Source organism: Panicum hallii, chromosome 3 (genome assembly GCF_002211085.1).
Source record: "Panicum hallii strain FIL2 chromosome 3, PHallii_v3.1, whole genome shotgun sequence".
Classification (NCBI taxonomy): Eukaryota; Viridiplantae; Streptophyta; class Magnoliopsida; order Poales; family Poaceae; genus Panicum; species Panicum hallii.
This window is the reverse complement of record NC_038044.1, coordinates 48153312-48225400: the sequence shown is the minus strand read 5'-3', so window position 1 is coordinate 48225400 and position 72089 is coordinate 48153312.

Here is a 72089-nt window from a genome sequence, read left to right as displayed (position 1 = left end):
TGCCAAACTTTGAACATACAAGCATGCTTAAAATCTAAGATATAACCTAGCTAATTACCTGAGTGTCACAGCCTTCCCCCTAAAAAGAATCTCGTCCCGAGATTCTGAAGCAGGATGGAACAGGAAGATCAAGTTCGAAGATTTGTTTGGAAGAAATCGGGGAAAGTTGCGTTGAAGATAAGATTCGGTTCCCATGTTGCCTCTTCCTCTGTGTGATGGTTCCATTGAATCTTGTACATTTTGATGGTCTCTCTTCTGGTACTTCTTTCTTTCGTGTCGAGAATTCTGATGGGATGTTCTGTATAGGTCAAATCTGGTTCGATTTCGATAGCTTGGGAATCAATGATCTCGGTGGGGATTTTAACACACTTTCTGAGTTGGGATACATGAAAGATGTTATGGATGGCCGCTAATTGAGAAGGAAGTTGGAGACGATAAGCTACAGGTCCACAAATTTCAAGGATTTCAAAGGGTCCGATGTATCGAGGAGCAAGCTTCCCTTTTACACCGAATCTTTGAACACCTCGGATAGGAATACTCGAAGATATACGAAGTCTCCGACGTGAAACTGTAAGGGTCTTCTTCGTATATCAGCGTAGCTTTCTGTCGAGATTGGGCGGCCTTTAGATTGTCCTGGATTAGCTTGACCTTATCCTCTGCTTCTACAACTAGATCGGGTCCAAAAGTTTTACGCTCGCCGGTTTGTGACCAACTCAAAGGAGTTCGGCATCGGCGACCGTATAATGCTTCAAAGGGAGCCATTTTAATACTTGTCTGATAGCTATTGTTGTAAGAGAATTCTGCTAGTGACAAGTATCTATCCAATTTTTGTCAAATTGGAGTACACAAGCTCTGAGCATATCTTCCAGAATTTGGTTTATTCGCTCAGTTTGCCCATCCGTTTGAGGATGATAGGCGGAGCTTCGAATTAATTTAGTCCCAAGAGCTTCATGAAGTTGCTCCCAGAACCTTGCAACAAATTGTGCTCCACGATCAGAAATGATCGTTTTAGGTACTCCATGAAGTCGAATAATTTGATCCAAATAGATCTCAGCATACTTCTTAGCAATATACGTAGTATGCACGGGAAGGAAGTGTGCGGTTTTGGTTAATCGATCAACGATTACCCAAACAGAATCATGCCTCCGAGAATGTTGGGTAAGCCAACGATAAGTCCATGCTGAATCCTCCCATTTCCATGAAGGAATAGGTAGCGGTTGAAGAATACCAGCAGTCTTTAAATGACTGGCTTTGACTCTTTGGCAGATATCACATTCTGACACATATTTGGCGATTTCTTGTCTCATACGAGTCCACCAAAAGTTGTGTTTTTAGATCCTGATACATCTTCGTACTACCGGGGTGTATGGAAAATTTAGATAGATGGGCTTCATCCATTATTTGTTTTCGGAGTTTATGGTCTTTGGTACAACAATACGCTCGTTGAACCATAAAACTCCTTCAGGATCTACTCGGAAGCACTTATATTTCCCTTCACCTTGGGTTATTTTCTGTTTGATGATTTTAACCCCTTCATTACGCTGTTGTGCTAGAACAATATTATCTCTGAGTGTGGCTTCAACCGAGATATGGTTTAAGTCACCTTGGGAAACGATCTCTAGATTAAGTTTACTCATTTCCCAACAGAGAGTCTCGTTGAACGCTTCAACGGACAAGCAGGAGCAATGTGCCTTGCGACTGAGGGCGTCGGCAACAACGTTAGCTTTGCCGGGATGATAGTGTACTTCTAAATCATAATCTTTGATTAGTTCTAGCCAGCGTCTTTGCCTCATATTCAGGTCTGCTGGGTAAAGATATACTTGAGGCTTTTATGATCAGTGTAGATATGACATTTCATACCCATCAGATGGTGTCTCCAGATCTTTAGGGCATGAATAACAGCTGCAAGTTCCAGATCATGAGTAGGGTAGTTCTGTTCATGAACCCTAAGTGCTCGTGATGCATATGCAATGACTCGGTTGTCTTGCATAAGTACACAACCAAGTCCAGTTCCTGATGCATCACAATAGATGTCAAAAGGTTTGAGACATCTGGTTGAGCTAAGACTGGTGCAGTCGTAAGATGATTTCTAAGGATATGAAATGCATCTTCGCATTTTGATCCCAGGAGAATTTTCACACCTTTCTTTAGTAGTTCGGTCATAGGTTTGGCTATTCTGGAAAAGTCAGGAATGAAACGGCGATAATAGCCAGCTAGACCGAGAAAACTACGAATTTGATGGACGGAGGTTGGGGTTTTCCAATCCATCACTTCTTGTACTTTACTGGGATCGACAGATATTCCGTCACTAGAGATGGTATGGCCCAGAAATTTGACCGTATCTAGCCAAAACTCACATTTAGAGAATTTGGCATATAGGTGGTGGTTTCTTAATCGTTGAAGGATGACATGGAGATGCTTAGCATGATCTTCTGGAGTTTTAGAGTAGATCAAGATGTCATCAATGAAGACCACGACAAACTTGTCGAGCTCTTGCATGAAAACTGAATTCATGAGGTACATGAAATAGGCTGGGCATTAGTGAGACCAAACGACATGACAAGATACTCGTATAGACCATATCGAGTGGAGAAAGCTGTTTTTTGGAACATCACTGGGCCGAATTTTAATTTGGTGGTAGCCGGAACGAAGATCTATTTTAGAAAACACCTTGGCTCCGGCTAATTGGTCAAAGAGGATATCAATGCGGGGTAGAGGGTACTTATTTTTGATAGTCACCGCATTGAGGGGACGATAATCAACACACAGCCTTAAGCTATTATCTTTCTTTTTCACAAATAAGGCCGGACAACCCCATGGTGATGCACTTGGACGAATGAAGCCTTTATCTAAGAGATCTTGGAGTTGGATTTTTAACTCGGCCAACTCATTAGGAGGCATGCGATAAGATCTTTTGGAAATAGGGCTGTACCAGGTTGAAGTTCTATAATGAACTCAATATCTCTGTCTGGGGGCATTCCAGGTAAGTCATCTGGGAAAACATCCGGATATTCACAGACGACTGGAATATCTTCTAGCTTAACCCCAGATACAGCATAGGTGTAAGAGTTGAACGACTTTGATGGTGGTAGATAAAGAAGAGTAGATTCATGCTCTAATGAACCTATCTCCACCATACGGGAAGGGATATCTATGGATATATGGTACTGGGTCATCCAATTCATTCCTAAAAGAACATCCACTCCTTTTAGATCCAACAATAATAAATCTGCCCTCATCAAATGGTTGCCCATTTGAATTGGTACGCCTCTACAGACGTGATTTGCAGAGATACTACCACCAGGAGTTGTTATCATATATATCCCATTAACAGGACAAATTTCCAAGCCTATCTTAGTCCCCAATTTTGTATTGACAAAGCTATGGGTAGCACCAGTATCAAAAAGAACAGTAACGGGGTAATGATTGATAGAAAATGTACCCGTCAGTATTGGTGCCCCTTCAGGGAGTTCGGAGAGTGTAGTGAGATTCACCCTCCCTTGTCGGACTTGCACCACTTGTCTCTTACCCTTGCCCTTATAATTCGGATTAGATGTTTGCCCTTGGAATGATTTCCTAGGTTGAGGGCAATCCTTGATGAAGTGGGACGGGCTTCCGCAATTGAAACAGCGATAATTGCTGTTTCCTGGAGTAGCTGGCGGAAAGCTCGGCCGCAGACCTTGTTGAGGTTGTTGCTGATTTTGTGGCAGGGGTGGTCGGTTGAATGGTACTTGTTGGGGAGGTCGGGCTACCCATCTGCCAGATATGTTGCCTCGAGATGGAACTCGAGGGGCATTGCTCGGGACCAACCGATACCGCGGCGACTGTGGAGTTGTAGGCCCGGTGGGTGCTTTTCGTTTCTTTTCCGCTCGGTGGGCGGCAATGCAATCTTCTTGAGTTATGGCCATGTTGACCAACTCATTGAAATCATTGGCCTTCACTAGATTCAGCCATTCTTTGAGCTTGGTGTTTAGGCCTCGACGGAAACGATCACATTTGCGGGCATCTGTATCCGCATGTGATCCCGCATACTGGCACAGGTGATTGAAAACCTGTGCATACTGTGTAACCGTACGGGTACCTTGGGTCAGGCTTAGAAATTCATTGAGCTTCCGCTCAATGAGTCCTGCTGGTATATGATGTGCGCGGAATGCAGTCCGAAACTCATCCCAAATAATCACGTGTTCGGCGGGTTGCATTGCATGGAACTGATCCCACCAAAGACGTGCATGGCCTCTGAGTTGCTGGGCAGCAAAAAGCACCTTGTTCTCCTCTGAACATGGAGCTGACAGTAAGGCAAATTTGGACTCAATAGTCCGCAACCAGGCATCCGCATCTAAAGGTTCCTCGGCTTTGTGGAATAAAGGAGGTTGGGTGCTGAGGAAGTCCTGATAGTTGGCCGACAGAGGTTCACCTCGGCCTCGCGGTTGCTGCTGGAAATGGCCCATCTGAGCTTGTACAAGTTGATTTAATAGCTCAGTCTGCCGGGCCATAACCTCGGCCAAATTCGGAGGTGGCGGCGGTGGTTGCTGGGAACTACCGGGTTGTCCTGCCCGGAATCCTTCCGGGGTTCCTCGAGTAGCTCCCACCATCTGAAATAAATAAGATATCCATTATCAACCATAATCTTGCTCCAATTTCAGATAAGATACAATTTATCCAGCTGAAATATAATGCATATGCTCCATTCAATCTACTTATAACAGGTACACAGATGTTGAGCAGGATAACCGAAACTTAGGATTTGGATTACTATAAAGATACTACTATCTTACATCAGTACACTCCCAAGGTTACAAACTTTTACCCAAAAATACATGCCACATATACAACAAGTGGCTTTATAACTAGATGTTCTACCCACTACTTATGTTACATCTTATACATTTATTACATCTAATCCACCACGCTGTCACTATGACTAAAAGTCATCAAAATTGCCCACTGATGACTGGCTTCCAAAAGAGGAATGATAGGGACTGACGACAGGATCGCCATGCTCAGAATCAAGCTCGGAGACTCCTTCAATCTCCTCTGGATCTTCTTCTTCAGCTTCAGGTGTTGCAGGTGCAACAGGTGGAATCGGGGGCTGCTGCAATTCTTCAATCTGAGCTTGAGCATCATCCACTGCAAGGATCAGATCTTGAACTTGTGCCTGTAGAAATTCAATAACAGTATCCCGCTGAGTGATTATGTGATCACTCTCGTTGATCTGATCTTCACGATGATGGATGGTCTCGTTTTGAGTAGCGATTATTCCGTTCTTCTCAATTACCACTGCTTGAAGTTGGTCTGCCTGGGTGAAGTATCTGGCAGCGTCCCCGTGGAAACTTCGCGCAGCAGTAATCAGATGGCTTATCTCACGGCGTAGCAGCATGTGATAGTGGTATTGCACGCCCGTGTAACGCCTCATTCCTTGCACTACTTCTCCTGGTGGACCTTCCAACCTATGACTTTCAGGAATTATTCTGAGGTCTCGCTCCACTTCACTAGGATCTGTTGTGGCGAACAAACCTATAGGTTGTCCTACAACTTCCTCGGGGTGTTGACTGCAAAAGGCATAAATGGCTTCTAGGGCCGCTGCTTCAATGGTGTCCATAATCCTGTAGCCCGTCGTGCTGACCTCAATGGGCTGCCATTGTGAACGGAAGGGATGCTGAGGTATACTCATCCTGACATGAGCCCTGTGGATTCCGTCTTCCACATGTTCAACAGCATCGTACTGCGGGGGTTCTGTATAATGGAAAGCCTGCAAAGATTCCCATAGCAAGCGGGGAAAACCCTCCCAGTGAAGGGCATTGGTGTGGAGATGCCCTTCCGGATCCCAGAAAACATTGGAAGGTGCTGCCATCTGCGACCAGGATGCAAATGGTAAAACTTGTTATCTTGTTAGGAGAATACAAGATAAACAGATCAAGATAACCAATTTGATAACAGCAAAGGCTGGAAATCAGATGGAAAACTAAGACCCCATATAAGATACCCAACTTAAAGCTATCCTTAATTCTTCATTACCCCATTCCAAAAACAAATGGCATATCTATGATGTATAAAATTCTTTCATTGAGAAAAGATGTATGCACGCGCTTCTCGCCCTCACAACCAAAACAACTGCCGAATATTTTCGGACTTACGTAGTCAATTTCGGTGGCATAACCATACGTCTCTCACTATATATAACTAGTCGGTAAACCCTACGCGTCCTAATAGCGTGAACGTGGTTAGTGTACCTGCAGAAGAAAACACAGATATATATATCTCGTGAACCTTTCATGGCAGCACGACATGAAAGCGTCCCCAAACATTACTGTTCACTATAGAAACAGCATCTGTACAATTACCGCCGTACAGACAACGTTAACATACGTTATCGAAACAACGTATTCACGGGGGGTACCGCAATATGCGGGGGTATGAACAGCGATCGCCATACCCTGCGCCGAACCATATACTCCCAATATAATCAACCTAAGTTGGTATATTGGCAGCATCTCAAGTAGGCCACTGCTTGAGAAACAGCGTTCGGTTCGCATCACCGACGGGAAGGCCAAGCTCCCTCAGTTGGCTGAGGATCCTTACCTTCTTACCTCCGTACGTAGATGTCGTTACAGGAAGTAAGGTTGGATTATGCAGGAATTTAAGTTTTGACAAAAAGTAGTGCTGCAAGTCAGATCTATCTATACATATATAGATACCATTAGCCACCTGATACTTTCCCATATAAACCCTTAGGGCTTTACGTTCTAAGTACAACCTTAACGAATCCAACGTATTTTTGTAAACTCATTTGTTGGCAAACTTTTATCCAGAAAACACCTTTTAAGAGCTATTCTGGGTGTAAAGATAAACCTACAGCTCTGATACCAGCTGTGGCAGAACCGGTCGAATTATTCCGGCTCAAGTGCGTTAATGACCGCCGTACGATCCGCAATCAGCTTAACGCACTTCAAACGGAACAATCCTTTGGTCTGTCGGGTCTCCGCCCGATACAACCACGGTTCAGCAGGATCGAAGCAGGTTTATCTCGCACGAAGGCGAGTTCACATCACAGATTAGCTCATCAACTTTTAATTTTACAACCATATATACATTATTACAAACGAGTTTCAAAGACAGGTAAACTTATACATAACCATGTTCAACTGACAAGCATAACAGCTTGTCCAACTCACAGCGGAAGAAAAAGTTTTACGCGACTACCGGCGTCGCGAAGGTAGACACCAAGCTTAGCCCGGGGCTTGGTGTTACTCCGGAGGGTCAGTGCCGGCCGGGGACGGGTCCCACTCCACGGACCAGCCAAATGGAACGGACGTAGGCCACTCAAAGCTGTCCGTGGGATTCTCGTAGGTTAGACCTGAAACAGACATTAGCAAGGCTGAGTATTCTAATACTCAGCAAGGCTTACCCGGGTTTGGGTATACTTAGCCCATAACTAGACTCATGAAGTTATTGTAAAGGCTCTAGGTTTATTTTCAGCTGAAAAGCAACAAAGAGTATGAACTACTTTCAAATTTTAGCTTTCAGATTCTAACTTGGTTAGCCATTCTAGGTTAGCACCTACACTAAACAAGCAAGGTAGTGATTATCATCCATCAGGATTATCTCATCAACAATTACACTTATTACTCAATGTGGTAAAAGGGATAAGCAGTCTCAAGCATCGTGAGAGGCGGACGATTCGAATCGAATTTAACCTTGCAAGGTAAACCTAACTCACACGCTTGGAATACCAACAGGGCATTCCGAAGCAACCGTTTCCCTCATATTCCGGGTTATGGATCGGGGCCACCACAAGCGACTGCAGGACCGTACGCACACCCAATGTGTACAGGACATACGTCTGTAGCGCGACTACAAAACCCGTATTCCTGTCTGCCTTGCATAACGTACTCCCACACGTCGGTGCGTGTAAACATAAAATAAAAGTCGAGTGGTGGGAGCGCGTCCATTTGCCGGGCCAATCGGGTACTAGGCTTACCGCTTACCATATTTCGCGGCATGTGGCTAGTACTTTCAAAAACTTAGCCACCACTACCACACAGATCGACCTTAAGACTTTTATCAAAACAGACAGGGTAAAACCTCAGGTCATGATACAACACATGACCCTGTCCGTCATCCTTATAGTGGTTGCAGAAATGTAAACATGCAACTCCTATATCGCGCGAGTGACAGGAAATCACCCGACTTCTACCGGTCCTATTAGCGAAGCATCTATCCGTTAAGGACTCGGGAGCATTACATTGGATTCTTAGAATTTATGCATCTAGGGTTTCATCTCAACTCCTAGACCTAATGCAAAGTATAATATAGCTAGATATAGATTACAGTGTAAATAAAGTAGTGGGATATGTCCGGGGCTTGCCTTCGGGAGTAGGGGTAGGGGCAGGAGAGTCAGAGATTTCCGAACTCGGGTTCGGAACTTCAGTTAGTCCTTCGACGACGTGTGCTGGATCTTCTGAAAAACCTTGGTCTTGTCCTAAGACCAATTCGTAGTCCCCGTCGTCGAGTGTCGTTGATTCTATATGAAATGCAATACATTAATAAGGTGAATTTTAAATTTAAAATTCAAATATTATATCACATCCAATTAGCACACAAACATGTATAGAATAAAGAGGGTTTAGATTTGAAACACCATTTATAAGATATGGTAAAAGTTTATTGTAATATAAATTAAGCCTTTGGGTTAAATTTGAAATAAACTAAAATTTGATTTCAAAACTTTAAATAAAAGATCATAGAAACTTAATTATATATTAGCATCATAAAACATTACATTAGTGATTACTAAAATTCCAATTAGAAGAGGTTCTACATTAGGTTTATTTTAAATTTGAAAGCTCAAATTAAAGATGTTAAGTTTAAATTAAATGTGGAGTTTGAAATTGCACAAGGTCATTTAGGGCTTAAAGAATATCATGCTAAACTTAAAGATAAACAAAAGAGCATGAAATGACAAGATCACATGTGTATTACCCCTTAATTTTAGATGTTTAATAAAGGCAAAAGTATTTTGTTTCACACTAAACTCTATTAATAAAAGTCATAGAGTTTGAAATCTACTTTCTAACAAAATTTGTTTCACTATTTTTAGATTTTTCTGTGGATTGTTATGAATTTTACAAGACAGAATAGACCCTCACATGAAATAACAGATTTCCTTTATACATTAGTCCCTGCATTTAACATCTAGCCCCCTGGAAAGAAAGTACTCCACGCAATTAAACCCAAACCATGGCCGGCGGTGGGGAAGCTCCTGCCCGGCCAGATTCCGGCCGGTGAGGTCGCCGGCGGTGAGGGGAAAAGAGAGGGGGAGCACGAGGGGACCTAGGGCTACCTGTGGGCGGTCTCGGAGGGGGTCAAGGCGGTCGGAGGAGGGCTACCCGCGGTGGGCCGAGCCGGTGGCCGGAGGCGCACGGCGGCGGGTGGCTTCCGGTGGGCGGAGGTGGAAGAGAACTGGCTGGGGAGGTTCTATAGGGCACGAGGAAGCTCACGGTACAGTCAATTTGAGGAGGGAAAGGGCGGAAGGAGAAGTCCCACGGTGGCCCGAGCTCACGGCGGCAATGGAGGAGCGGCGAGGTACTGACACGCGCGCGGGGGAGGTCGGGGGCGTCAATTTATAGGCAAGCGGATCGACGGTGAGCTGCTAGTGTCGTAGAGCAGGAGGGAGGGGAGGGGATAAGGCCGGCCGCAGGGTTTTGCGGCGGCGGCAGGAGTGGCGCCGGCGGCGGTGCGGCAGTGCCGCAGGCGCCGTGGCGCGCGGCCAGGACGCCAGCAAAGGGGAGGGGTAGAGCGGTGGCCAAGCAAGAGTCGACGCGTGGATGGGGAAGGGCAGGGGAGCTGGCCGGCGGTGAGCCAGTGCGGCCCATAAATCCGGCGACAGAAGAAACAGAGGAAGCAGAGCAGGGGGGGGCAGAACGCAGGGAGGAAGAAGGGGAGGTGAACTGACTTGTGGACTAAACTGTGATTTCAGAGAAAGGCAGGGGCTATACTGTAAAGGGCTTGTAACCTTTAAACCAATGCTCAAATGGAGATGGTCCAAAAATCAAAAGTGCATGGTTTTTCAAACCCTACAACTTCTCTTTAAGGTTCATCTACAGTTGAGCAATAGTTTTTGAGTTAAAATGAACTTAGTAATAATTTCATGTTTTATGTAAATCCCTAAGTAAAATTACTTTTGCACATACATCCTATGGTAATTTCACATATATTTTTACAATTTGACCACAGATACTACTTTTTGCAAAATAACCCTTATGCTTTTAATCTTTTCCCTCATCTCCATCCATTTTGCATAAAAGGGCCTTTAGTTAATATTAATTGCATAAACGTCCTTTCTTTCATAACATTGCGTACATAAAGTATATTTTTGCCAAACTTTGAACATACAAGCATGCTTAAAATCTAAGATATAACCTAGCTAATTACCTGAGTGTCACATCTGCAACCACATTGGCCTTGCCAGGATGGTAATGTACCTCAAGGTCGTAGTCTTTGATCAGTTCTAACCAACGCCTTTGCCTCATATTCAGGTCAGCTTGGGTGAAGATATACTTGAGGCTCTTATGGTCAGTGTAGATGTTACATTTAGCACCCATAAGATGATGTCTCCAGATCTTGAGAGCATGAATAACTGCTGCCAATTCAAGATCATGAGTTGGATAATTTTGCTCATGACTCCGAAGTGCTCGGGACGCATAAGCGATGACCCGGTTGTTTTGCATAAGAACACAACCAAGGCCAGTTCCAGAGGCATCACAATAGACATCAAAAGGCTGAGTATTATCCGGCTGAGCTAGTACTGGGGCAGTTGTCAAAAATCTTCTCAAAGTGTGGAATGCTTCATCACATTTAGCATCCCAGCAGAACTTAACTCCTTTCTTCAGTAGCTCAGTCATTGGTTTAGCTATCTTGGAGAAGTCTGGAATGAATCGATGATAATATCCTGCCAAGCCAAGGAAACTTCGAATTTGATGGACTGAAGTTGGGGGCTTCCAATCCATAACTTCCTAGACTTTAGTAGGATCAACCGATATGCCTTCACTAGAGATAGTGTGTCCCAAAAATTTCACACTATCTAGCCAAAATTCACATTTCGAAAATTTGGCATAAAGGCGATGATCACGTAGTCGTTGAAGCACAACACGTAGATGATTAGCATGGTCTTCCTTGGTCTTGGAATATATCAGAATATCGTCGATGAAAACCACGACGAATTTGTCAAGTTCCGGCATAAAGACTGAATTCATAAGATACATGAAATATGCCGGTGCATTGGTAAGACCAAATGACATAACCAGATATTCATAAAGTCCATATCTGGTTGAGAAGGCCGTTTTTGGAATGTCGCAAGGCCTAATCTTGATCTGATGATAACCAGAGCGTAAGTCAATTTTTGAGAAGACCTTAGCTCCAGCTAACTGATCGAACAAAATATCAATGCGGGGAAGTGGGTACTTATTTTTTATGGTAACCGCATTGAGTGGACGATAATCAACACATAGCCTTAGGCTATTGTCCTTCTTTTTGACGAAGAGAGCGGGACAACCCCAAGGTGACGCACTTGGGCGTATAAAACCTTTATCAAGAAGATCTTGAAGTTGAATTTTCAATTCAGCCAATTCATTTGGAGGCATGCGATACGGCCTCTTCGAAATAGGAGCGGTGCCAGGTTGAAGTTCAATAATAAACTCGATGTCTCTGTCTGGTGGCATTCCAGGCAAGTCGTCTGGAAAGACATCGGGGTACTCACAGACCACTGGAATATCTTTTACTTTAACGTCTGTGATAGCATAAGCACAAGAGTGCAGATACTCTTGCTGAGGCAGATAGAGGATAATAGCTTCTTGATGTGGTGAGTTAATCTCAATAACTCGGGATGAGATGTCTAACAGCACTCCATGTTCTGTCATCTAATTTGTCCCGAGTATAACATCAATACCCTCTAGATCTAGCAGTACTAAATCAGTCTTGATTAGTTTACTGATGAACTGAATTGGCACGCTTTTAACCATTTGGTTAGAAGTAATCTTTCCTCCAGGGGTAGAAATCATATATGACCCTTTAGTAGGGCAAAGATCAAGTCCTATTCGGGTACTGCAGTTGTTACTAATGAAACTATGAGTTGCTCCAGAATCGAATAATGTAACAACTGGTTTATGGTGTATAAAGAATGTACCCGACATAATAGGAGCTCCATCTGGAAGTTCTGCAAGGGTAGTGAAGTTAATTTGCCCTTGCCGGATTTGCATCATCGGCCTTTTGCCCTTATTCTGGTTATTCTGACTGGAGCTTCGCCCTTGATTAGATTTCTTGGGTTGCGGACAATCTCTGATAAAGGGATCCGCACTTTCATAATTGAAATCATGATGGGTGCCACTTCTCTGTTGGACTTGCTGATCATTTGGTCATGGACCGAATTGTTGTGGTTGTTGCAGAGATACAGACGGTTGATACTCTCCTTGTTGTTGAGGCGGCCTGAAAATCAGTCTACCGATCGGAACATTTCGCTGTGGCGCTCTGGGTGGTGCATTCTGAACCAACTGATATTGCGAGGGTTGAAGGCTCGCAGGTTCAGTAGAGATCCTTCGCTTCTTTTCGGCACGGTGTGCCGTAATGCAATCCTCCTGAGTTAGTGCCATATTGACCAACTCGCTGAAAGTATTCGCCTTGACAAGATTCAGATGCTCTTTGAGCTTAGTATCCAAACCTCGACGAAAACGATCTTGCTTCTTGGCATCACTATCAGCATGATAGCCCGCATACTGGCACAGGTGATTAAAAGCTTGTGCATATTGCAGTACAGTGCGGGTACCTTGAGTAAGTGCCAAGAACTCATTCTGTTTCCGTTCCACCAGCCCTTCAGGTATATGATGTGCCCTGAAGGCATTACGGAACTCTTCCCAGGAGATAACATGGCCATCAGTTTGCAAAGCACAATAATTATCCCACCAGATACGGGCAGCTCCGTGCAATTGTTGGGCAGCAAAATGAGCCTTGTTGGAGTCCGCACATGGAATCGTAAGAAGAGCAAACTTAGATTCAATGGTGCGGAGCCAAGCATCGGCATCCAAAGGCTCCTCTACTTTGCTGAACAGCAGGGGCTGAGTACTGAGGAAATCTTGATAAGTTGCCACCTGAGGTTCATCACGACCTCGTGACTGCTGGTGTTGTTGATTCTGTTGTGCTTGTACCAATAGGTTGAGAAGTTCAGTTTGCCGAGCCATAACCTCGGCTAGATGTGAAAGCGATAGGGGTGGTTGATGGGAATTGCTGGATTGATCTGCCCGGAAACCTTCCGGGGTTCCACGTGTGGCTCCAACCATCTGAAACAAGAATTTAGATGATAAAATTTATTTACCCTGCTGAAGACTTACAAGGTAAATAGGATGAGACAACTGATTTTGATATGGCAAGGGCTGGAAAGCAGAAAGATACTTAAGAGACTTTATCAACACTACTACAAGAATCCCACTAACCACACCAAAGATCAACATTCTACCACACATCCTTAGAAGAACCAAAATACACATTATATGATGATGAATTATGCATGCACGTTCTACTCGTCCTCACAAACCAAAAACAACTGCCGAATATCTTCGGACTTACGTGGTTAGTTTCGGTGGCATAATACATACGTCTCTCACTATTAACTAGTCGATAAACCCTATCCGTCCTAGTTTCATATTCGTGGTTAGTGTACCTGCAGAAAACCACAATGTATATCCAATGAACCTTTCATGCCAGCATGTCACGAAAGCGTTCCCATTCATTACTGTTCACTATAGAAACAGCATCTGTACAATTACCGTCGTACAGACAACGTTAGCATACGTTATCGAAACAACGTATTCACGGGGGTACCGCAAAATGCGGGGGTATTGCTATTCATACCCTGTACCCAACTATATACTCCCAATGTAATCAACCGAAGTTGGTACATTGGCAGCATCTCAAGTAGGCCTCTGCTTGAGAATCAGCGTTCGGTTCGCATCACCGACGGGAAGGCCAAGCTCCCTCAGTTGGCTGAGGATCGTTACCTTCTTACCTCACGATCGAAGATGTCGTTACAGAAAGTAAGGTTGGGTTGTGCATGAATTTAAGTTTTGACAGAAAAGTAATGCTGGTAGTTAGGATTATATATATAGCCACCTTTATTTCCCTTATAAACATTACCCTAGGGCTTTACGTACTAAGCATGATCCTTAACGAATCCAACGTGACTTTTTCAAACATTTTATTGGTCAAATTTTTATACTGAAAGCATTTTTAAGGCAAAATATATCTCCAGGGTAACCTTATAGCTCTGATACCAGCTGTGGCAGAACCAACCTGAATTATACCGGCTCAAGTACGCGAGTCCACTCCAGAGGGCTCCAACGTGCTTCAAACGGTATAATCCCTTGGCCTGTCGGGTAACGTCCCGATAAACCACCGATACACAGGACCCAATAAGGTTACCTCACATGAAGGTGAGTCCAGAGATACAATCACCATCTCATTTTACATCACAGAGGAAATTACGTTACAAGGGTTTCCAAAAGAGGTACGAAGATTTAAATTCAGAGAAAAGATTACAAATTGTTAAAAACTATGGTTTTTAGCAGCGGAAAACATACGTGATGATTACAACACGTCGTTAAGACGGATGTCATGCTAAGCCCGAGCACGACATCGCTCGATATCACCAGTGCTGGCCGGGGGCGGATCCTATTCCACGGACCAACCTTCTGAAAGAGCACAGGGCTAGGGCAAGGGAAGAGTAGGGTCTTCAAAACATTACCTGCAAAACATATAACTAGCAAGGCTGAGTATACTAATACTCAGCAAGGCTTACCCGGGATTGGGTATACTTAGCCCCTAACTAGACTTATGAAAGCTTATAATGGTTCTGGGTTTAGTTTTAGCTGAAAAGCAATGAAGAGTGGATCCTTAATTTCAGCTTTTAGCTTTCAGGTTCTAATTGATTATCCACTCTAGGTAAGCACCTATAACTACTCAAGCATGGTAAGATCTTTAAGCAAACATCATCTTTGGTAATCATAACATTTCTCTTGTTACTCTATGTGGTAAAGAGATCAAGCAGTCTCAATCTTCGTGAGAAGCGGACGATTCTGAATCGAATTTTCAAACCTTGCAAGGTAAACCTAACTCACACGCTTGGAACACCAAAGGGTCATTCCGAAGCAACCGTTTGCCTTTCATTCCGACTCGTGGATCAGATCCACCACAAGCGACTGCAGGAACATACGCACACCCAATGTGTGCAGGACATACGTCTGTAGCGCGACTACAAAACCCGTATTCCTGGTTGCCCTTGCAACACGTATTTCCTCAGTCGAACATAAGTAATCAGAAGAAGCAAATACATGTGGTGGGAGGTATGTCCACTCCTCGGGCCGATTGGCTACTAGGCTTACCGCTTACCCATAACTCACGGCATGTGGCTAGTACTTTCAAACGCTTAACCCGCACTACCACACACTGCGACCTTATCAGATTCATTAACACAGACGGGGTATCATCTCGACCATGATACCTCACAAAACTCCCGTCCGTCATCCTTATAGTGATAGCAGGAATGTAAACATTACAACTCCTATTTCGCGCGAGTGACAGGGAATCACCCGACTTCTACCGGCCCTATTAGCATAGCAGCTAGTCGGACTCAAGTGCTAGTATTCATCACATTGGTTCCTAGGGAAATGCAACTAGTGTTTCAAGCAATTCCTAAGAACTTAATGCATAGAATACATAAATAGATATAGATTGCAGTATAATTAAAATAGTGGGTTATGTCCGGGGCTTGCCTTTACTGGTGGGGCTGGGGTTAGTCAAGTTAATAACGTCCGAACTTTGGTTCGGGCCTTCAAAGAATTCCCTGACGAAGTTCTTGAGGTTTTCAGAACAACCTTCTTCTGGTTCTGGGATCTGTAGGAATTTCCACGGCTCGATCCATGATCAGCTTGTAAACACCGTCGGCAAAAGCAGTCGGATCTATATGATATGCAAGAATATAAAATTAAAGAATGTATAGTCTTCTTATTTTATTTTACGATAAACTACAATCCAGAAGGTTAACACTCGAGAACTCACGATACAAGAGGGAAACCTAAGCCTTGAATCCTAAACATTCAACTCATGACTCACATGACTATAGCATTGATTTAATTGAAAACAAGAATTAAGATACTCAATTTAAATTAAATTCAAATTTGAATGTGAAGCTTGGACAATTAAGGTTATAAAGTTTTGAAAATTTAAACACAGATCAATCGCATACTTAACAGATTCTAACTAAAAGATCTAATTAAATAAGCTTTACCGAATAGACTAGATTTAGCTAATTCTACTATAAAATAAATTGAATTGATCAACTTAAAAGAATTTAAATTACAAAACAAACTTAGGTTTGAAAATTCCATATCAATTCATGCTTAATCCATAGGGATTGCATTCCAAAAATCAAGATCAACACAGTTACCATGCAGGAGATATGAATATTACACTTTCTTATCTTAGATTTAACAAAGATTCAAAACTATTTGGTTTCATATCAAACTTATTTAATATAAGTTGTAGAGTTCAAAATCTAGTTTCAAACAAAACTGGTTTTGTAATTTTTGGAATGTCCTACAATTTTCTATTGAATTTACAAATCAGAAATACCATTCACATGAAATAACAAGCATCCCTTTACTTCTATTTTAAGCACGGAACAAACCATATACTTTCATAACATGGTTATAAAACAAAAGTGATAGAGTTTGAAATGAGGATTCAAGTCCAACTGGTTTCACATTTTTTTGAATTTTCTACTATTTTCTAATTATTTTACAAGTCAGCAGCATCACTTCACATGAAATAACAAGCACCTTTACACACAGGTCCTCGAACTGTACTGTTCCTATGGGTCTAGACTTCGCAGAAAACACCCTGAGCTTGCTCTAATTGTTGCACAAGGTCCTCAAGGCGAGCTTGAACAGAGTAGGCGCTTGGGGAGTTCGGTTCCAACGGGAGGGGACTATGCCGGCGGTCGGGGAGGTCGAGCAGCACCCTGGGGACTCCTTTTGGCGATCAGGAAGCGAGGAGAAGGGCCACAGGGAGACATCGACGTTGGGGAAAAAAAGGAGCTTACAGGTGCTGCTGTTCTGGCCGGTTGGGCAGGAGGCGACGGTGCAAAACCGGTCTGGGGGAGAGCAGGGACAGCGCAGCTTCGGCTTGGGGGAGCAGGGCGGTGCAGCTTCGGCTTGGGGTGGAGGCAACCGGAGGTCGCTGTACGCGGGGGAAACAGGAGGACCAGGAGGAGACGGCGTGACGCCTGAGTCCACTGGAGCTGGGAAAAGAGGGATGGGGGAGCTTCCAGTGGAGGTGGTCCTCCGCGGCGAAGCAGCTCGGGGAAGAAAAGGCCGCGGCAGCGCTGGACAGGGGACGTACTGGAGGGAGGTGGCGTGGAGCAAATGGCGGTGGAGGCACTGCAGCAGCACTGCAACGGCAGAAATCCTGGTGCCGTGCGCAGTGGTGAGGATAAGGTTGCGGTGGAAGTTTGGACGAGGGGGAAAGCATCTCAGCTGCCTGCGGAGAGAAATTATGGCGCACGGGAACTCGCAGCACAGCAGGAGACGGCAAGGTGGTCAGCGATAAACTGCAGAGCAGAGAGCAGAGCGCAGAGCGGCGCCGGAGGAGGAAGAAAAGGGAGATTTTCCCAGGGACCTGTTTGTAAAACTGAAGAAATACAGGGGCTCTACGGTAAACTAATTTTTCCCAACGATACAAAGATCTAATGAGAGGATGCCTAAAACGGAAGTTGTAGAACTTTTCAAGGCCTACAACATTGTTTTAGGGCTCAAGCTTAAAAACCCAAAACTTGCAGCATTACATATTGAATTTGAACAAAGGTAAAATTTAAATTACCTTGTCCTTACCAAAAAGGATTTGGTCAAAAATTTGGACCTATTTAAAAGTTTTCATGGCTGTCATGATGACTGGCATTCTTGCAGTTTAGTCCTAAGTAAACTTTTTAAAAGTCACTTTTATACTTTGCTTAACTTGCATAAAAGGACCCATATTTTGTACTAATTACATTTAGGTCCTCGTTTTTCCACACAAGAACCCATTTTTCAAGTGATCTAGCATATCTATTACACTTAATCAACACTCAAGGACCTATATTCTATAGAAATTACAACTGTACTCTTAATTATTTGTACTATATATTAACACCATAGCAAGCACATACTCTTTACACTAGGTCTAATATCCATAAAACTAATTACCGGGTTGTCACAGGAATGACACCATGTTTGGGCTGAATTTGGTGTCAACTTTCACGACGTGTGTAGTCACGTGACAATTTTTCTTCCGCTGTGACTCCCCACAAGCTTGCATAGCTTGTGGTTTTTAAACAATGTTTGTATACGTGTACTAAAGTTTGAAACGGTTTGTAATAATATTTAATTTTCTATGAATTAAAAGTTGGTGAGCTGTTGTATGATTGTAAACTCGCCTTCGTGCGAGGTAAACCTGCTTCGATCCTGTTGAACCGTCGTTGCATCGGGCGGACACCCGACAGACCAATGGGTTATTCCGTCTGGAATAATTTAGACGGTTCTGCCACAGCTGGTATCAGAGCTGTAAGTTTACTCTTACACCGCAGCAGCTCCTAAAATTGTTTTCAGGATAAAATTGGCTTAACAAAAGAGTTTACAAATAGCATTGGATTCGTTAAGGATGGTGCTTAGATCGTAAAGCCCTAGGGGTTTATATGGGAGTAATCAGGTGGCTACTAGTATATATATATGTATAGTCAGTTCTAACTTGCGGCACTACTTTCTGTTAAAACTTACTTTCGAGCACAACCTGTGACATTCAGGTAATTAGTATTGTCACACCCAAGATTTTAGTACGAAGTTGTGTGCAAAATGTGGTGAAAGTGTGCTTAAAAATTTAAATGCTAAGGAAAAAGGGTTGTTTAAATAGTTATAAATTAATAAAGATCCTTAAGTGTTAAAAGGATGAGAGTGGGAGGAAGAATTTAAATGTATGAGGGTTGTTTTGTAAAAGTCAAGAACTTGTGTTTAAATCACAAATGTAGGTGAAACTACACATGGGATGTAAATGTAGTGCAATTTTTAAATAGGATTTATGTAAAGTTTAGAAACTTTGCTAAGTTATATATTAACTTCAAATCCTTAACTCTTTTGTGAATGCACCTTAAAGAAATGTTGTACATTTTGAAAAACCCTGCATTTTTGCTTTTGGGCTGGTTTGAAAGTTATCAGGGCATTACAGTGGGGTCCCTGTACTTTTGAGGTTTGCAAATCGGTCCTCGTCTTCTTCCTCGGGTCCCCGATCTCCTCTGTCTCTGCCGCGTGCGCGTGATCCACTGCCGCCGGCCGGTTCCCGAGCCACTGCAGGCCAGCGCCGCCCTCCCCTCGCCCACGTGTCGCCTTGCTGCCTCTCCCACCGCCCGCGCCGCCTCCTCTGGCCTCCCTTCGTCCTGCCACGCCGGGCCACCGGTGCCGAGCGACCGCCACGCACCCGAAGGGCACGCCGGCGCCGCCCGCCGACCTGAGCCCGGCCCCGTGATTGCTCTCCCTCTCCCTCTCTTCTATGAAGCAGTGCACTCCTATAAAGCTTGACCCGAACCACTTTTCCTCTCTTGATTTCCTCTTCTTCCCCCTCGCGACCACCGAGCCAACCGCCGCGCTCCTCGCCGGATTCCTCCATGGCTGATCCACCCCGCCCAAATTCCAGCCCTCCAGTGCTCCCTCACCTCCTCCGCTAGCTCCCCGACCTGCTCTGGCCGAGCTTTCGGCCTTCCCTAGCCGGAATTGCCCCGACCCTGTGCCGTTCCTCACCGGAGACGTCCGAGGACCACCTCACCATCGACAAGCCTCTTCCGCCACATCTTCGGCCAATTTGGGTACGGGAATCGCCCCATTACCTCTCCCTAGTGCTCTTGCGCGCCTTGGTTGCCCGTGTTCACCGGCCCCTCCCCGGGAACGTGTGACATCCAGGTAATAAGATTTATAAAAAGTAAACCTTGGTTGTAATAGACATAGGTGTTAAGGGTGTAATTGAAAATTTTCATGCAATACAAGTCTTCATGTGCAAGGTGTGTGTTTTGGGGTATGGTCATAAGGTGAAATAAGCCCTTAAGTAAAGACAAGGGCCTATGTGTAAAAATACAGGTTGCAGGATCTTTTGTGCAAAAGTGAGGGGTAAAATTAATTTTTATGCTTACTTAAGGACTTATTTGTAAAAATTATTTGTCATCATGATATCCTATGAATATTTGCAAATAGGTCAAAAATTTGATTAAAACTTGGTTTGGTAAGGACAGGGGTAAATCAATTTTACTTTGATTCAAAATTCATTTTGTAATATGGCAAACTTTGAGTTTTTGAACTCAAGTCCTAAAGAAAGTTTGTAGAGCTTGAAAAACTATACAACTTTCATTTTGGGACTTTTCTCATTTGATCCTTAGATCAGTGGGTAATTTTAGTTTTCATGTAGACCCCTGAGTTTCCAAAGAATCGCAAATCAGTCCCTGGGTCTTTTTCCCCTTCTTCTTCCTCTGCACCCCCTCTGCTCCTTCTGGCTCCTGCTCTGCCGCCGGCGCAGACCATCGCCCCTGGCTCCTGCTCTGCCCTCGCCGCCGGTTACTTCTGGCCTACCCTACCCCTCCACGTGTCCCCTACCTCTGGCCGCCGTCGTAGCCCCTCCCCGGTGTCCCCTCCTGCGGGTGCCACGGTGCCCTCGGGTGCATGCCGGCCGCCACCTCGCCGCCCGCCATTTTGGGCGCAGCTGTGGCCGTCCTTTCCCCTATTACTTTCTCCTTTCCCTCTTGCAAACCAGTGCCGCTGCTACAAACCAAACCACGCCCCCCCCCCTCTCTCCCGATTAGTTTGCTCTGTGTTCTTCCCCACGGCCACCAGAAACCGAGCTCGCCGCCGTGCACCCTTTGCCAAAATTCGTAGTGCTCACTTCATCCCGTTCCAATTCCTTTGGTCAGTTGCTCCTCCACCCCCTTCTCCAGCACCCCGACCCAACCCAGTTCGGTTCCCAACTTCCCTCCGCCAGGTTCGCCTCCGCCCCGAGCCGTTGCTCACCGGCGCCGCCCGAAATCGAGCCTGTCGTCGACAGCTTCTCTCGCTTGGCCTCCGACCCGTCCAGGTATACGAATCACTTCCCCATGGTCTGCTGGTGCTCGTGCGCATTTCTTTTGCCCGCGTTCGACGGCCGTTCGCCGGGAACGCCGGAGCTCCGCCACGGCCACCGCACCCACTCGTCGACGGCCAAATTCCACAGCTACTCTCCTGAGCACATCCCTTCCCGTGTATTCCTTGGGTTCTGTAGACCATGTCTAGCCCGTTCCCCCTCGCCGGAATGCTTGCCGCCGGCGAGAACGCCAACGGGGCCGACCGGCCGGCCGTCGCCATGGCCGGGCAAGGCCCTTTTTGCAAATAGTTCTTTTGTTCCAGGGGTTCCAGTGCAAAATTACCGAAGACCCCCCCAAGTGCCTATTATTTCATGTGATGTTTGTGCTGTCTTGTAAAATACATAACAAATCGTAGAAAATTCCAAAATTGGCAAAACTTGTTTTGTTGGAAATTAGATTATGAACTCTATAACTTTTGTTATAAGAGTTTGATGTGAAACCAAATATTTTTGAATCTATTTCAAATTTGAAACCAAGGGAGTATAAAGTCCTTAATTCCTACATGTGACCTTGTTGTTTGTGATTTTGGCATGCAAATTTCTATAGATGATATATAAAGTGATGTAAAATTTCCAAATCTAAACTCATGTTATAATTTAAATTCTTTTAGGTTAACCATTCCAAATTATTTTGAACTAGAATTAGCTAAACATACCTTTTAAAATTTAACTAATTAGATCTCTTGATCATGAATTATTAAGTGATCTATTTTTAAGTATTCAAAATTCTATAACACTCTTTACTCAAAGTTTAAATTCAAATTTAAATTTGAATTTAACCCTAATATATGTTTTAATACTTATCTTGAATTAATTCAATGATGTGGTTATAAGTTAAGCAACAAGTATAAGTTTAGACTAAAATCTTCTTTGTTTCAGCACTTCTTGAAGTGTTAATCTTTTAAAACATAATTTTTGATGTGACTCAAATAAAAGAGTGCACTTTTTCCTGATATTACTTGTCTTGCATATCATGTAGAACCGTTTACCCTCGCCGACGGTGATTACGAGTTGATCGCGAACCAAGCCGAAGAAACTCCTGGAGATTCCGGAGACACCGTCAAGAATCTAACTGAAGATCCGAACCAAGGTTCGGAAGACCTTGATCCTTCTGCCCTCAACCCTACTCAAGAAGGCAAGCCCCATCTGTGTTGTTTAAATTGATAAGGTCGCAGCGTGTGGTGATCAGGGTTAAGCGTTTGAAAGTACTAACCACATGCCGCGAAATATGGTAAGCGGTAAGCCTAGTAGCCAATCGGCCCGAGTAGTGGACATACCTCCCACCACTCGTCTTGCTTCTTCTGGTTACTTATGTTCGACGTGTGGGAATACGTGCTGCAAAGGCAACCAGGAGTACGGGTTTTGTAGTCGCGCTACAGACGTACGTCCTGCACTTTGGAAGTGCGTATGGTCCTGCAGTCGCTTGTGGTGGCTCTGATCCACGAGTCGGAATGAAAGGTAAACGGTTGCTTCGGAACGACCCTTTGGTGTTCCAAGCGTGTGAGTTAGGTTCACCTTGCAAGGTTAAATTCGATTCAGAATCGTCCGCTTCTCACGATGGTTGAGACTGCTTAATCCCTTTGTCACATTGAGTAACAAGAGCAATTATTTTGATATTATCTAAAATGATGAATGATTAAAGATTATACCATGCTTGTATAGATTTAGATGCTCACCTAGAATGGATATTCAACTAGAACCTCAAAAGCTAAAAGATGAAAATAAGGATCTACTCTTAGTTGCTTTTCCGCTGAAAACTTACCCCATAACCATTACCAGATTTCATGAGTCTAGTTATATGGCTATGTATACCATCACCGGGTAAGCCTTGCTGAGTATTAGAATACTCAGCCTTGCTTTATAACTTTTGTTCAGGTAATGCTCCTGCTGACCAGCTCTGCCTGTATCGTGGCCCTACTCTCTGCCTGATGGTTGGTCCGTGGAGTGGGACCCGTCCGCGGCCAACCTGGACCCCTCCGAGTGATATCGTGCAAGGGCAAACATGACATCTATACTGGCGACGTGTATCATACCGTACTTTAATATCGCTGTTTGTTCTAAGACTTATGTCGGTTTGAAATAATTCCCCGGTTGGGAAGATTATGTTACTTTTAAACACTCATGTATTGTAACTGCCGGTGATGTAAAATATAATGGCCTTTGTATCTCTGGACTCGCCTTCGTGCGGGGTACCTTGTTTGATCCTGCTTTCGGTGGTTTATCGGGATGTTACCCGACAGGCCAAGGGATTATACCGTTTGAAGCACGTCGGAGCCCTCTGGAGTGGACTCGCATACTTGAGCCGGTACAATTCAGGTTGGTTCTGCCACAGCTGGTATCAGAGCTAACAAGTGTACACTGAAGATGTGAAGTGCCTTAAAAATACTTCCGGTATAAAATTTGACCAACAAAGTATTTTGCAAGAGGTACGTTGGATTCGTTAAGGTTGTGCTTAGTACGTAAAGCCCTAGGGTGATGTTTATGGGAAAATAGAGGTGGCTAAACTATATCTATGTATGTAAATCTAACCTCCAGCATTACTTTCTGTCAAAACTTAAATTCATGGACAACTCAACCTTACATTCTGTAACGACATCTTCGATGGTAAGGTAAGGAGGTAAGGATCCTCAGCCAACTGAGGGAGCTTGGCCTTCCTGTCGGTGATGCGAACCGAACGCTGTTTCTCAAGCAGTGGCCTACTTGAGATGCTGCCAATGTACCAACTTAGGTTGACTACATTCGGAGTATAAGGTTCGGCGCAGGGTATGGCGATCGCTGTTCATACCCCCGCATTTTGCGGTACCCCCCGTGAATACGTTGTTTCGACGACGTATGTTAACGTTGTCTGTACGGCGGTAATTGTACAGATGCTGTTTCTATAGTGAACAGTAATAAATGGGAACGCTTTCATGACATGCTGGCATGAAAGGTTCATTGGATATATATATATGTATTGTGGTTTTCTGCAGGTACACTAACCACGCTAACGAAATTAGGACGGATAGGGCTTATCGACTAGCTATTAGGGAGAGACGTATGTGTTATGCCACCGAATTTAACCGCGTAAGTCCGAAGGTATTCGGTAGTTGTTTTTGGTTGAGAGGACGAGTAGAACGTGCATGCATAACTTATCATTAAATACATCCTACAATGTGTGTTTTGGTTCTTCTAAGGATGTGTGGTAGGATGTTGATCTTTGGTGTAGTTAATGGGGTTCATGTGGTGGTGTTAGTTAAAAACTTTAAGTTTATATACCAGTTAGAGATCCTACGGTTGTTAGTCCCAATCGTTCTTCCCTTTACCTTATGACCTTCTAACGAGGTAAACCCATCTCACCATTTGCATTCTTGATCGCAGATGGCAGCTTCACCTAATGTTTTCTGGGATCCGGAAGGGCATCTCCATACCAATGCCCTCCATTGGGAAGGTTTTCCTCGTCTACTCTGGGAATCCTTGCAATCTTTTCATTATACGGAGCCTCCTCAGTATGATGCTGTCGAGTTCGTGGAGGATGGAATTCATAGAGCTCATGTCAGAATGACTATTTCACAACATCCATTTCGTTCCCAATGGTCGCCCATCGAAGTTAACGTGATGGGTTATCATATCGTGGATACTATTGAAGCAGCGGCATTAGAAGCGATCTATCGTTTCTGCGTTCAGCATCCGAAAGAAGTTTCAGGGAAGCCCATCGGGTTGTTCCCAACGACAGATCCCGATGAGCCAGAATGGAACCTCAGAATTGTCCCTGAGAGTCATAGATTGGATGGTTCCCCGGAAGAAGCACTCCAGGGGATGATGCGGTTTATGAATGCACAGTACCATTATCATCTACTTTTGCGTTGTGAGTTGGGCCGAGCAATCTATATTGCCCGAGGTCACTATAGAGAAGCTGATAGACAAAATACTCAAGTGGATCAGCTTCAAACTCTAGTGACTCAAAAGGACGAGATTATTGCAGCACGGGACGAAACTATCCATCACCGGGAGGATCAGATCAATGAGAGTGATCACATAATCACTCAGCGTGATACCGTTATTGAATTTCTACAGGCACAAATCCATGATCTGATACTTGCGGTTGATGATGCGCAAGCTCAAATCGAAGAACTGCAGCAACCACCGATCCCTCCCGTTGCACCTGCAGTACTTGAGGCTGAAGAAGAAGATCCAGAGGAGATTGAAGGAGTCTCAGAACTTGATTCTGAGCATGGTGATCCTGTTCTTAGTCCCCACCATCCTTCTTCTGGTAGTCAGTCTTCCATAGGCAACTTCGACGATTTCTAGTTGTTGAATCGTCGACTTTCTTTTAGTTGTACTTTGCGAAGAGTGAGGTGCTCTAGTTATGGTGTAGCTTGTTTAGATCTAGTGCCATTTGATGTAATATAGATGGCCGGTAGGTGGATTCTATAAGCTACGTAATGAGAAAAACCCTTGTATCCATGTTGTAATATAAGTTTCATGTTTTTATCTCTCCAATCTTTATCTTAATATATTGATATGAGAAGATTGAATAGGATATGTGCATAGTATATATGGATGATGCATTTTCTGAAACTAGGAGTAAGATTATGTGAATGTTAACGGACGTCTCCTTTATTTCAGATGGTGGGGGCCACACGTGGAACCCCGGAAGGTTTCCAGGCAGAGCAAGCTAGTGGTTCTCAACAGCCGCCCCCACCACCTCCCAATCTAGCTGAGGTGATGGCACGGCAGACGGAGCTTCTTAATCTGCTGGTACAAGCCCAACAAAACCAGCAGCGTCAACAGTTCCGTGGAGGTCGTGACGACCTTCCCCCTCCAGTGGCCAGCTATCAGGATTTCCTTAGCACTAAACCCCCGTTCTTCAGTAAAGCTGAAGAACCTCTGGACGCTGATGCCTGGCTTCATATCATTGAGTCCAAGTTCGCCCTCTTGACTATACCTTGTGCGGACTCAAGCAAAGCTTCTTTTGCTGCTCAGCAGCTGCGCGGTGCTGCTCGCATATGGTGGGATAATTTTTGTACCATGCAGCCCGCGGGACACGTCATCTCCTGGGAAGAATTCCGAACTGCCTTTAGGGCACATTATATCCCTGAAGGATTACTGGAGCGGAAGTTAAATGAGTTCTTGGCACTTACTCAGGGCTCCAGTACAATATTGCAGTATGCACAGACATTTAATCATTTGTGCCAATATGCTGGTCATCATGCAGACAATGATGCCAAAAAGCAAGACCGCTTCCGTCGTGGCCTTAATACCAAGCTTAAGGAACGCCTGAATCTTGTTAGACCCAATAGTTTCAGTGAGCTGGTAAATATGGCCTTAACCCAGGAGGATTGTATCATGGCACACCGTGCGGAAAAGAAAAGAAAGACCCCTACGGGATCCTCAAGTGCTCAACCACCAAGATATCGGGTCGTTCCTAACACCCAAATAAGAGCACCGCAGAGAAATGCCCCGTTTGGTCGATTGGTTTTTAAGCCGCCTCAACAACAAGGAAGCTATAGACCTTCTGCACCTCCACAGCAGCAACAGCAATTTGGCCCAAGGCCAAATGTGCGACAAGCTCCACCGAAAGGCAGCAACTATCGCTGTTTTAATTGCGGGAGTGCAGATCATTTCATCAGGGATTGTCCACGGCCTAAGAAGCCTAATCAAGGGCAAAGCTCTAACCAAGGTAATCAGAACAAAGGTAAAAAGCCCCTGATGCAAGTCCGGCAGGGGCAAATTAATTTCACCACCCTTGCGGAACTTCCGGACGGAGCTCCTGTTATGTCGGGTACGTTCTCCATCCATCATCAGCCAGTTGTTACTTTATTTGATTCTGGAGCAACTCATAGTTTTATTAGTACCCGAATAAGACTTAACCCTTGTTCCACCCAAGGATCATATATGATTTCCACTCCTGGAGGTAAGATTACCACTAATCAAATGGTTAGAAGTGCGCCAATTCAACTAGGCAGCCAAGTGATTAAAACTGATTTGATCTTGCTAAACCTAGAGGGTATTGACGTTATACTCGGGACGAACTGGATGACTGAACATAGAGTGCTGTTGGATATTTCCTCCCGAGTTACTGAAATCAATTCACCATATTATAGAACCATTACCCTCTATCTGCCCAGGCAGGAATATCTCTATTCTTGCACTTATGCTATCACAGGCCTCAAAGTTAAGGATATTCCGGTAGTCTGCGAATATCCTGATGTCTTCCCCGATGATTTGCCTGGAATGCCACCTGATAGAAATATTGAATTCATAATTGAACTCCAACCAGGCACCGCTCCTATTTCAAAGAGGCCATATCGTATGCCCCCAAACGAATTGGCCGAGCTTAAAATCCAACTTCAAGATCTTCTTGATAAAGGTTTCATACGCCCAAGTGCGTCGCCTTGGGGCTGTCCCGCTCTCTTCGTCAAAAAGAAGGACAATAGCCTAAGGCTATGTGTTGACTATCGTCCACTCAATGCGGTCACTATCAAAAATAAGTACCCCCTTCCCCGCATTGATATTTTGTTTGATCAATTAGCTGGAGCTAAGGTCTTCTCAAAAATTGACTTACGCTCTGGCTATCATCAAATTAAAATCAGGCCTTGTGACATTCCAAAAACGGCTTTCTCGATCAGATATGGGTTATATGAATATCTGGTTATGTCCTTTGGGCTTACTAATGCCCCGGCATATTTCATGTATCTCATGAATTCCGTTTTTATGCCGGAACTTGATAAATTCGTCGTGGTCTTCATCGATGATATCCTAATATATTCCAAAAATAATGAAGACCATGCCAATCACTTACATATCGTTCTTCAACGATTACGTGATCATCGTCTTTATGCCAAATTCTCAAAATGTGAGTTTTGGCTGGATAGTGTGAAATTTCTGGGACACACTGTCTCTAGCAAAGGCATATCGGTTGATCCAACTAAAGTTCAGGAAGTTATGGATTGGAAACCCCCAACTTCAGTCCATCAAATTTGAAGTTTCCTTGGATTGGCAGGGTATTATCGCCGATTCATCCCGGATTTCTCTAAGATAGCCAAACCTATGACCGAGCTACTCAAGAAAGAAGTTAAATATCAGTGGGATGATAAATGTGATGAAGCATTCCATACCTTGAGGAAGCTTCTAACAACTGCTCCAGTACTAGCTCAACCAGATAATACCCAACCTTTCGATGTCTATTGTGATGCTTCTGGAACTGGTCTCGGTTGTGTTCTAATGCAAAACGACCGAGTCATTGCTTATGCATCCAGAGCACTCCGGAATCATGAGCAAAATTATCCAACTCATGACCTGGAATTAGCAGCCGTTGTCCACGCTCTTAAGATTTGGAGGCATCACCTTATGGGTGCTAAGTGTAACATTTACACTGACCATAAAAGCCTCAAATATATCTTTACCCAAGCGGATTTGAACATGAGGCAAAGGCGATGGCTAGAGTTGATCAAAGACTATGACCTTGAGGTATATTACCATCCTGGTAAAGCTAATGTGGTTGCGGATGCACTTAGCCGCAAAGCACATTGCCACTGTTCATCTATAGCTACTATCAATGACACTCTTTGTAATCAGATGAGGAAACTCAATCTAGAAATCATTCCTCAAGGCAGTCTAAATAATTTATCCATCGAGAATACCCTTCGAGATAAGATTATCATGTCACAGCTACATAATGAGGGTATCAGAATCATCAAATCAAAATTATCTCAAGGAGAGGCTAAATACAAGTGTTTCCATATTGATCCTCGAGGAGTCTTGTGGTTCAACAAACGTCTTGTTGTACCAAAAGATCATCAACTTCGAAAGCAAATTCTGGATGAAGCTCATCTATCCAAATTCTCTATTCATCCCGGTAGCACCAAAATGTATCAAGATCTACAACAACATTTTTGGTGGACCAGGATGAAAAGAGAAATTGCTAAGTATGTATCTAAGTGTGACACATGTCAGAGGGTCAAAGCTAGTCACCTTAAGGCCTCTGGTACACTCCAACCATTACCCATTTCGTCATGGAAATGGGAAGACATTAGTATGGATTTTATTGTGGGTCTTCCTAATACATCTCAAAAACATGACTCCATATGGGTGATTATCGATAGACTCACAAAAGTGGCTCACTTTATTCCCGTACATACTACCTACTCCGCCAAGAAGTACGCTGAAGTCTATCTTGATCAAATTGTTCGGTTACACGGTATTCCTAAGACCATCATCTCTGATCGAGGAGCACCATTCATTGCACGCTTCTGGGAACAATTACAATCCGCTCTCGGCACCAAACTGATTCGAAGCTCTGCATATCATCCTCAGACAGATGGACAAACTAAATGAGTCAATCAAATTCTTGAAGATATGCTTCGAGCTTGTATCATTCACTATGGGACAAGTTGGGACAAATATCTTGCCTTGGCCGAATTCTCTTACAACAACAGTTACCAGTCCAGTCTTCAAATGTCACCTTTTGAAGCCTTATATGGTCGCAGATGTCGAACTCCTTTGAGTTGGTCTGAGACCGGTGAGCGCAAGATTTTTGGACCAGATTTAGTCGTGGAAGCCGAGGATAGAGTCAAAATTATTCAAGCCAATCTTAAAACAGCCCAATCTAGACACAAGAGTTATGCGGATCGGAGAAGGAAACCCTTACAGTTCCAAATAGGAGATTTTGTATATCTCCGAATATCTCCTACCAAGGGCGTTCAGCGTTTCGAGGTAAAAGGGAAACTAGCACCCCGATATATCGGACCTTTCAAAATTCTTGAAATTTGTGGCCCAGTGGCTTACAAACTTCTCCTTCCACCTCAGATGGGTGCTATTCATGATATTTTCCATGTTTCTCAGCTTAAAAAGTGTATCAAGGTACCTACGGAGATCATTGAAATCCCAGCCATTGAGATCGAGCCCGATCTATCTTATGTTGAACAACCCATCAAAATTTTGGATACTAAGGAAAGGAGCACTAGAAGAAGGACGGTTAAAATGTATAAAATCTTATGGGACCATCACACCGAAGAAGAAGCAACTTGGGAAATGGAATCTTATCTTCAACAGAATTTCCCGACTTTTCTTTCAACTAATTCCCAAATCTGATCGATCCGATCCATCATCTTCTGCTTCCGAATCTCGGGACGAGATTCTTTTTAGGGGGGAAGGCTGTGACATCCAGGTAATAAGATTTATAAAAAGTAAACCTTGGTTGTAATAGACATAGGTGTTAAGGGTGTAATTGAAAATTTTCATGCAATACAAGTCTTCATGTGCATTGTGTGTGTTTTGGGGTATGGTCATAAGGTGAAATAAGCCCTTAAGTAAAGACAAGGGCCTATGTGTAAAAATACAGGTTGCAGGATCTTTTGTGCAAAAGTGAGGGGTAAAATTAATTTTTATGCTTACTTAAGGACTTATTTGTAAAAATTATTTGTCATCATGACATCCTATGAATATTTGCAAATAGGTCAAAAATTTGATTAAAACTTGGTTTGGTAAGGACAGGGGTAAATCAATTTTACTTTGATTCAAAATTCATTTTGTAATATGGCAAACTTTGAGTTTTTGAACTCAAGTCCTAAAGCAAGTTTGTAGAGCTTGAAAAACTATACAACTTTCATTTTGGGACTTTTCTCATTTGATCCTTAGATCAGTGGGAAATTTTAGTTTTCATGTAGACCCCTGAGTTTCCAAAGAATCGCAAATCAGTCCCTGGGTCTTTTTCCCCTTCTTCTTCCTCTGCACCCCCTCTGCTCCTTCTGGCTCCTGCTCTGCCGCCGGCGCAGACCATCGCCCCTGGCTGCTGCTCTGCCCTCGCCGCCGGTTACTTCTGGCCTACCCTACCCCTCCACGCGTCCCCTACCTCTGGCCGCCGTCGTAGCCCCTCCCCGGTGTCCCCTCCTGCGGGCGCCACGGTGCCCTCGGGTGCATGCCGGCCGCCACCTCGCCGCCCGCCATTTTGGGCGCAGCTGTGGCCGTCCTTTCCCCTATTCCTTTCTCCTTTCCCTCTTGCAAACCTGTGCCGCTGCTACAAACCAAACCACGCCCCCCCCCTCTCTCCCGATTAGTTTGCTCTGTGTTCTTCCCCACGACCACCAGAAACCGAGCTCGCCGCCGTGCACCCTTTGCCAAAATTCGTAGTGCTCACTTCATCCCGTTCCAATTCCGTTGGTCAGTTGCTCCTCCACCCCCTTCTCCAGCACCCCGACCCAACCCAGTTCGGTTCCCAACTTCCCTCCGCCAGGTTCGCCTCCGCCCCGAGCCGTTGCTCACCGGCGCCGCCCGAAATCGAGCCTGTCGTCGACAGCTTCTCTCGCTTGGCCTCCGACCCATCCAGGTATACGAATCACTTCCCCATGGTCTGCTGGTGCTCGTGCGCATTTCTTTTGCCCGCGTTCGACGGTCGTTCGCCGGGAACGCCGGAGCTCCGCCACAGCCGCCGCACCCACTCGTCGACGGCCAAATTCCACAGCTACTCTCCTGAGCACATCCCTTCCCGTGTATTCCTTGGGTTCTGTAGACCATGTCTAGCCCGTTCCCCTTCGCCGGAATGCTCGCCGCCGGCGAGAACGCCAACGGGGCCGACCGGCCGGCCGTCGCCATGGCCGGGCAAGGCCCTTTTTGCAAATAGTTCTTTTGTTCCAGGGGTTCCAGTGCAAAATTACCGAAGACCCCCCCCCCCAAGTGCCTATTATTTCATGTGATGTTTGTGCTGTCTTGTAAAATACATAACAAATCGTAGAAAATTCCAAAATTGGCAAAACTTGTTCTGTTGGAAATTAGATTATGAACTCTATAACTTTTGTTATAAGAGTTTGATGTGAAACCAAATATTTTTGAATCTATTTCAAATTTGAAACCAAGGGAGTATAAAGTCCTTAATTCCTACATGTGACCTTGTTGTTTGTGATTTTGGCATGCAAATTTCTATAGATGATATATAAAGTGATGTAAAATTTCCAAATCTAAACTCATGTTATAATTTAAATTCTTTTAGGTTAACCATTCCAAATTATTTTGAACTAGAATTAGCTAAACATACCTTTTAAAATTTAACTAATTAGATCTCTTGATCATGAATTATTAAGTGATCTATTTTTAAGTATTCAAAATTCTATAACACTCTTTACTCAAAGTTTAAATTCAAATTTAAATTTGAATTTAACCCTAATATATGTTTTAATACTTATCTTGAATTAATTCAATGATGTGGTTATAAGTTAAGCAACAAGTATAAGTTTAGACTAAAATCTTCTTTGTTTCAGCACTTCTTGAAGTGTTAATCTTTTAAAACATAATTTTTGATGTGACTCAAATAAAAGAGTGCACTTTTTCCTGATATTACTTGTCTTGCATATCATGTAGAACCGTTTACCCTCGCCGACGGTGATTACGAGTTGATCGCGAACCAAGCCGAAGAAACTCCTGGAGATTCCGGAGACACCGTCAAGAATCTAACTGAAGATCCGAACCAAGGTTCGGAAGACCTTGATCCTTCTGCCCTCAACCCTACTCAAGAAGGCAAGCCCCATCTGTGTTGTTTAAATTGATAAGGTCGCAGCGTGTGGTGATCAGGGTTAAGCGTTTGAAAGTACTAACCACATGCCGCGAAATATGGTAAGCGGTAAGCCTAGTAGCCAATCGGCCCGAGTAGTGGACATACCTCCCACCACTCGTCTTGCTTCTTCTGGTTACTTATGTTCGACGTGTGGGAATACGTGCTGCAAAGGCAACCAGGAGTACGGGTTTTGTAGTCGCGCTACAGACGTACGTCCTGCACTTTGGAAGTGCGTATGGTCCTGCAGTCACTTGTGGTGGCTCTGATCCACGAGTCGGAATGAAAGGTAAACGGTTGCTTCGGAACGACCCTTTGGTGTTCCAAGCGTGTGAGTTAGGTTCACCTTGCAAGGTTAAATTCGATTCAGAATCGTCTGCTTCTCACGATGGTTGAGACTGCTTAATCCCTTTGTCACATTGAGTAACAAGAGCAATTATTTTGATATTATCTAAAATGATGAATGATTAAAGATTATACCATGCTTGTATAGATTTAGATGCTCACCTAGAATGGATATTCAACTAGAACCTCAAAAGCTAAAAGATGAAAATAAGGATATACTCTTAGTTGCTTTTCGGCTGAAAACTTACCCCATAACCATTACCAGATTTCATGAGTCTAGTTATATGGCTATGTATACCATCACCGGGTAAGCCTTGCTGAGTATTAGAATACTCAGCCTTGCTTTATAACTTTTGTTCAGGTAATGCTCCTGCTGACCAGCTCTGCCTGTATCGTGGCCCTACTCTCTGCCTGATGGTTGGTCCGTGGAGTGGGACCCGTCCGCGGCCAACCTGGACCCCTCCGAGTGATATCGTGCAAGGGCAAACATGACATCTATACTGGCGACGTGTATCATACCGTACTTTAATATCGCTGTTTGTTCTAAGACTTATGTCGGTTTGAAATAATTCCCCGGTTGGGAAGATTATGTTACTTTTAAACACTCATGTATTGTAACTGCCGGTGATGTAAAATATAATGGCCTTTGTATCTCTGGACTCGCCTTCGTGCGGGGTACCTTGTTTGATCCTGCTTTCGGTGGTTTATCGGGACGTTACCCGACAGGCCAAGGGATTATACCGTTTGAAGCACGTCGGAGCCCTCTGGAGTGGACTCGCGTACTTGAGCCGGTACAATTCAGGTTGGTTCTGCCACAGAACGCCAGCACGCCGTCACGGCCGCCGCCCCTCCTTGCCGCCGGCCGTGTTCCGCCCCTGCCCATCGAGCACATCCCCTCCCAAACAGCACCCCAGGTCCCGCAGGTCTTGCCAAGCCAGTCCATCCCCGCCGGTGACCTCGCCGCCGGTGGGAACGTGCCGGAGCAGATCGGCCGGCCGCCGTCGGGAGCTGGCAGGGGCACATTTGCGAGTGTATTTCCTGTTCTAGGGACTCATATGCAAGAAACTAAGGACCCCCCCCCAAAACGGTTTTGTTATTTCATGTGAGCAAGGCTGCCGGATTGTAGAATTCATAGAAAATTGTAGGAAAATCCAAAAATTGCCAAACCAGTTTGTTGGAAACTAGGTTTCGAACTCTACAACTTTTATTAATGAAGTTTGGTTTGAAACTAAATAGTTTTGAATCTATTTTAAACTTAAGATAAAAGGGTATAGTATGCATAACTTCTACATACTAGCTTAGTTTCTTGTGATTTTTGGTATGTAGCTTCTTCAGGTCATGTATGAGCTAGTGTAAAAATTTCATGCTCAGTACTATTTTGTAGTTTAAGTTCTTTTGAACTTGTGCAAATCAAATTTAAAAAGGGTTTGAATTTAGTTAAGCATATTCCTAAAGCTTATTCATTTAGATCTTTTACCATAATCTAATATATTAATAATTGGTTCATAATTACATTTTCAAGACTTTATAATTCTATTTACCTAAGATTTGAATTTAAACTTAAAGTTTGAATTCAAATTCAAATGTTTTAGTTTCTATTTTCAGTAATTCTAGTACTATAACCATAACTTAAGTGTAAACGGTAACTTGAAATTAAACCCCCCTTGTTTCATGAATTCATGTGTGTTAATTATTGGATTGCAATTTTATCGTGAAATAAAATCTTTAACTCAAGCACCATCTCACTTAAATTATTGCATACCATGTAGAATCAACGACACTCGACGACGGAGACTACGAGCTAGTCCTGGAACAAGACCAAGGGTTTTCCGAAGACCCGATAAACGTCGCCAAGACTCTAACTGAAGCTCCGAACCAAAGTTCAAAAGTCCCTGACACTCTTGCCCCCAACCCCACTCAAGAAGGCAAGCCCCGATGCATAACCCAGTATTTCAATTTATTACCATTTTACTTATATTATATATCTTGCATTACGTCTAGGAGTTGAAATGAAACCCTAGTTGCATAAATCCTAGGAATCCAGTGTATTGTACCTGAGTCCTTATCGCATACACACTCTGCTAAATAGAACTGGTAGAAGTCGAGTGATTTCGTGTCACTCGCGCGATATAGGAGTTGCATGTTTACTATTCTACAATCACTATAAGGATCATGGACAGGGTCATGTGCAGTATCATGACCTGGAAGTTTACCCTGTCTATTTTGATAAAAGTTGTTAAGGTCGCAGTGTGTGGTAGTGGTGGCTAAGCGTTTGAAAGTACTAGCCACATGCCGTGAAATATGGTAAAGCGGCAAGCCTAGTAACCGATCGGCCCGGCAAGTGGACATACCTCCCACCACTCGTAATTTGGTTTTTCTCACGCACCGACGTGCAGGAGTACGTTCCGCACAGCGGACAGGAGTACGGTCATGTAGTCACGCTACAGGCGTATGTCCTGCACAATTGGTGTGGGTATGGTCCTACAGTCGCTTGTGGTGGCCTTGTTCCACAACCCGGAATGAAAGGTAAACGGTTGCTTCGGAACGATCTTTGAATGTTCCAAGCGTGTGAGTTAGGTTTACCTTGCAAGGGTGAAATTTGATTCAGAATTGTCCGTTTCTCGCGGAGATTGAGACTGCTTATTCCTTCTGCCACATAGAGTAAGAAGTGAAACTATTGATGGAATAATCCTGATGAATGCTAATCTCTACGTTGCTTGTCTAGTATAGGTGCTTTCCTAGAATGAATAATCAAATTAGAATCTGAAAGCTAAAATTTGAAAGTAGATCATACTCTTTGTTGCTTTTCAGCTGAAATGAAACCCAAAACCATTTCAAGCCTTCATGAGTCTAATTATGGGCTAAAGTATACCCAATCTCAGGTAAGCCTTGCTGAGTATTAGTATACTCAGTCTTGCTAGTAAATCTTTCACGTATAACCTTCGAGAACCCCACGGATAACCCTGCATGGCCAACTTCTGTTCCTTTTGGCTGGTCCGTGGAGTGGGATCCGTCCCCGGCTGGCAGTGACCCTCTGGAGTGACACCAAGCTTTGGGCTGAGTATGGTGTCAACCTTGGCGACTTGTATAGTCTCGTGTTTATTCTCCTTCCGCTGTAAACCTGGACAAGCTGTTTAGCTTGTCGTTTTAGAAACGGTTTGTATAAGTTATCTTAAGAGTGAAAGAAAGTTTGTAATAATGTTTACAATTCTGTATGTTAAAAGTTGATGAGCTATACAGTGATTGTAAACTCACCTTCATGCGAGGTAAACCTGCTTCGATCCTGTTGAACCGTGGTTGTATCGCGCGGAGACCCGACAGACCAATGGGTTGTTCCGTTTGAAGTGAGTTAAGTTAATATCGGCTGAGTAGCGATAACTAGCGCACTTGAGCCGGAATAATTCAGGCGGTTCTACCACACAACCAACCCTAGATATCTATTGGTATTATCCATTCCTCAATGTTGAGACAAGAAGGTAAGAAGGTAAGGATCCTCAGCCAACTGAGGGAGATTGGCCTTCCCGTCGGTGATGCGAACCGAACGCTGTTTCTCAAGCAGTGGCCTACTTGAGATGCTGCCAATATATCAACTGATAGAGTCGGAGTGCCCGATCTTTCGGTGAGTGGAGTTAATTTCGATCTGGTGGAAGATGACCCTCACGATCCGACTACGACGAGCGAGCCCGAAGCGCCAATGCAATTGCTGAACCAACTTCCTGTGGTTACCGACCTTGTTGATGCAAGATCAGCCTGATCACGAAGATCGTTTCCTGCACGCAATCGAAGAACGAACAAGAAACAGATGCGAGCAATCACAATATCACTCGAAGGTGGAGTTCTGAATCTCACGAGGACAGCGCGTATTTGCGCGTGTTCGAGAGTAGCTAAAGCTAGATGTAAAACAAAACTCAAGTCTGGAAAACAATGATGACTCTATCTAAATAGAGGAAGAGAGGGGCGCAACCCTAGGAAAGGGCGGCCAGGAAGGGGGCGCAGCCCCTAGTGGTGGTCAGCCCTAGGCGCCCACGCAAAGGCCTCAGTTGGGCCAGCATCTATTCTTCTGGGCCTTCATTCTTCAGTAGCATGACGAAGTTTAGTTCTCTTGCACGGGCCCGAGTGATTGGCCCAAAAGGAGGTGGCGCCTGGGGTGGAGGAGCATCTGGTGTCGCCGGAAAAGGTGCTGCTGGCGTAGACGTACTCGTGTTGTAGTTGATGTCCTCATCATCCTCCCCTTCTAGAACTGAAGTCGTCCTCGACGGCAACTCCTCATCCTCGCCCACATATGGCTTCAAATCTGCAACATTAAAACTAGTGGAAACACCAAGCTCCGCAGGCAGGTCAAGGACATAAGCATTATCATTAATCTTGGTTAGCACCTTAAAAGGACCAGCAGCACGAGGCATCAATTTAGAACGGCGTAAAGTAGGAAACCGATCCTTTCTCAAATGCAACCAAACCATATCACCAGGTTCAAAAGTAACAAGTTTTCGACCTTTACTACCAGCAACCTGATATTTAGCATTAGCAGCAGCAATGTTTTGTTGAGTCTGTTCATGCAAATTAATCATGTGTTCAACATGGGCAACAGCATCTATGTGTGGGGCGTCCGCAGCATCAAGCGAAAACAAATCAATAGGCGCCCGAGGAATATAACCATAAACAATCTGAAAAGGGCACATCTTTGTAGAAGAATGTGTTGCATGATTATAAGCAAACTCAACATGAGGCAGGCAATCTTCCCAACGTTTCAAATTTTTGTCTAAAACAGCCCTAAGCATGGTTGACAAAGTTCTATTAACCACCTCAGTTTGTCCATCAGTCTGAGGGTGACAAGTTGTGCTAAACAGCAATTTAGTTCCCATTTTATTCCAAAGTGATCTCCAAAAATGACTAAGAAACTTAGCATCATGATCAGAGACAATTGTATTCGGAATACCATGCAAACGAATAATCTCGCGAAAGAACAATTCAGCAACACTGCTAGCATCATCAGTCTTATGACATGGTATAAAATGAGCCATTTTGGAGAATCTATCAACAACCACAAAAATGCTATCCCTCCCCTTCTTAGTTCTAGGCAATCCCAAAATAAAGTCCATAGAAATATCAAACCAAGGGGAAGTAGGGACAGGCGAAGGCATATACAAACCATGGTTGTTCAGTCGTGACTTAGCTTTCTGACAAGTAGTGCAGCGGGCAACAAGGCGCTCGACATCACGGCGCATCCGGGGCCAAAAGAAGTGGGCGGCCAGTACCTCATGCGTCTTGTAGACGCCAAAGTGTCCCATGAGACCGCCTCCGTGTGCTTCCTGTAACAACAAAAGACGAACCGAGCTTGCTGGAACACACAGCTTGTTAGCGCGAAACAGGAACCCATCCTGCAAGTAAAATTTTTCCCATGGTTTGCCGTCCATACAATGAGCTAAGATATCTTTAAAATCAGCATCATCAACATATTGATCTTTCACAGTTTGCAAGCCAAAGATTTTAAAATCTAACTGGGACAGCATGGTATATCGACGAGACAAAGCATCTGCAATGACATTTTCCTTCCCATTCTTGTGTTTAATAATGTAAGGGAACGACTCAATGAATTCTACCCAATTAGCATGACGACGGTTCAGATTTGTTTGGGTACGAATATGTTTCAAAGCCTCATGATCAGAATGGATGATAAACTCGCGATGCCAAAGATAGTGCTGCCATGTTTGCAAAGTGCGAACTAAAGCATAAAGCTCCTTATCATAAGTAGAATATCTCAGGCTAGCACCGCTTAATTTCTCACTAAAATAAGCAACCGGTTTTCCTTCTTGTAACAAAACAGCACCTAGCCCAATACCGCTAGCATCACATTCAAGCTCAAACACTTTGTTAAAATCGGGCAATTGCAAGAGGGGAGCATGTGTTAACTTATCTTTCAAAGTGTTGAACGCTACCTCCTGCGAGTCGCCCCAAGCAAATGGCGCACCTTTTTTTGTAAGCTCGTGCAAAGGGGCTGCAATGGAGCTGAAATCACAGACGAACCGACGGTAGAATCCTGCAAGTCCAAGAAAGCTCCGAATCTGTGTAACCGTCGTCGGTGTAGGCCATTCCCGAATGGCATCAATCTTGCTGCTGTCCACCTCAATGCCCTGCGGAGTCACAACATAGCCAAGAAACGAAACACGTTGCGTGCAAAAGATGCATTTTTCCATGTTACCAAATAAGCGAGCTGCACGCAACGCATCAAAAACAGCACACAAATGTTCTAAATGCGCTTCCATAGTCTTGCTGTAAATAAGGATATCATCAAAATAGACAACAACAAACAATCCTATGAAGGGCCTTAGAACTTCATTCATCAAACGCATAAAGGTGCTGGGAGCATTAGTCAAACCAAACGGCATAACCAACCATTCATATAACCCAAATTTCGTTTTAAAAGCCGTTTTCCATTCATCACCCAATTTCATTCGAATCTGATGGTAACCACTACGCAAATCAATTTTAGTGAAAAGAATGGCGCCACTAAGCTCATCTAGCATATCATCAAGGCGTGGTATAGGGTATCGATAACGAATGGTGATGTTATTAATAGCGCGACAGTCTACACACATACGCCATGAGCCATCTTTCTTTGGAACAAGTAACACAGGAACTGAGCAAGGGCTAAGAGACTCACGAATGTAACCCTTGTCAAGCAACGCCTGCACCTGGCGCTGGATCTCCTTCGTCTCATCCGGATTTGTACGGTATGGTGCGCGGTTCGGAAGCTGTGCGCCGGGAATGAGATCGATCTGATGCTCAATTCCACGGAGCGGGGGAAGACCCGGTGGCAAGTCTTTGGGAAAGACATCAGCGTACTCCTGCAAAAGGTTAGCAACCGCAGGAGGAATATCCAAAGACGGTGCATCATCAAGTGAAACGAGCATACTAGAGCATACAAGTGCATAGCAGGGCAAGTGAGCATCGCGGAGATCATCAAAATCAGCACGTTGAGCAAGTAAAACAGGAGCATTCAACTTGATTTCAGAATTAGAAGTCGATGGTGATGGTTCAAGTTGTTTAGCATTCCTAGCAGCTCGAGCAAGATCATCTTTAACAATTTGTTCAGGTGTCATTGGATGTATAATTATTTTCTGACCCTTAAACATGAAAGAATAATGATTCGAACGACCATGATGCAAGCTATCAGTATCATATTGCCAAGGTCTACCAAGTAACAAAGAGCATGCTTCCATGGGAATAACATCACAATCGACAAAATCAGAATAAGCACCCATGGAGAAAGGAACACGCACGGACCGTGTTACTCTAATTTTGCCACCATCATTAAGCCACTGAATGTGATATGGATTTGGATGCTTACGAGTGGGTAAGGACAACTTCTCGACCAGCACGGTACTCGCCAAGTTGTTGCAGCTGCCGCTGTCGATGATGATGCGAATCGACCGCTCCTGCACAACGCCCTTTGTATGGAACAGAGTGTGTCGCTGATTCTTCTCGGGCGGGACGACCTGTGTACTAAGAACACGCTGCGCAACAAGACTTTCATACCTATCGGCGTCGCCCGGGTTGACATGTAACTCCGCCTTAGCTGCATGGTCAGTGGCAAGCATAGTATGATGAGTGTCCTCGGAATCACTAGCGGACGAGTACTCACCATTGTCACGTATGAGCAAGGTGCGCTTGTTTGGGCAGTCCCGAATCATGTGCCCAAATCCTTTGCAACGATGGCACTGAATATCCCGTGTACGTCCTGTGGAAGGAGCAGCGCCTGTGGACGGGGGTGCTGCAGGTTTGGCCGGCCTCTCGCGCGGTGTAGTGCTGGTCGTGGATGGCGCATGCAGGGCAGGTGCCGAGCTGGTTGCCGGGCTTCTTCCTGCAAAAGAGTTAGAAAATGTCTTCGAGCGGCGACCCTGCACTTCACGTTCAGCTTTGCAAGCATATGCAAACAATGTGGTCATATCATTATATTCCTTATAATCAAGTATGTCCTGAATTTCGCGGTTCAAACCACCGCGAAAACGTGCCATAGCAGCGTCGTCTGTCTCAAACAAACCACAACGAATCATACCTTTTTGTAGCTCCTGATAGTAGTCCTCAACAGATTGTTGACCTTGTCGAAAGCACTGCATTTTTTCAAGCAAATCTCGTGCATAATATGAAGGGACAAATCTGTGTCGCATGGCAGCTTTTAATTGAGTCCAAGTGGTGGGAGGGGGATGTTTTTGCTTATATTCACGCCACCAAATTAAAGCAAAATCAGTAAATTCACTAATAGCAGCTTTAACTTGAGAACTAGCAGGAATGTCATGGCATGAAAATTTCTGGTCGACCTCTAGTTCCCAATCAAGATATGCAGCAGGATCATATTTGCCAGTAAAAGATGGAATTTTAAATTTAATCTTAGCAAATGGGTCATTATGTTGATGGCGTACCACACGGCGGGCACGACCGCGACGAGCTCCCTCATCCGGCTCCGTGTCACCGCCATAATCCTGCTGCAACTCCGTGATCGTTGTGTTCAATGCGTCTAGCCGTGCCACAATGGTGTCGAGCGTGGTCCTAGCGGCCGTTTGAGCGAGGTCGAGCTGATCGAACCTCTCGGTCGATGACGTGATCGTCGAGTCAAGCCGTTCATGCATCATCTTGATGTCCGCAGCAAGGCCGTCAACTCGTGTCCGCATGTCCTGCAGCTGTTCATCCGCTGTGCCTTCGTCTCCTGCCATAGTTAGCGCAAACACAAAAACAAAGCCGACGACGACAAGGGTGTAACGGCTCACAAGGCGCTCACAGTAGTGCTGTTATCAAGTTCTTATCCGTTCGTACCAAGCACACAGGGGTGATCTGCAATCAACAGGTAGAACCGGCGAAAGATTGGAGGAGCGATTGCCTGGAGAAACAAAGTCTGCTCGTCGTAGAACTATGTGGAGTTCTGGGTAGGCTGCACTCAATTCAAGGGTTAGCACAATCAAACAATATTGCAAGGTTGAATTATAGTGCCAAACACGTAATCAAAGCTGCTGGAAACAAAGTGCAAAAGGTGAGCAAAGGTACGGGGGGCAAAGGAAAAAAACACAAGAGAGAAAACAAGGAACCTGGGCGTCCTGCGGAGAACGCCCAAACGAAGGTAACCACCTCTCGGTTTCCCCCTGTTTTGTTTCTGCGTTTCTGTTTTTTTTTTTTTTTTTTGCCAAGAGTCCTCAAAACCGATAATATGAACACAGAGGATCTCAAACAGCAAGTTACGACACACACTTTTTCCGAAAGTACAGGGGTATTCCGGTAAAAAGAAGATGGTACCAAGAAAGAGAGATACGGATGTGAAAAACTGGCACGGCGTGGGGAAGGAGTGGGGGGAAAAAAAGACCTGGGCAGGTGACCGAGTCGGTCACGGCGCGTTGTGGAGGTGGGGTGGAGGGAAGGGCGATCGAGTCTGATTCGGTCCCGACGTGTGTAAGGGGAATGTGCGGCCGTCCTGTGCCCGGACTCCTTGCCCGTTCCTCTTTTTTTTTTTGACTTTCCTTTTTTTTTTTGATTGCTTTCTTTCCTTTTTTTTTTGGACTTTCCTTTCACACAGGAGTGCGGGAGGACGAAACAGGGCCGGCGGCGCTACGGCACGTGTGACCAGGACGCGATCAGGGAAGAAGGGTGCGGCGTGTGTGGTAGGGTTGCGGCGTGCGTGGGGCAAAAAGGAAGGCGAGCAGCAAGATGGAAGGGCGGCGCACTAGGTGTGAAGAGACAGGAACAAGGCGATGAGAAAACAAAAACACAAGTAACCAGCAACAATTGAAGTGTACAGCACACAAATTCAACAACGCAAGTATTGAAAGAATGCGCGAGGCTAAAAAGGTTGCTGGGACAAGATCTAACCTGAAAATAAATTTTTGTTTTGGTTTTGGTGGACTGTAGGAAGGGCAAAAGAAAAACACTCGATAAACTCACCGATCAACCTGGAAAGCTGATACCACTTGATAGAGTCGGAGTGCCCGATCTTTCGGTGAGTGGAGTTAATTTCGATCTGGTGGAAGATGACCCTCACGATCCGACTACGACGAGCGAGCCCGAAGCGCCAATGCAATTGCTGAACCAACTTCCTGTGGTTACCGACCTTGTTGATGCAAGATCAGCCTGATCACGAAGATCGTTTCCTGCACGCAATCGAAGAACGAACAAGAAAAAGATGCGAGCAATCACAATATCACTCGAAGGTGGAGTTCTGAATCTCACGAGGACAGCGCGTATTTGCGCGTGTTCGAGAGTAGCTAAAGCTAGATGTAAAACAAAACTCAAGTCTGGAAAACAATGATGACTCTATCTAAATAGAGGAAGAGAGGGGCGCAACCCTAGGAAAGGGCGGCCAGGAAGGGGGCGCAGCCCCTAGTGGTGGTCAGCCCTAGGCGCCCACGCAAAGGCCTCAGTTGGGCCAGCATCTATTCATCTGGGCCTTCATTCTTCAGTAGCATGACGAAGTTTAGTTCTCTTGCACGGGCCCGAGTGATTGGCCCAAAAGGAGGTGGCGCCTGGGGTGGAGGAGCATCTGGTGTCGCCGGAAAAGGTGCTGCTGGCGTAGACGTACTCGTGTTGTAGTTGATGTCCTCATCATCAACTTAGGTTGAATATATTAGGAATATATGGTTCGGCGCAGGGTATGGCGATCGCTGTTCACACCCCCGTTTTAAACAGTACCCCCGTGAATACGTTGTAGATGTAACGTATGCTAACGTCATCCGTACGGCGGAAATTGTACGGATACTGTTTCTATAGTGAACAGTACTGTTTGGGAACGCTTTCATGTCGTGCTGCCATGAAAGGTTCATGTTATATACCTATGGTTTTCTGCAGGTATACTAAGAGGTTAAGACGGATAGGACTTATCGATTAGTTATTAGGGAGAGACGTAAACATTGTGCCACCAAAACTAACCACGTAAGTCTGAAGATATTCAGCAATTATTTTGGTTGTGAGGTCGAACAGTACGTGCTTGCATAATCCATCCATAATTAAAATGAGTGCATTAAATGTGTTGTTCTTTTAAGGACAAATAGAGTGTTGTCTATATTAGTGTGGTTTCAATAGGATTCTCGTGGAAATCTTAGTTGGGTTTTCAGCATCCTTCCAAATCTCACCATCTGAATTCTTGTTTCAGATGGCGGCGCCTTCCAACATCTTTTGGGATCATGCAGGGCATCTCCATACCAATGCCTTGCACTGGGAGGGTTTTCCCCGTCTTTTATGGAAATCACTTTGTCTATTCTTCTACACCGAGCCTCCCCAGTATGATGGAGTGCAGTATAGAGAGGAGGGTGTTCCTCGGTGCAGTGTTAAGATGACTATTCCTCAGCACCCTTTCCGATATCAGTGGCAGCCCATCGAGGTCGATGTGGTTGGCTATCGTCTCGTCGACACCATTGAGACCGCAGCTCTTGAGGGCATCCATATTTTCTGCAACCAGCATCCCATGAAAGTTGCAGCGCATTCTATCAGCCTCTTCCCTACAATAGATTCCAGTGATCCCGAGTGGAACTTCCGGATAGCTCATTATGGCCATATGTTGGGAGATTCAGCCGAAGAAACACTCCGTGGTACCATCAGGTTCATGAATGTCCAGCACCACTATCAGATTCTGCTACGCCGCAGTATGGGTCAGTTGACTTGTATAGCTCAAGGTCATTATCGCAATGCTGATCGACAGGTCACTCAGATAGTAGAGCTTCAAGCCTTGGTTACCGAGAAGGAGGAAATTATCGCAGCACGGGATGAGACCATTCTTCACCGGGAGGATCAGATCAATGAGAGTGATGCAATAATCACTCAACGCAACCTAGAGGAAATTGAGCTAGTACCTCCTGCTGTACCTATAGCACCTGAAGGCGAAGAAGAAGGCCCAGAGGAAATCGAGGGAGTTTCGGATCTCGACTCTGAGCACGGAAACCCAGAACCCAACCCTCAGCCAGATCACTCCTCTTCTGGCAGGCAGCCCTCCGTAGGCAGCCTCGACAATTTCTAGTTCACCCAAATCGTCGATCTTTCAGATGTAATTAGTATAGAATGATGTGACATAGGTAGTGAGTAGCCTACCTAGACCTAGAGCCACTTGTTGTAGTATATGTGACATGTGTACATATGGCTTGACCCGTAGCAGTCAAACCACCCTGATGTAAGATGTTAAGGACAACCAGTATCTGCGTTGTAATCTAAGCCTCGTGTTCTGTTATCTTGTTTCAATATCTTTGCACTTGGAATGAGTTGATTGAACGGAGCATGTGAATTACATATCTATAAGCAGCGGTATATCTTCTGAAAATGGGAGTAAGGACATGTGGTTAATAATGGACATCTCCTTTGTTTCAGATGGTTAGAGCCACACGTGGAACCCCGGAAGGTTTCCGGCCAGACCAAGCTAGTAGTTCCCAACAACCACCACCAGCCCCACCAAATCTAGCGGAAGTCAAGGCACGACAAACCGAACTCCTCAACCAGTTAGAATAGGCTCAGATGGGCCAATTTTATCACCAGTCCTGAGGTCGTGATGATCCCCCATCGGCTAGTTACCAAGATTTTGCTCAGCACCCAGCCTCCACTGTTCCATAAAGCAGACGAGCCCCTCGACGCTGATGCATGGCTCCGCACTATAGAGTCTAAGTTCGCATGTTGTCTGCACCATGCTCGGATGAGAACAAGGCCCTCTTCGCAGCTCATCAACTCCGCGGCACCGCCCGTATATGGTGGGACCATTACCATGCCATGCAGCCAGCTGGTCATGTCATCACATGGGGCAAATTTCGGGCCGCTTTCAGAGTGCACCACATTCCAGAGGGACTCATTGAGCGAAAGCTCAATGAATTTCTAAATTTGACTCAGGGAACCCACACTGTCATGCAATATGCACAGGTTTTTAATCACTTGTGCCAGTACGCGGGTTATCATGCGAATACTGACGCCCGCAAGAGAGATCGCTTTCATGAGGCCTGAACACAAAACTTAAGGAACGGCTAAATCTGGTAAAGGCCGACACTTTCAATGAATTGGTCAATATGGCCATTATCCAAGAGGATTGCATCTCAGCCCACCGGGCTGAAAAGAAACGGAAGACACCCACTGGACCCTCAACTGCGCAACCGCTGAGGTATCGATTGGTCCAGAACACCGCTACCCGAGCACCGCCTTGAAACAATATACCAGGCAGATGGGTAGCCAGGCCACCCCAGCAGGCCCGATTCAATCGACCACCAACACCACAACCCCAGCAGCAACAGCAGCAAGGCCCACGGCCGAGCTTTCCGCCATCCAACCAAGGAAACAACAACTATCATTGTTTCAACTGCGGCAGCCCATCCCATTTCATTAAGGATTGCCCCCAATCTAGAAGATCTTTCCAAGAGCATACATCCAACCTGAACAACAAGGGCAAGGGCAAGAAGCAGATGGTACAAGTCCGCCAGGGGAGGGTGAACTTCATGACTTTATCCGAACTCCCCGAGGGTGCGCCAATAATGATGGGTACTTTCTCTATAAACCATCAACCCGTGATTATACTTTTTGATTCTGGTGCCACCTATAGTTTTATCAGTCCAAAATGTGGAACAAAAGTAGGCCTAGATCTCTATCCTACTCTAGGAACCTATATGATAGCAACTCCTGGCGGTAAAATTTTCTCAAGTCAAATTTATAGGAAGGTACCAGTTCAATTGGGTAGCAACTTGATAAAAATAGATTTACTGTTATTAGACCTAGAAGGAATGGATGTTCTTCTAGGTATGGATTGGATGACTAGGCACAGAGTGTCATTAGATATCTCTTTCCGAGCTGTGGAGATAGATTCACCTGATCAGAAAACTACTATTCTCTATCTTCCACAACGGGAATGCAGTAACTCTTATGCCTATGCTATAGAAGGGATCAGGTTAAAGGACATCCCTATTGTTTGCGAATATTCAAACGTCTTTCCAGATGATTTTCCTGGAATGCCCCCGGGCCGGGATATTAAATTTGTCATAGAACTACAACCCGGCACAGCCCCCATATCTAAGAGGCCCTATCGCATACCACCCAATGAGCTGACAAAGTTAAAAATCCAACTCCAGGACCTCCTTGATAAGGGTTACATCCGTCTGAGTGCTTCACCATAGGGTTGTCCAGCCCTATTCGTGAAGAAAAAGGATAATAGCTTAAGGCTATGCGTAGATTATCGTCCCCTCAATGCGGTAACCATCAAAAACAAGTATCCTCTGCCCCGCATTGACATTCTGTTTGATCAGCTAGCCGGAGCCAAAGTATTCTCTAAGATTGATCTTTGTTCCGGCTATCATCAAATCAAGATCAGGCCGAGTGACATTCCAAAAATAGCCTTTTCCACCAGATATGGACTCTACGAATATCTGGTCATATCGTTTGGTCTTACCAATGCTCCAGCATATTTCATGTATCTTATGAACTCTGTCTTCATGCAAGAACTTGACCAGTTCGTAGTGGTATTCATTGATGATATTCTGATCTATTCCAAAAATCCGGAAGATCATGCAAACCATCTTCACATTGTTCTTCAGAGGTTAAGAGACCACCACTTGTATGCCAAATTCTCCAAATGCGAGTTTTGGCTAGATACCGTTAAATTTCTGGGACATACCATCTCCAGTGACGGTATATCCGTTGATCCAGTAAAGTCCAAGAAGTGCTAGACTGGAAACCTCCTACGTCAGTCCATCAAATCCGTAGTTTCCTTGGTCTAGCTGGCTATTATAGATGTTTCATTCCTGACTTCTCAAAAATAGCCAAGCCCATGACTGAACGACTAAAGAAAAGAGTTAAATTCTCCTAGGATCAGAAATGTGAAGATGCATTTCACACTCTCAGAGCACATCTCACTACTGCCCAGTTCTGGCTCAACCGGATGTTTCAAAACCTTTTGACATCTATTGTGATGCTTCAGGAATCGGACTTGGTTGTGTGCTTATGCAGGACAGCCGAGTGATTGCTTATGCATCGCGAGCACTCAGGACTCATGAACAGAACTATCCTACCCATGATCTTGAACTCGCAACTGTCGTCCATGCACTCAAAATTTGGAGACATCATTTGATGGGTACAAAGTGTCATATCTATACTGACCATAAAAGCCTCAAGTACATCTTCACGCAAGCAGATCTAAATATGAGGCAAAGACGCTGGCTAGAGCTTATCAAGGATTATGATCTGGACGTACACTATCATTCAGGCAAGGCCAACGTCGTTGCGGATGCACTTAGCCGTAAGGAGCATTGCTCTTGCTTATCTGTTGAGGCTTTCAATGAGACTCTTTGTTGGGAGATGAGAAAGCTTAATCTAGAAATTATTCCCCAAGGTAGCTTGAACCATCTCTCAGTTGAAGCCACGCTTAAGGATAACATCGTTCTAGCACAACAGCATGACAAAGGGGTCAGAATCATCAAGCAGAAGTTAGCACAAGGAGAAAGAAAGTATAAGTGTTTTCGTGTAGATCATGAAGGAGTTCTATGGTTCAACGAACGTATCGTTGTACCCAAGGACCATAAGCTTCGTAAGCAAATACTGGACGAGGCTCATCTGTCCAAATTCTCCATGCACCCTGGCAGTACCAAAATGTACCAAGATTTGAAGCAGAACTTTTGGTGGACTCGTATGAAGCGAGAAATTGCAAAGTATGTCTCGGAGTGTGACATCTGCCAAAGAGTTAAAGCCAGTCATCTCAAAACTGCTAGTATTCTTCAACCTTTACCCATTCCCTCTTGGAAGTGGGAGCATATCAACATGGATTTTATTGTTGGTTTACCCAACACCTCCCAAAGACATGACTCTATTTGGGTAATCGTTGATCGATTAACCAAGACTGCCCATTTCCTTCCCGTGCATACTACGTATAATGACAAAAAGTATGCTAAGATCTATTTAGATCAAATTATTCATCTTCATGGAGTACCTAAGACGATCATTTCTGATCATGGAGCACAATTCATCGCTTGGTTCTGGGAGCAACTTCAACATGCTTTTGGAACTAAGTTAATTCGAAGCTCCGCATATCATCCTTAGACAGATGGACAAACGGAAAGGATAAATTAGATCTTAGAGGATATGCTTAGAGCCTGTGTACTTCAGTATGACAAGAATTGGGACAAATGCTTGTCATTGGCAGAATTCTCTTACAACAACAGTTATCAGACAAGTATCAAGATGGCTCCGTTCGAAGCATTATACGGTCGCCGATGCCGAACTCCTTTGAGTGGGTCACAAACCGGCGAACGTAAGATCTTCGGACCCGACCTTGTCACTGAAGCAGAGGAAAAGGTGAAGATAATTCAGAATAATCTAAAGGTAGCCCAATCTTGACAAAAAAGCTACGGTGACATACGAAGAAGACCATTACAGTTTCAAGTCGGAGACTTCGTATATCTTCGAGTGTCTCCTACTCGAGGTATTCAACGGTTCGGCATAAAAGGAAAACTTGCCCCTCGATATATTGGACCCTTTGAAATTATCGAAGTTTGTGGACCTGTAGCTTACCGTCTTCAACTTCCTCCTCAATTAGCAGTCATTCATGATATATTCCATATATCTCAACTTAGGAAGTGTGTCAGTGTTCCTAATGAAATCATTGATACACAAACCATCGACATCGAACCTGATCTTTCTTATAAGGAGCATCCAATCAGAATCTTAGATACCAAGGAAAGAAGTACCAGAAGAGCGACAATCAGGATGTTTAAGATCCAGTGGAATCATCATACTGAAGAAGAAGCTACCTAGGAAACCGAATACTATCTTCAGAAGAATTTCCCAGACTTCCTCAAGATTTCTTAGGTATCTATCATCTCGTTGTATCATTCCTGTAATCTAGGGACGAGATTCCTTTTAGGGGGGAAGGTTGTGACACCCTAGTTGTTAAATATAGCAAGCAAATAGGAAGAATGTTTTGTATATTTTGAATTGTGTGAAATTTGAGTAAAGTTATGAAAATAAGGGTATTTATGTAATTTTACAAAAGTACAAGTCCTTTTATGCAAAATATTTGAAGTACAAAAGTAACTTTCAAAGTTTACTAGGGGTCAAAGTGTAAGAATGCAAGTCATCATGACATTACATGAAAACTTGCAATTATGTCCAAAACTGCATAAAATTTACCTTCATAAGGACAAAACTTTATTAAGTTTGATTTTAGTTCAAAGTTTTAAAATAAAGCTTTGTACTTTGGGTTTTTAAACTTGAACCCTAAAGCAATGTTGTAGGGTTTGAAAAATTCTACAACTTCTATTTTGATCATTTTCTCATTAGGGTTTTGGATCAGTGGGAAATCTTACTTTACAGTAAGGTCCCTAAGATTTTTGAAAATTTCAAAAAGATCCCCCTGGACCCACCCCTCTTCTTCTTCCTCTGGCGCCCCTGCTGCTCCTCTACTTCCCCTCTGCTCCACCGCTCACCATCGTTCTAGGCCTTCCCCAGCGCCACCTCCTGCTTAGGCGGCTTCCACACGTCGCCCTCCTCCTTCCCCAACCCTGCTCCCCTCCCCTCTAGCCCCTCCTAGCCGCGCCACGTGCGCACCGCCGCCATGGCGAGCCCCTGGAAGTCCTTCTTTACCTTCACTTCCTCGCTTCTGATATTCAGTAGCTCATTCCCGTTCCAATTCAAGCCTCACCTCACCTCCCATCCACTCCGAGCTCCCGGAACGTCGCCGCCGCTTTGCCTCCACGCCGGCGAGCCACTGGCCGTCATGGGCAGCTCACCCTAGCCCTCCCCGTGTAACATTCAGGTAATTTGAAACATAGACACTAGATTTTAGTGTGAAATATGTATGCTTGCCATGGTAAATGTGAGTAATACAAAAGACTAGGGGTATAATTGTAATTTCTATAAAATATAGGTCCTTGAGTGTTTATTGGGTGAAATGGGAGATAGCATTAAAACCTAGGATAAATATAATACTAGGTGTTAAATTTATATTACCATAGGAAAGAAAGTGTAAAAGATAGGTTAAATCCTAAGGAAAGTAAGCCTTTAAGTAAAAACAGGGACCTAAGTGTGATTAAAACAAAAATCATAGGGCCTTTTATGTAAAATAGTGGAAGTGTAAAAGTAACTTTCATGTTTACTTAAGGGCTAACATGTAAGAATACAAGTCATCATGACATCTCATGAAAACTTGTGAACATATCCAAAATTTCATCAAATCCACTTTGGTAAGGACAAAAGAATTCAAATTCTACTTTTACTCAAAAATTTAGTATGTAAAGCTATAAACTTTGACTTTTTGAACTTAAACCTTAAAGCAATATTGTAGAGTTTGAAAAACTCTACAACTTTCATTTTGGGCATTTCCTCATTAGATCTTTACATTAGTGGGAAATTTTAGTTTACCTAGAAGTCCCTGAAATTTCTAAGATTTCCAAATAGGCCCCCCCGGACCCCCTCCCCTCTCTTCTTCTTCCTCGCGCATGTGTTCTTCTGCTCTGCTTCCTGCCGCTGGCAGTCCTTCGCCCCTAGCCGCCGCTCTGCCACCGCCGCCGGGACACCTCCTGCTGGATCAACTTCCACGCGTCGTCCTCTCCCTGCCCCAGTCCTCTTCCCTCTCCCCGTTGTCCCCGTTTGCGCGCGCCACGGCTGCCGGGAGCCCTGCTCGGCCGCCACCTCGCCGTCACCATGGAGAGCTCACTGCAGCATGCCAAGGCCTTATCTTTCGCGCGCAACAGCACTACCAAAGCTCCTACATTGTGTTCTCCTGGTTCTTCTGCTAATTCCCGAACCCCAGCTGCGATTTCCACTGCCACCTCTTCTTCTTCCACTCCGGCGACTCTTGCTCATCGTGGGCAGCCACGATCGACCGCCCACTGCTCTCACCAATCCCCTAATTAGCTTTCCTGACCTCTACTCGTGCTCCCTAGCCCCCAGTCACCCTCCAATTTCAACCACAGCACCCTTGCCGACGCTCGCCATCCGCCGCCGCCTCCTGCTCACCGTGGGCAGCTCACTCCGAGCCTTCCCGCGCCACCACAACCCCTCAGCCAGCACTACATCAACCCCGTGAAGCTCTATGACCCCTTCATTGGTTCCCTAGTGCACTGTATCGCCTTCCCGACGCTCGTCGGCGTCTACCTCTGCCGCCACCACCACTGTCTTCGCCGATCGCCCCTAATCCGAAGCGTATGCTCCCAATTGACTGCACCAACACCTTCCCCACGACTCACTAAAGCTCATGCGCAGGTCCTTCACCGACGTAGTTGACCCCTCCGCCGCCGCTTCGGACTCTCGTCGAGATCCACTTTTCCAACCACCGCAGCCCTCGACACGTGGTGCAATCGAACCGCCGTGAGCCCCTGAGACTTTCCCTCCCCTCGGACCTCGCCGCCGGTGACCCCCCTCGCCGGAACACGGCCGTCCAACCTCTGCTTCCTTTCTGCCTCTAGCCAAGGACCTCGTGTTAGAAGAATTGAAAGTCCAGGGGGCTATCTGCAAGGCTTAAGACTCATGTGAATAGTACCTTAGGGACCCCCTGATGTTAATTGTGCTGTCCACTTTGAAATTTCATATCAAATCAAGGAAAAATGCATAATAAATGGCAGAAAAATGATAAAAATGTGAAACCAATTGCATTAATATTGTTTTGATATATATTACTTAGGAAAAATAATTAACCTACTGTTTGTATAATAAATTCTTAATGTGTGAGTTTAATTATGAATAATACCTATTTAACCTTGTATATTTAATATCTGTAATTTTAAATGTTCAAAAATCATAAGAATATTTTGAGGTATTGTTCTTGAGTAGTGTAACCTGTCCCTAAATTCCAACCCAAGGTCAAGTGTAAAACAACCAAAACAAAAAGAACATACTATAATGTTATATCTAAATAAAATAAGTCCATGATAAAGTAATAACCTAGGGTTAGTATAAATGATTAGCAAAGCAAATGAATAAAGTTATTAAATATAATTAATTTTGATATTTAAAACCAACTCAACATGTTACCCCATGCCATTAATCAAATAATTAGGGTAACCAACCCTGTTGCTTAATGTAACTAGATAAAATAATTACTACCCAATAAATGACTGCCCAGCAGAGAGATAAATGATATGTGTAAAAAGTAAATCATACTTTTGTTGGATTGCAACTTTATCGTGAAGTAAAATAAAAGAATATGCATTCCTTAACTTATAACTTTGCATATCATCTAGACTCGACTACTCTCGCCGACGGTGACTACGAAGTAATCCCGGAACAAGGAGTGGAATCAGCTCAAGACCCCGGGAACGCCGTCGAAGATCTAACTGAAGCTCCGAACCAAAGTTCGGAAAACTTTGACACTACTACGCCCAACCCCACGCAAGAAGGCAAGCCCCAGACATAACCCCTACTTTATTTACACTGCAACCTATGTTATTTATATCTATCTATGTATTAAGTTCATAGGAATTGTATGAGACACCCTAGTTGCATTTTCTTAGGAACCGATGTATTGAATACTAGCATTTGAGTCCGAATAGCCGCTCTGCTAATAGGACCGGTAGAAGTCGGGTGATTTCATGTCACTCGCGCGATATAGGAGTTGTAATGTTTACATTCCTGTAATCACTATAAGGATGACAGACGGGATTTATGTGAGGTATCATAGTTGAGATGATACCCCGTCTGTGTTGGTGAATTTGATAAGGTCGCAGTGTGTGGCAGTGGTGGTTAAGCACTTGAAAGTACTAGCCACATGCCGCAAAATATGGTAAGCGGTAAGCCTAGTAACCAATCGGCCCGAGGAGTGGACATACCTCCCACCACTCGTATTTTGGTTTTTCCTGTTACTCGATTCGACATGTGGGAATACGTGTTGCCGGGCAACCAGGAGTACGGTCGAGTAGTCGCTCTACAGACGTACGTCCTGCACATTGGATGTGCGTATGGTCCTGCAGTCGCTTGTGGTGGCTCTGATCCACGAGTCGGAATGAAAGGCAAATGGTTGCTTCGGAACAATCATTGGATGTTCCAAGCGTGTGAGTTAGGTTTACCCTTGCAAGGCTGAAATTCGATTCAGGAATCGTCCGTTTCTCACGGAGATTGAGACTGCTTGATCCCTTTACCACATAGAGTAACAAGAGCAACTTTGTGATTATTAAAGAGGTTGTTTGGCAAAAGATTCTACTATGCTTGAATAGCTATAGGTGCTTATTTAGAATGGATAATCATATAGGACTTGAAAGCTAAAAGTTGAAATTAAGGACCTACTCTTTGTTGCTTTTCAGCTGAAAACTCTACCCAAAACCTGAAAAGCCTTCATAAGTCTAGTTACATGGCTAAGTATACCATGAACGGGTAAGCCTTGCTGAGTATTAGAATACTCAGTCTTGCTTTGTGACTTTTGTTCAGGTATTCCCCCTGACGACTCAGCTCTGCCTGTACCGTGGCCCTACCCTCTGCCTGATGGTTGGTCCATGGAGTGGGACCCGTCCCCGGCCAACACAGATCCCTGCGAATGATATCATGCTAGGGCTAGCATGATATCTGAACTGGCGACATGTACAGTGCCCGTGCTTTAAACTCCGCTACAAGACTTGAAACTTTAAGTGGTTTTGTAATAATTTTCATCAGTTGGTAACTGATGTTACTTTTAAAAATACTCATGTATTGTATCTGCCTGTGATGTAAAAATGTGATGGTGTTTGTATCTCTGGACTCGCCTTCGTGCGAGGTACCTTGTTTGATCCTGCATTCGGTGGTTTATCGAGACGTTACCCGACAGGCCAAGGGATTATACCGTAGGGATTATACCGTTTGAAGCACGATAGAGCCCTCAAGAGTGGACTCGCGTACTTGAGCCGGTGTAATTCAGGTTGGTTCCGCCACACCCCGCACCACTACAACCCCCTGGGGAGCTTCCCCTCACCCCACTAACACTCCCAGGCCACTCCTCGCGGCTGGACCCCCACCGGAACCACCTCACCGTCGCTACCTCCTCGCCGGTGAGCTTCTATTCCCGTCGAAACCATCCCTCCACCCCTTCTCCATCCAATCCAACCACCCCAGTAGCTTTCTCTCCTCCTGCTGCAGCTACTGGACCAGAACTTGGTTGCCTTCCTCACTGGGAAACCCCTCGCCGACGAGCCCCTCCTCGCCGCCACCTCGGCCGCCATGGGCATTCCACCTCCGGTCACCCCCTCTTCCTCCCAAGCCACCCCTGGACGTGCCTTGAGCTCCTGATGCTCGTGGGCCAGTTCTTCTCCACCCCCGACACCACCTCTCACCGGAATTTGGCCGGCGATGTCCCTGCCCTTCTTCCCCGACGAGCCAGGGACCTATTTGCTTTGATTTGAAAGCTTGTAGGGTCTTAGCTACAAGATTCCAGAGCCCCCCCCCCCTAATTCAAAGCTGCAAACTTCAAAATTGTGTAAAAAATTGTAGAAAATTCAGAAAAATGCCAAACTAGTTTTGTTTGAATCCTTGAGTTAAATTAGACTAATTTTATATAGGGGTTTTTGATCTAGGTTAAATAATAGGAAATAGGTGCTTTAATTAGATCTTTTGACCCATAGTTGTGTTGTAGCTGAATTTTGAAACTTAGGTTGTATGTCCCATGTGTAGCTCTGTGTAAAAGTTTCGAGTTCTTTACTGCTCAATTGCTTAGAAATTCGAGTACCTTTGTTGTATATTGATGAAATGTTTAGATTTTATTTAAGGATGCTTTTGATAGTGTTTGTATCTTAAATTTATACCCTAGCTTCCTTTTTGCATATGTAATCCATAGTAAAAGTATTAGGATTAGTAGTAGGCTATACACCCAGTTATGGATTTATGCTTGTTTACAAAGATAACTCATTTATGCTAGTTCTTGCTTATGAAAAATTATGAACATATTTTGAGGTGTTGCCCTTGAGTAGTGTAACCTGTTCACAAAGCTTCAGAATAAGATCTCATGTATATCTATAGTTATAAATAGATCTTAATCTGTTAGTGCTGTTCTTGTTTATTTTTGTGGCATGGTTTCTGTAAGGATAAAATTTTGATACTTTTGCAGTAGCTTAAACCTAGCTTTACCTGTAGTTGGTAAAAGTTTCAACCCCAGTTCTGTAGTAGTTTGTTCTGTAAAAATGAAACATGTTCTAGGTGTTAACTGTTTGCAATAATTCTTCTGATTTATGTACTGCATAAAATGTTCTGAAAATTTTAAGGTAATTTTGTTTCTGTTTGTTCTGTCTACCATACTTGTTGTAGCATTAGATCTTGATCTTAAGATCAGATGGGTATATTTTATAAATCATATTTGTTAGGTTAAAATGAAACCAGCCCTAGTTATTTTATGAATTTAAACATGTTGTTTAGTGTAGTTAACTAGGTTAGTTTATACTCGATAAATGACTGCCCAGTAGAAGAGTGAATGATATTTTTGATGAGTGAACTATGTTTTCATTGGATTGCAACTTTATCGTGAAATAGAATAAAAGTCTATGCATCTTCTAAACTGCATAGTTTACATCACATGCAGACTCGACGCTTCTCGCCGACGGAGATTATCAGATCCTCCTGGAACCTGAAGTGGAAATTTTTGAAGACCCCGGGAACGTCGTCGGAGATTTAACTGAAGCCCCGAACCCGAGTTCGGAAGAGTTTATTAACGTCTCTGACCCCAGCCTCACCAGTGAAGGCAAGCCCCGATGCATAAGCCAGTACTTTAAATTACTACACTTATGCAGTTTTATACTTATGTATCTATATTATGCATTACGTCTAGGAGTTGAAATGGAACCCTAGATGCATGAATCCTAGTAACCTATGTATTGAGCCTGAGTCCTTATCGAATAGACGCTTTGCTAATAGGACCGGCAGAAGTCGGGTGCTTTCTTGTCACTCGCGCGATATAGGAGTTGAATATTTACTATTCTGCAATCACTATAAGGTGATGGACGGGGTCATGTGCAGTATCATGACTTGAAAGGTTACCCCGTCTGTGTTAATAAAAGTTGATAAGGTCGCAGCGTGTGGTAGTGGTGGTTAAGCATTTGAAAGTACTAGCCACATGCCGTGAAATATGGAAAGCGGTAAGCCTAGTAACCAATCGGCCTGAGGAGTGGATATACCTCCCACCACTCGTAATTTGGTTTTTCACACGCACTAACGTGCGGGAGTACGTTCCGCAAAGCGGACAGGAGTACGGTCATATAGTCGCGCTACAGGCGTACGTCGTGCACATTGGATGTGCGTATGGTCCTACAGTCGCTTGTGGTGGCCCTGTTCCACGAGTCAAAATGAAAGGCAAACGGTTGCTTCGGAATGATCATTGGATGTTCCAAGCGTGTGAGTTAGGTTTACCCTTGCAAGGTTTGGAAATTTGATTCAGAATTGTTCATTTCTCACGGAGATTGAGACTGCTTATTCCTTCTGCCACATAGAGTAAGAACAATAACTAATGTTGGAATAATCTTGATGGATGCTAATCCCTACCCTGTTTGTCTAGTATAGGTGCTTACCTAGAATGGTTAATGAAACTAGAATCTGAAAGCTAAAATATGAAAGTTAATTCATACTCTTTGTTGCGTTTCAGCTAAAATTAAACCCAGAACCATTTCAAGCCTTCATGAGTATGAGTCTAGTTACATGGCTAAGTATACCATTAAGCGGTTAAGTCTTGCTGAGTATTAGCATACTCAGTCTTGCTAGTCAATTTTTCAGGTATGACCTTTGAGAACCCCACGGATAGTCCAGCATGGCCAACCTCGGTTCCGTTTGGCTGGTCCATGGAGTGGGATCCGTCCCCGGCTGGCAGTGACCCTCCGGAATGACACCATGTTTGGGCTGAATTTGGTGTCAACTTTCACGACGTGTGTAGTCGCGTGACAATTTTTCTTCCGCTATGACTCCCCACAAGCTTGCATAGCTTGTGGTTTTAAAACAATGTTTGTATACGTGTACTAAAGTTTGAAACAGTTTGTAATAATGTTTAATTTTCTGTGAATTTAAAGTTGGTGAGCTGTTGTATGATTGTAAACTCGCCTTCGTGCGAGGTAAACCTGCTTCGATCCTGTTGAACCGTGGTTCCATCGGGCGGAGACCCGACAGACCAATGGGTTGTTCCGTCTGAAGTGCGTTGAGTTAGTATCGCCTGGATAGCGATGACTAGCATACTTGAGCCAGAATAATTCAGACGGTTCTGCCACACTAGGATCATGCAACTAGTGTTTCAATCAACTCCTACAAAATTAATGCACAACACCATATATAAATAAAAGTTGCATAAGTTTAAGAGTAGGGGTTATTCTTCGGGGCTTGCTTTCCTGAGCAAAGCTAACCTTGGGCTCTTCCGAACTTTGGTTCGGGTCTTCAGCAACTTCAGTTAGATTAACTTGAGCTTCGCACTGCTCACTCTCGGGCTCTAGCACTAGCTCGTAGGTTCCGTCGGCGAGAGTCGCCAATTCTATATGAATGCATATGTACGAGTTGTTTTAATGGAACAACATAAATAACTATTTCACTATGAAGTTATATTTCAACAAAACTCAAGTTAAGTTATAAAGCACTTTATTTTATTTTCCTTAGGAAGTCATTTATCGAGTAGTATCTAGATTAACTAACTTCATTAAGTGAGGCGTTTTTGTCATTTTATAAACGGCCATTTTTTAAGAGTAAGCATGGATTAAAACAAAACAACCCATAGTGATAGTTCCTAGGTTAAAATTTTTATGCAAAGCACATTACTTAAGTACAAACTCATTGTAAAATTTTCAAATATTTTCATTCAGCAGATTAATCATGAAACATACATTAAACAACTACTGCTAGGATCAAGATCTATTTATATAGAACAAACCATGCAAGAATTGGTGCTCAACATTTTACTGAGTATTTCTAAACTTATGGTGAGTCTATTGTAAACTTTTCCAGTTTTAGTGTGCAAGATACGGAGCACAGAAAATAAGTAAAGATACATCTATATTAATCAAAATTTATTTCTATAGGCAGTTCCACAAAGTTTCTGTATCTCAAACTTTTCCAATATGATAATCTACTCAAAGATAATCTCTGGTTAAAATTTCATATTTTTCTAAGCACCAAAACTTGTTACTTTAATTTAATGTAATTTTTCTTAACTAAAAATATATGAGCAAATTAGACAGAATTAAAAAGTTCCAAACTTTATCTATAGCATTTATGCATTAATTTTACTCTACTGTAAAAGTTTCAACACTAAAATATCAGTAGAATAGCATGAACAAATAACTCTAGCAAAATAGCACATCAAAAAAGATCCAATAAAAACTACTTGTAGAGACTTGTTCTAGCCTTAAGATTTTTACATAAGTCTTAACACGTAGAGAGTAGCTTACAATCCAAAAATCATCCACAGTACTATCCTAGATCAAGAGATACATTTATGGGCTATTTAAAACTAGATTAATTTTAGATCAAGTTATAATTTGTAACTGGTCATTCATCTATGCAAAAGATGTCTGATTCATCAAGAGGGTCACAAAAAATTTTAGTTTGTATTTTTCTGATTTTTCTATAATTTTATATTGATTTTACAAGTGAAAGCCTCTTAAAAATAAAAGTACTCGAGTTCTCGCAGATAGGTCCCTAGATCTAGCAGAAAGGACCCTAAAAAGAACTTGGCGATTGCAATGTAGTCCTTAGGCGGGGCTGGGTGTTTCCCGGCCGAAATCCGGAGAGGAAACTAGTCGGCGGTAAGGGAAAAGGGGTGGGGGAGCACGAGGAGGTCGAGAGAAACCTATAGCTGGGATCAGTTGGGGTAGGGGTTGCCGGAGTTGGGCTGCCGGCTATGAGTAGGACCTCTGGCGAGATGCGGATGGTGGGCGGTGGTGGTCCGGTGAGGGAGGGTGGCGTGGGGAAGTCAGGGAGAACTAACAAGTCAACGGCGACCCATTTAGAGTCTCGGTTTGGGCAGAGGAGGAGCGCAAAGTGGGGCTCGATGGCGAGGTCGAGTGGCGGCACTAATGGCATGGTGGTGGTGGTACTTAGACACGTGTGAGCAAGGGCTCGGTGCAGCCCTTTTATAGGCGCAAAGGGGGAGGAGGGGCTGGGCGCGGCATAATGGAGGGAGGCACGGCCGGGATAAGGCCACGGCAAGGGCGCGGCATCGCCGGCGCGTCTTGGCTCAGCCGTCGCGAATCGACGGCCACAAGGCTCGTGCGAGTTGGCAGGGGCGGGATACGGGGCGTGGCAAATCGCTGGCAGCAGGCTCGGTCGGTGGCCGGTCGGGGCCCGTTCAGGGTCGCGCCTTGGCGCGGCTCATTGGCGCAGGGATGCCCCGCCACGTGGCGGTGCTTCTCTGCCGTCCGGGGCAAAGTAGGGGAGGGGAGAGAAGAGAGAGGGAGAGAAAGTGAAGGGTGTTACACGTGCGCCTCTAGTCCCTGCTGGATCCACCAACCGGGACAAATGAGGAACTTTTAGTCCTGGTTGGTGGCTCCAACCGGGACTAAATGTCCCCCCACCCTCCCCATAGGCTCCTAGCTATTGGATCTGGGACTAATGCTTTCATTAGTCCTGGACCCAAAACTGGAGGACAAATGAGGAGGACGAAAGATCGTTTCTGTAGTAGTATCTACATAATAATCAACCAAATTCGTTACAGGGTTTAGAATATATGATCAACCATTCACTAATAGAGAAATCCTTCATCCATCCACTCTAAACATACCAGTAAGACTTGGATCAGGTACTAATATTAGGTCCAATTCGGTACTTTTATGGTGGATGGAGGGATCCGGCCTGTTACCACCATGTAATAATGCATATACTACATTAGTACTAGTTGATAACATCAGATACCAATGTATAGGCTTTAGTATCGGTTGGTGCTACCAGCTAGGCTATGTTTGGATCCAAGGGCAAATGGCAAAAGGCCAAATGGCAAAATTTTTGCTCCTGTCACATCAGATGTTTGGACGCTAATTAGAAGTATTAAATATAGTTTAATTAAAAAATTAATTACATAGATGAGGACTAAATGATGAGATGAATCTATTAAGCCTAATTAATCCATACTTAGCAAAATTACGGTAGCATTTGCCCTTTTGCACTTTGGGGTGTTTGGATTCAAAAGTGCAAAAAAAGTGCAAAAGAGCAAAAGTTTTGCTCTTTCTCTTTCTCTTTCCGTTGGATCCAAACAGGCCCCTAGTAATAAAAGGATCCTCTAGAGTTGAATTGAAAAGGAAAGTATCTCACCCCTTGTTGAGATGGTGAGAGGAGGTATGCTGGAAGCAACTACACGTGCCTGAAATCATGGGTGTCTCTTTCTGGGTTTGAAATATTTTTTTGGAATTTTTTGAACCTTTTTATCTTTAGTACCGGTTGGTAGTACGGCTTTAGTTTCGGGCGAACACCCGGTACTAAAATTTGAGACTTGTAGTGTTGATTTCTTAGTAACGGATTGGAAATCCGGTACTAATTTTGTGATTTACATTTAGGACCATCTCACGCTGACACCTCACCATCCATCAAAGCCAAAATTATTTAGCAGTGATCAGCTTACCCACTACTAAAGGCTATATTTATTTGACACACGGCCAAGTTCAGGATCCAAAGCAAACGGATGCAAAATTGTGTGAGTATGTGTGTATGAGTGTGGTGGTGTGCATCCTGTTGCCTCCTTATCCGAACAAAAATATTCTAGGTATAGTAGATCCAGATTTTTGCTCGGTACATACTATAGCTGTACAGTTGGGCCGGGCTAAATGGGCCGGCACGCAGCCCGGTGATTTTGGCCCGGCCCAAAAGAGGCCCGGCACGACATACGATGGGCCGGGCCAGGCCCGAGAAAAGGCCGGGCCGTGCCATGGGCCGAGAAGACAGCCCGATGGGCGGCATGACACGGCCCGGTTAATTATGGCCCGTCACAGCCCGATATGGCCCAAAAGGCACGGCCCAACCCAATAAACCCGTGTCGTATATAAACCGCGCCCCCAACCCGCACACTCCCGCAGTCCCGCTCCCGCACCGCCGCTGCGCCGCACGCTCGGGCGCCCGGCCGCCCGCGCCCCCCCGGCGGCCCACGCCCCCACGCCCCCGCCCCCGCGGCTGCCCGGCACTGGCGGCCCCCGCCCCCCGTGCCCCCCGGCCCCCGGCGGCCCCGCGGCCCCGCCCCGTCGGCCGTCGCCCTCGGCCCCGGCACCGGCGGCCCCCCGTCCCCCCGGCGCCCCCCGGGCACCGGCGTCCGGCGGCCCCCCGCGCCACCCCAGCACCGGCGTCCGGCGGCCCCCCGTGCCCCCCCGGCGGCCCCCCGCGCCCCCTGGCACCGGCGGCCCCCGCGCCCCCGGCCCCCGGGCACCGGCGTCCGGCGGCCCCGCCCCCCGCGCCCCCTGGCACCGGAGGCCCCCCGCGCGGCCGCAGCCCCTGGATGGCTTCTTCATCGAGGTCGCGGGCCAACCCGAGCCCAGGGGATCGTCCTCCACCTCCTCCGGTACCCCGGTTCCGGCCGCCGCGGATGACGTTTGTCGATGCCGATGCCGACAACGATCCATCCGACATCGACCACGACCATGCCGATGGATCCCCTCCGAGTTCACCGACCTCAGTGCCCTTGTCCACATCGATCCCGTCGTCCACGCCGACGCCGTCACCGACGGCACCGTCTGCTACGGTGACCTCAGGCATGGCAGCGCAGCAGGGGCGGGGGACGCCGTCACCGATGGCATCGTCTGCTACGGTGACCTCAGGCATGGCAGCGCAACAGGGGCGGGGGAGCAAGGGCAGGAGAAGGGCATGCACCTCGCACGTTTGGAACAACTTCGAGGAGATCTCTGAGGAGGTGAATGGTAAGAGGGTATGTTCTGGTGCTAAATGCACCCTCTGCAAGAAAGTTCTTACTGGTGTTTCTACTAATAGTACTGGTCATTTAATTAGGCATCTTGCTTCATGTAGTAAGAAGGCTGATCATTTTGCAAGGTCTCAATCTGTGCTTCAGTTTAGTTCTGATGGTTCTCTTAGAAATTGGGAGTACAATGCTGAGTTTGCTCGTACTGAATTATGTCGTATGATTGCTAGGTTAGATCTGCCTCTTGGCATTGGTGCATATAATTCTTTCGTTGATTATATCAAACATGCTCATAATCCTAGGTTTGCCCCTGTTTCTAGGCAGACAACCACTAGAGATGTTGCTAAGCTTTTCAATCAATCTCATACTTTGCTTATGGACTGTTTAAATGCATGTTCTTCTGTTGCAATTACATCTGATATTTGGAATGGTAATGCTAAGGAGGATTATCTTAGTGTGGTTGCTCATTTTGTTAATTCTAATTGGGAACTAGAGAAGAGGTTGCTTGGCTTGCGTCTTATAGATTGTTCTCATTCTGGTTCTAATATTGCTGAGCGAATTGGTTTTGTGCTTGATGAGTGGAAGTTGACTGATAAGATCTTCTCTTTTACTCTTGACAATGCATCTGCTAATGCTAATGCCATGACTTCTTTGACTCCTAAATTCTCTGGATACATTGGTTCTGTTTTCTTGCATCAAAGATGTGCATGTCATATTATAAACTTGATTGTTAAATATGGTTTGAAGCGTTTGAAATCTTATCTTGAAGCATTCAGAACTACCATATCTTTCTTGAATTCATCAAATCAAAGGATTGCTGCATACAAATCTTATTGTATTGCTATGGGTGTCCGTCCTAGAAAGTTTGGCTTGGACATGGATGTGAGATGGAACTCCACTTATCTCATGTTAAAGCACCTTCTTCCTTACAAGAGTACCTTCTCTGTTTTTATCCATACTCACTATAAGCAGGCTATGGGTCAGACCCTTCTCACTGAAGATCATTGGTATGTTGCTGAAACTCTGCTTTCATTTCTTGAATTGTTCTATGAGTCTACCGTTGAGATGTCTGGTGTTTACTATCCCACTGCTCCTATCATGTTGCATCATATTATTGAGATTGCTACTCATCTGAATAAATATGAGAATGATCCTTTGCTTATGGAGTCTATACTGCCTATGAAAGCTAAGTTGTTTAAGTACTGGAGGACTATTCCTTTGTTGTATTCATTTGCTTTTATTCTTGACCCTAGGGCTAAGATTAGAGGCTTTCATAAGGCACTCTCTCTTATTTCGCAGCTTACCAATCATGATTACTCTTGGTATTATGAATCTGTTCGTGTTGAGCTTTCTAAAGTGTTTGCTAAGTATGAGCAGAAATTTGGTAACATTCAGTCGCATCGTCAACCTCAAATTAATACTGCTGGAAAGAAGAGGAAAGTTTGGGGGAAGATTTTTGGTTCTGATGCAGTTGGTGGAGGTTCAGCCCCATCATCTTGTACTAATGCATCTGCTTCACCTTCACCTACATTTGCTACTGCTACAACCCCCCTGCTTGCCTCTCAGTCATCTGAGTTGTCATCATATCTTGATAGTGATCCTATTTCTGATTTTGATGGTGACTTTAACATTTTGAGCTGGTGGCGTGATCACAGGCGCTTATACCCGGTACTATCTATCCTTGCTAAAGATATTATGACGGTTCCTGTGTCTACTATTAGTTCAGAATCTATCTTTTCTCTTGTTGGCAGGGTAATTGAAGAGCGGCGTCGAAGCTTGACATGCGAGATGGTGGAGATGCTTTCACGTTTGAAGGACTGGGAGCTTGGAGCATCTCGGCAGCAGCATAACTTGGAGAATGAGGAGCTTCTCTCTGGATTTGAGGACTTGTACATCGACGAAGCGCCATCTTAAGCCCAAGTGAGAGTGGGGTTGTGTGCTGTACTCTTTTCCTTTCTAAGGTTTTATCATGTAGTTGATATGAGTTTTTACTTAGAAAGGTTTTTAATGAGGCAGCCAAACATTAAGGCAACCCATAACTGAATTGGGCAATTTGTATCACTTAAACTATTTGGTGATCTATTTTGGATGGTTTGATTGTGTATTTGTGTAATATTTTCTGGTTGAGTTGAGTGCTATATGTTTGAAATTTTCTATATACATCTTCTATTCTGTTGTTTAAATAATTAAATCATGTGTTGGATGAGCGGGCTGTAAAGGCCCGACAGACCTAATGGGTCTAACGGGCTGTCGTGCTAAATGGGCTGGCACGACCCGTTTAAGAGTGTATGGGCCGTGCCATGGGCCGAGAGGCCAGCCCGATGGGCGGCACGGCACGGCCCGTTAGTTTAATTGTGCTGGGCCGGGCTGGTATTTTATAGATTGGCACGGCCCATGTAAGAGTCGGGCCGGCCCGGCCCGGCCCGATGTACAGCTATAGTACATACAGAGATCTAGTGCCTAGCCTAGAATACTTTAAATCAGATGCTTTGATATTTGTGTGCAGGGACCATGGACGACGTGATGCGACTTTGGTTTATATTGGTGGGGGCAAGGACGGGAGCTCGCAAAAGGTGGGCTTGAATTTCAAAGTTTGAGTGTGTTCTCCATCAAATTATGCATCTGTATTTTGGTTCGCTTGAATTTCAAAGTTTGAGCGTGTTCTCCATCAAATTATGAATCTATTTTAATAACTGGATCGGGATATTATTTACAATTAATACAATAATATAAGGTAACATGTTTACAGTATTTGGGGGTGGTGGGGTGGGGGATCCAACCAAAGTATAGCATTTTAACTATTCCAATGCATAACTAGAGAAATGATCTATAAATTGTTGAACATATACTTTAGAATTGTTGAATTAGGAAATGGCCAAATTAAAATGAAGTCCCCTTAAATTGTTGAGTACTGAAAAACTCCAATCTCTATGGCATCTCAAGAAAAATGTCGAAAGTATATGGCATATCAAGAAATCATGTCAAAAGTATCGGATCTGCTGTTAAAACATTAAATTAGGTTTCACAAACTTTGAATTAGTTAGGGCCTATATATGATGTTTATTTTGCCTCCCATTTGCACCCAAAATATTGACTTGATTGAACCAATTTTTTCAACGTTTTTATGATAATAGAGACCTTTAAAACTTTTAGAAGTTTCAGACTGAAAATTTTCTAGCCTGGCCATATATATTGACCATGATTTGAATACAACTGACCTGCTTAGCATAACTGCTAGTGCATAAGGTTCTCCTGCAACAGCAGGATGGCATGAATGTCAAACCCCTGAGTGAATGCGATGGGCACACTGGCAGCTCACATTTTACGACCTCGTCATGTGCTGTTCATTAATAAATACTATAATCAAAACTAAAATCAACTAATAATACATTATACCGTGTGCATTAGTGATAAGGTTAGCTGCCACTGATAGAAATCCTAGCACTAGTACGGGGCGGGAACCCCCGGTTAGTACCAGTTCCCCACCCGGTACAGGCTGGCCGGTACTAAATGGATGTGCATTTAGTACTGGTCACGGTGCCCGGTACTAAATGGCCGCATTTATCGTGGGTTTGGTTGGGGAGCGAGCCGGAGCGGAGCCGCTCCGCTCCCCTTTTCGGCGCGTTTGGTTGGAAGCAACGAAGAGCGGAGTGGCTCCGGTGCGGAATATTCGCGTGAGATGCGGAACGAGAGTGCTCGCCCGAAACGACCGGATGCGAGCGCTCTCGTTCGATGCCCCCTGCCCCCCCCCCCCCACGGACGGGATCCAGGCGCTCGCGGCCGCTCCCCGCCGGAAGGAGCCCAGGCAACACAGGCGCCGCCAGCCGCCGCCCCCCCCCCCCCCCCCCCCCGCGGCATCCACGACCGCTCCCCGCCGGAAGGAGCCCAAGCGCCGCCCGCCCCCCGCCCCGCCCCCCATGGACGGGATCCAGCCGCCCCCCCCCCCAGGGCCACCGGAGGATCTCGAAGCCACCGCTCGCCGGCTACGTTGAATGGGATGGTTCTCCAACCAAACGCGGAACGGAATGGTTCTGCTCCACCGCGCTCTCCAACCAAACAAAAAATAGAGTGGCTCTGTTCCGCTTACCAAACGTAGAACGGAACGGCTCCATTCTCAGAAATTGGAATGGAGCCGTTCCATTCAAGTCGGCTCCCCAACCAAATGGTGTGGCTTGTAATACCAGCTCGGTACTAAATGATTTCATGCTCAAAAAATAAAGAAAAAAATATTAGTACACCATCCCACCTATGCATCACATGTGACTAGGGGGAGATGCTTTCCTTTTGAAGTAATCCATAGAGGAACATTTAGTACCGGATCAAGACACCGGCCGGTACTAAATGTCACCATTTAGTACTGGGTGGTGTTATTCACGGGTACTAAATTGCCGCGCCATTTTAGTACCGGGCCAACACACCAGCCAATACTAAAATGCGACATTTAGTACCGGCTGGTGTCTTGGCCCGGTACTAAAATGGCTCCAGGGGACTTTTATATTTTGGATCCGGAACTAAAATGGCTCCGGAGTAACTTTAGTATCGGATCAAAAGTTAACTCGGTACTAACCGAATGGACGAAAGCTCATTTTTCCAGCAGTGTACAAAAGGAAGACTTAGATAGTTATATTAACCACTCTATCTGGCCTCACCTTAAAAAAATGGAATTTGTACATGTGGGATATCGATTGTCGAACTAATTAATCTAGGCAGTGATAAATCAAAACACACAAAGCAGCAGTTTTCCTGATTGCGGCCAAGAACGGGAAGGATCAAAATTTCGGTTGTCACTTGCCACATAGGAGTGTACCTAATAACTGAATATGAAAATTTTGGCTGCATGTTCACACTAACCTTTAACCAGTGCCAGCTTAAATTGGACAAGTTTAGTTTCTATAAAACGCTGAATCTTCTGATAGAAATTCCGTGCATACACCTAAACGCATCTCTACAGACAGGCAAATATATTTCTAGCTTTAGAGTATGATGAGAGCATGAAGCCAGTGTCCCATTTCAGCGTTAGAAAGAACTATAGTTTTCTTAGCCATTACCAGATGTGATTTGTCAAACACAATTATAAGCTATGCACAAAAATGGACATTTCTAGTTAGTATCATATAGTGCACGTAACAAGCTAGAGACTCGTTCAATTTGGCCCTTCCTTCTCTACTCACATGGATACTACAGAAACTAGAGCTCATATGTAAGAGCTTCTCTGTTAGAGGGCATGTGCGTTGCGCATGTAAGTCCAAGCAATGCACAATTGCAGATCGAGGAGCAACAGAGATCGGAGAAGCAATCCCAACATGGCGATGGAATCTTAACCACCGTACTTGTCAATCTCTAGATCTAGCAATCTGTCAGCTCTTCTGGAATGCACAAGCCATTTTAATAAACATATAATGATTGTAACGCGTTCCGATCGTAGTATGCCCGTAAATTCGCCATGTTATCATGTTCTAGACCCTTAGTTCGCGGGCTCCACATGTTCCAGTTAAACTAATCACGACTAAGTAGCACAAAGTGAAATTTATGGATGTTAAAATATGGGCAGTACAACTAGTGCATGGTTGACCTGCAGGGGAATTTGAGTTAAGAACGACGTCCATAGAGTTGAATTTATCCGTCCGGCCGGAAGGTACGGCGGTGTACGCCGTGATGATGATGGGCCCATGAGGAAGCTTATAATTTCCTGAAGAACATACCCTGGCCCTAGCTTGCTAATTTGCTAGCAACAAGTTCAAACAGTTGCCACAGCCTCGAGTTTGAGAAACACTAATGGCGTATGCACACGTCAGGGATGACACGGAATGGTGGTTTTAGTTTTACAAAAATGTTGACATAAAAGCAATATTTTAAATAGCCGGCTATAGAATTTAGCGGTAGGATCCTCAAAAGGCTATTAGCGCCGCCACAACCCACTATAGCGTGCTATTTTCTACTGCAGTGGTCATAGCGGCGGCTCTGCGAAACCAACATAGCACCGCTATAACCTGTTTTTTAAAATATTGCATAAAAGAGAAACAAGCTAGCTAGGGTATCAATTGTATTACTGTTGACGCTGAAATTTGGCGAGTACAAGTATGGAAACCGATGGAGTCCCAGAGGGAGCCGTTCGATTTAGGGGTTCCCGGTCAAAGATGATGTGGCGTTGATCAAAAGCAGCATGGACTTGGTCAAGGAAACAACGGAAGGAATTTTGAATCGGGTAGGGATGATGTCATCAGAAGATTTTACTAGAGTCCGATTCCTTTTAAGGCGTCTTATAGATATAGTACTTTTTTCTTTTAAAGTCAAATTTGTAGCAAATCGTTGTCGATCAGGAGTCTTGGTCTTAGGGTATAAATAGAAACAGTCAAGATTTTATAAAAAATAATCATCAATCAATACAATTTCTCTCGACACTTTGCCAAAATCCTAGGAGCAAGAGTAGAGTGCTTTTCTCAGCGAATTCTTCAGCAAGTAGGACTGCATCGAATCGATCTCCGGCTTGTTGGTAAGTTTGTGTTTATCAGATTCTTTAGGCTTTAGCTACCGGCGCATCGCTGTAGTTTCATCTAGTTTAATGTACCAAGTTATCGATATCTATCAAATTCTTGTAAGGCTACATCATTTGATCTCTTCCTAGTTCTTAATAGATTTCACAATTTATCTTGTGACAATCATCGAGTTATCGGCTTTGTCTAATCCTTTCATGCAGTAACTCCATAGCCAATCTCTTCCTTGATTATCACTAAAACTATCAAGTTATCTGCGATCTTGGAATTCATTGTGGGTAGTCCCATCGGCTAGTTCGTTTGCCCCACTGTTGTTATCTCAAGCTGTCACGGTTAGCTACGATCCTTGAGTAATGATGTTAGATCAAGTCTTATTAGATGGATCTGTCTATCAAACAAAGAGTGCATGATTGCGATGGTTCGATAGTATCAATCCGATCTTCGAGGTGATATTGGACTTAATGATAAGCGTGAATTCTAACATAATTAGATGCATCAATTAGTTATGCTCAATTTGCCGCCCTACTGTTAGCGCTGTCTCGGTTGAGTCCAATCTGACTAATGGTAATGATAAGTTTAGTTTAATTAAACAAATGTATTTATTATGATGTTTTTATTCTTAATTCTATTTCATCTTGAAATCGGCATCATAGCCGATGTATGGATATATGTATCAGGCACCTTGGTTGATGCGCTCTTTGGAACTCTTCGGAATCTCAGTCGGTGCGTTCCCTGTTGTTTTACTAACCAAATTTCTTGCTGTGGCGGAACCGCCTGAATTATTCCGGCTCAAGTGCGCTAGTTACCTCTATACGAATGATACTAACTCAATGCACTTCAATCGGAACAATCTATTGGTCTGTTGGGTCTCCGCCCGATACAACCACGGTTCAACAGGATCAAAGTAGGTTTACCTCGCACGAAGGCGAGTTTACAATCACACCACAGCTCACCAACTTTTAATTTACACAAATAATAAATATTATTACAAACTGTTCCAAACTTAACGTAAACTTATACAACCATTATTTAAAAACCATAAGCTATACAAGCTTGTGCCAGAGTCACAGCGGAAGAAAATTCACACGCGACTACACATGTCGTGAAAGTTGACACCACACTCAGTCCGAAACCTAGCGTCACTCCGGAGGGTCATTGCCGGCCGGGGATGGATCCCACTCCACGGACCAACCAAACGGAACAGAGAACGGCTAGGCTAGACTATCTGTTTGGTTTTCACCAGCCATACCTGAAAAGCAGACTAGTAAGACTGAGTATGCTAATACTCAGCAAAACTTACCCGTTTCATGGTATACTTTGACATGTAACTAGACTTATGAAGGCTTGTAATGGTTCTGAATTTAATTTCAGCAGAAAAGCAACAAAGAGTATGATCTAACTTTCATGTTTTAGCTTTTAGCTTCTAGTTGCATTAACCATTCTAGGTAAGCACCTATTCTAGACAAACAAGGTAGAGATTAACATCCATCAAGATTATTCCAACAATAGTTACTGTTCTTACTCTATGTGGCAGAAGGAGCAAGCAGTCTCAATCTCCGCGAGAAACAGACGATTCTGAATCGAGTTTCATAACCTTGCAAGGGTAAACCTAACTCACACATTTGGACATCCAATGATCATTCTGAAGCAATCGTTTACCTTTCATTCCGACTCGTGGATCAGGGCCACCACAAGCGACAGTATTTTTAAAAAATGACTTGGAAGGTTACCTCGTCTGTGTGGATAAAAGTTGATAAGTTCGCAGTGTGTGGTAGCTGTGGTTAAGCGTTTGAAAGTACTAGCCACATGCCGCGAAATATGGAAAGCGGTAAGCCTAGTAACCAATCGGCCCGAAGAGTGGACATACCTCCCACCACTCGTAATTTGGTTTTTCACACACGACCCTGTCCATCATCCTTATAGTGATTGCAGAATAGTAAACATTCAATTCCTATATCGCGCGAGTGACAGGAAATCACTCTACTTATGCCGGTCCTATAAGCAGAGCATCTATTCGATAAGGACTCGGGCACAATACATAGGTTCCTAAGATTTATGCATCTAGGGTTCCATTTCAACTCCTAGACTTAATGCATAATATAGATATATAAGTAGAAACTGTATAAGTGTAATAATTTAAAATACTGGGTTATGCATCGGGGCTTGCCTTCTTGAGCGGGGCTGGGGTCGGGGATGTCAAAGAATTCCGAACCCTGGTTCGGGGCTTTAGTTAAATTCTCGATGACGTTCACCGGGTCCTCAGAAAACCCTTGCTCGTGTTCCGGGACTAGTTCGTGGTCTCCGTCGTCGAGTGTTGTTGACTCTACATGATATGCAATGATTTGAATTAAATGGTTCTTGAGTTCAAAATTTTGTTTCATGATAAAGTTGCAATCTAACAATGGATAAACACAACTTCATAACACAAGCAATTTGAATTTAACCCTACTATGGGTATCTCAATTCAATTATCATAATTAGTTGAATTAATTGAATTAGGTTGACAAATTTGATTTTTATTTTGAAATCCACAAAGGCTATGGCCTTGAATTTTTATGGGTAAGCTCACTTTTAGTGGATTAGCTTACTATGAATTTTTTATAATTTTCTAAAAACAGAAACTAAAGCATTTGAATTAAGTTCAAATTTCAAGTTTAAATTCAAGCCTTAGGTAAAACAGCGCCATAAATTCTTGAAAGATTTACTATGAACTACTAAGTTACAGAACATCACAAGGTAAAAAGATCTAAGCATG